We start from the raw sequence: 69,703 nt of genomic DNA, 5'->3' as shown, positions 1-69,703 counted from the left end.
TAAAGTCAAGGGAAAAACATCTCCAAATGTTTCTTGTTCTTCAGGTAACTGTGCTCAAGGACTTGGTCTCTTCAATCACTTGGCCAGTCAAGTCAGCCCTGTGCAGGTGTGGCACGGGCCCCCACAGAAGACAGAAAGTCCTTGCAGTGAAAAGCAGGACATAGCCCAGCCTGATGTACCCTCCTTGGGCTTGAAGCTGCAAGGTGCAGCCCCTCAGGACAGGAACAGCAGCCTTGGTGATGGGGGTGTTTCCACAGAGCCTGGAGGACAAGCTTCAGTTGTGATAACAGCAGAGGCTATAAATTCCTGGAGAAGCCATCCTCTCTTAAGCATGATGGAAACCATCTTTGCCAGGGGAAGCAGAGTTTAAACCATGGCTTGCCAAGGGCTGCCTGCCAGAGGTGGATGGGTCCACACATGCCCCTGATTATTCTTCTAGGCTCCTGGCATCCCTCACCATTGCTGCTGGAAAAAGGAGATGCTTCCAGTCAGACACACAAAGCCTGTTCTTATCTCCTCCTTCAGGTCTGTGCTCAAGCCCTGTGCTCGGCAGGGCTGGGGACAAGTCCAAATCCAAGGCTCAGGCTGTGCCAAAAACGACCACACACAATCCTGCAGCAATCTGCCCCAGGGGGCAGGACAGAGGACAGCTGTCCTGGAGCTGAACAACAGCAAGGGCTTTGTAAGCATGGAAAGATGAGAGGCAGACAAGTCCTGTGAGTTTAGGAGTTACCAGCATGTCAAGCAGAAAGGGCTCCATGTTCAAGGCCAGATTGCACAGGGGTTTTGAGCAAGCTTATCTAGTGAAAGGTGTCATCTAGAAAAGCTCATCTCCAAGGCATGGAAGTGGAACTCAATGATCTTTAAGGCCCATTCCAACCCAAGCCATTCTATGGCCCTATGATGATGCAGATTGCAAAGGAAAGCAAAATAAAAAACTTGATTCACTGAAGACAGAGAGAGGACAAAGCTCCAGCTGTCACAAGTGGGTCTTGATGAAGCAAAAATGCTCCTCTAAGGCCCTAGGAAGGAAGGAAGGACATCACAGCACCAAGCTGCCCACTGATGTCCAACTGCTCCAGGCTGTGTGAGGAGTGCCAGCTCTCCAAAGCCCTCAGCCTCAAGCAGCATGGAAATGTCAGGGTGCACCCAGTGCCTGTCACTGAGGTTCAGCTCTCTGTGTGGGCAGGAAGGCATCCAGCACCCTGCCATGCTGGAACCAGTGCAATTTCTGGCCCAGGCTGGTGCTGGAGCTGTGGCAAAGGGAGATCCCACATCAAGCACAGGGCTCTGCTGCACCCCGAGCTGCCAGCCCATACTGGGGCTGGGCTCCCTGCTCACAGTTACACATCTGCCCCCAGCACCAACCAAACCTGGCACTGGCCTCTCATTTACCTTCCCAAGGGTTGAAAGAACCTGGCCAATATTTATAGCAGCCAATCAAACCAGTAGTGCACTAGATGCTTTGAGAAAAATAGCTGAGGCTTTTCTGAGTCCAGGATTATTTATTATTCATCAAATTGGATTCCAAATTCCCCCTTCAATTTTATGTGTTGTTTTTCCTAAAATATGGATTTTAGTTTATGATGAGGTTTTACTTAGGATTAAAAAGGAGGACACAGAAAGGCAAAATAGGAGAAAGGAAAACATGATAAAAGGGCATTCTGTAAAAACAAAATCTTTAGTGAACAAAATTTACCCTCACAGAAACCAGCAAAGGCCAGGACATCAACAAAAGTGACAGTGCACATTTTTTATGAATTACTTCATATTAATTACTCAATGGATCAAGAACCCAGCTTACACCTCTACCAGAGCCAAAGTGTCACAGCTGACAGAGAGTGTCCCAAAGTGGCTGTGGGACCAAGTAACCTGCCAACCAGGAGGATCCCTCTGGGAGGGCTGGAGCAGCAGGAGAGGCAGGAAAAGACACTTGGCTGATGCAAGGCTCCTGCTCAGAGCACCTTGCTCTCCTGTCAGCCACCTGGAGCACATCTGACAAAGCCAGCTGACCACAGGGCCGTGAGAAAAGGATGGGATCTGCAACTGAATTACCACATCTATTTTCTCCAGGGATTGCCCAGGAGTGAGTCATGCCAGGAGGAGGCTTTGAGCAGGCTCTGGACCTGGGCAGATAAAAGCAGAGTTATTTGTGTGTGTTTGCTTGAATCAGCCAGAGAGAAAAGTGCACAACGCATCAATCCTGCAAAATAAATATGGCACCATAGAGGGCTACCCAGGAGAGGTGTCCTGGGAAATGCTCTCCTTCATTCATCATCTGCCCTGAGAGGAGAAACCACAATGCAAGGAGAAACCACATGGCCAGAGGAGAGATGCCAAGGCACAGGACACCCTGTGCCCACCAAAAAGCTGTGGTGGTGGCTGGGGCAGACAGTGCCCAGCACTACTCAGGGCTGGGAGGGAAATGACAGGATCAGATCTTTATGGCATTGTTCCTCCCTGCTCTTCCCCTTTCCCTCAGAGAAAGGCACCCCCACAGCAGAACAGAACTCCTGTCTCAGAGGTGGGAGAAAAAGGGATGATCCCTTCCCTGACACCAAATACAAGGCAGAACTGACTACAGTCACATCCCACTTGACATGAGGCTGCAGTGGCACATGGCCCCTTCCCCCTGCACCAGGGACCCACTGCTGTGGGGTCAGGGCAAGAGTTACCACAGATGCACAAATACTCTCCTACAGAGCTCCCAAGCCCTGAATAGGGAGGGGAAACAACCAGGGGAGCTTTTCCCTGAGCAGACTATTTTGGGAGAACCACCATAAGGGCTCTAAGGCAGTCAGGCAGGCATTTCCTATTTCCCTGGTTACCCCAGCAATGAATCTCTCCCCACTGTGTTACAGGTGTTCTCCACTGCTGCAGGATCACGTCAGGACAAGCTCTGCAGTCCCCAGGGCTTGAGCAAGTGCAAGTCAGACAGGCAGAGCCTGAGCGTGTCTCTTCCATGCCAAGGGGAGGGAGAGACAGCAAGAGCCACTTAATGAGGAAAAACAAGTTCACAAAAGGGGTGCTGCTTCATGGAATCAAATCCACCACAAAAATCCAAACCCAAACCCAGCACCAGGATGTTGGTGGGAAGAAGGCTACAGAGCAGGCTTAGGATGGAAGACCAGGAAGAGGGAGAGAGCAGCACCTGCAGTAAGGGACCATGATTGGAAAGAGAAGAACCAGGCTGAGGAAGACAGCAGGAAAGGCAAGAGACACCTCCACAGCAAGAAACAGATGGTCCAAAATGACAGGCAGGTCCTTGCACGTCACATCAGGCACCCCGGGTAAACATTCACTGCTGACATTTCACACCTACACAGGGCTGCATCATCACATCTCAACACCCAGCAGGAGAGACAACATCCTTGCTGCACTTGTCCCCAGGGCCAGGTCCTCCAGCCCAGATCTCTGGAATTAGACCTCAGGTCTATTCCCTGGAGAGCCTCAGTGGAAGGTCTGTGTGTGAGGAAAGGGAGTCCAGCTCAATTGCTTTGTTGCTCTGAAGAGCTGCTGTGCCTGAGACATTTCTGCTCTGGAGGTCTCCAATTTATTTGGTCACTTTTCTCTTGCTGTTTAGTCCAGGGCAAATATTTGCATGGATTTTCCAGGGGCACAAAAGTTCCTGAATTCTCCTTGATTTCCTCTTGAAGCCAAGGGTCACAGCAGCCCTCCAAGGCTTGTAGTGAAGGACCACATCACCTGGAAGGGGACACCATGAACATCAATGAGTCATTGTGTCATCCAAGGCCGAGGGGGAAGCATGCAGGTGTCCCTAGCCAAGCAGGGAACATCAGGGTGCCAGGGTGTGTGATTGAGAGAGCCTTTTCCTTCCTGACACCTTAGAAATCAGCTCTGATGTCCAAATGCCTCAATTGTTCAAGAGTTTATCTTCCCCCATCTTCATGAGCTTCAACACAGGACAAACTGAGCAGCTTCTTACTTGAATGAAAAAATGCTGAATAAAACACGGTGATAGGATTTAGGAACTGGGCACAATGGATTCAGATCTTGCCAGAAGCAAGAGGAGGTTGCACCTGGATGCAATTCCAAGGGAGTGCTTTGAGCACAGGGAGCAGCAAAAATCCCAGCACTGACCAAAGTCAGGCTAAATCTGTGATGGGCTCAGGGTAAAGGAAGTGACTTTTTTTTTTTCAGAATTGCTGTTCACCCGAATCTTTCACCCAACTTCATTCACAGGAAGTCAGTAGATGCTGGCTGGCAGCAAAGGCCATTTGCTGATGTTGCAGAATGACTCCTGCTGAAGCACTAAATTGACTCCCAAAATTTCCACTTTTGGTAGAGAAAATTTTCCCCAATGTTACCCAATGAGAAGTCTATCATATTTCAAGAACAGCAGGGAAATCATAACCACTTGTCTCTTGGAAGATTAAGAGCAACTAAGCAATAAGAAACATGCAATTTCAAACAGGACAATAAATTTTCTCTTTGTCATAAAAGAAAATTGTCATTTTTTCCCCTCAAAGACCCCAGAGGTCTCTAAGCATGAATGAAAACCAGAAAATTGCTGCTTGGTTCCTCCTCCAACAACACAACTGAGTATATGGAAACATCTATGGGATCTGTGTAACAGGAAAAAAAAAAAAGTCAGAATTACCTCTAACAGAGCAATGAGGCTCCAAGTTCTTGATAATGGATGTGCCATTACACCTTATACACCGGCATTGCAAAATGAGTTTGTGCTAAGGGCAATTAATACCTCCCACCCCAAAACATTTCTATCAGATCTGGAGTCTGCTGGAAAACAAAGGCACTTTTTATGGGAAAATATTCACAGTTGTTTTTCTATCCACACATGTCAAAATTGGAGTGGGAAATTAGGAAGGACAACTCATCAGAGAATGCAATAGTGTAACTATTTCCACCAAGGTAGTTGTCCATCCTTGCCCAGTGACTGTGTACCCTGGCACGGCTCACAACCCACCTGGGTCCTGGGCAAAGGGAAAGTTTTGTGTGTATTATGTACTTCAAACATTTCCTTAACACCTGCAACAGGTAAGACACATTTCCAAGAGCTGTCAGCTCTACCTCAGCTCTCCAGCACCTCAAGAAAGGCAGTCAGCATTTCTTCCAGACCCACTTAGGTTCCTGATGGAAGGTACAAAACCATGGCACGCTCAGCACTGCCTCCAGTGACATCAGCTCCTTCAGCCTGGGAGCCAAGCAGGAGTTTTACTGACCTGGGCAGACTTAATATCTGTCAGACCTCTGAAAGAGCCCACACAAAATGAGCTTGTGTAGAAACACTGGATGGGCTTTGAGAAGAGCAGGCATCTGCCCTGACTGAGGACACTCCTGCTGCAGTAAAACCTAGCTCCTTCAACAGGAGCTTACAGCAGTTAAGTGTTTCCTAACAGTGCGGATGTTCCAGAAAACTGGGGTGAAGCTGGAGGCCCACACTCCCCAGCCTTCACTCACCATATCCTGAATGCCATTTTTCAGCTCCACAACATGAAACCTCACTCTCTAGAGCAGTACAGAGACTCCAAGTCAGCCAGCCCAGAGGCTTTCCACAAGCATTGTGCACCAAAGACAAGATATTGCAAGTTTCCCTTCACAGCCAGGAATCTGCTGCTCACCCAGCCACACCACAGCAACCACCTGGTAAACTCAAACCTGTAAGCTTTTGTTGCAGAACGCACAACTGAGGGCATTTAGATAAGAGATGGCATTTAAGATAAGAGAAGGTATGATAATCTCCTGATTATGCCTCCCATGCAGCCTAATCTGTCCCCACAATCTGCACAGAGACCACCAAAGCACTGTTCCCCCCACGCTGGGTGACCCACAGACCCCCAGGCAGGATGCAAGGAGTGCTGGGTGATGAAGGGCAGATGAAGTGCACACAGCCTGGCCAACCTCATCTGCCTTTGATCTGCAGCTTATTGTCTTGGCATGGTTTAGGGAGCTAATCCTCCCCTGTGGCTGGGGGAGGACACGACCTCCCCAGCTTCCTTCAGCTGCACAGCCCCACACAGCATGGGGTGGGGGGAACTGGGCTGCCTGGGGGCAGGTCAAGCTCACAAGCTCAGGGGAAGTGTTGGGCACGTCCAAATCGTGTGGATTTTTTCTGAAATCCTTCTACTCCATAGCAGTCAGTTTAAGCAACAGGAGCCTCATCTCCTGGCTCCTTCCCCTGCCTATTGCAGCAGCCTCTCCTCGTGCCCTGAGCCACCCTGGGCCACGGTGAAAGTGCAGGTATCACCCCAAACACATTAGAGAAAGGTGTAACACTGCCTGAGCAAGCCACTTTGTGCAGTGCAGGTGCAACACAACCAACCAGGGCAGATCCCATCAGCACAGGTTTATCTCACAGCACCAACTCCCTGGGTCAGGTTTGAGAGGTGAGTTCACACTGCAGGATATCACTGTGGTTATCAGGAGCACACTATGTATGGCACTTGCTGGACAACAGGAGATGCTTTCTCTTGCACTCTGCAAGCCAGGCCACTGAGCCACACTGCACTGATGGCAGAGGACCCTGCTGTCTGCCCCTATCCCAGCATCCTGCTTGGAGGGGCAGATTCCCACCAGCCTTGGCTGATCAGAGCAATGGGAGAGCAGTGAGAGGCTGGGAAGGAAACCTGAAATTTGGGATTTGCACCTGAAGCCCACCACCAAGGAAACCAGTCTCAAAGTGGTGGTGATAGTCTGTTCCACCCCTGATGCTTGAGCAAAGATGTGGTTGTCAGGAACTGCAAATCCTATCAGCAAATTCTGAGCATATTCAGGGTGAGCCAAGAAAATGGAATTGAAGCAGAGACACACTCTGGTCACTCAGCACAACACAATAGGGAGAAGGGCCTTTTATCAAGAGATGCAGTCTGCAGGGAAGAAAAAAGGAGAGAAGGATCCCTCCCTTCTCAGAGATCTCCAGTGAGCCTAACGGGCATGAAACCCTCAGGAGACAAAGAGGAAGAAGTAAGACACAAAATCCAAGTGTAGAAACCATCCTGTGAAGAGTCAACAAGGGAGGAGGTTTGGTGTGGAAGACAAGAAAGCCTCTTGAGAAAGCACTTGAGAGATGAGCCGTGAGATGCACAGGAAATGAAACAGCACCCAGAGCTCTGCACCTGGGCTGTCACCCAACCAAACACATTTCAACACAGCCATGAGCTATTTCCTCAGCCAAGCACAGACACAGGTGAGGGATGCAGGCAACTGTGAGGACATGTCTTTAGGATGCTGTCTGCAATCTCCAAAGAGACTGGTTCACCCTCAGCAGCCTCTGTTTTGACTGACATCTCCATCTCCTGGACTGTAACAACAGAGGGGAGAACATGACCACAGTGGGTTTTCTTGTAGCTTTCCACACCAGCGGGTCTTTCATCAGTAACTCTGGTACCACTTAGCTTTTGACTTCCACACCACCCCTTTCATAGCAATATTATTATCCCTGTCTGTGGAGAAAGAGGCCGAGGTCTCCAGGGTCAATCACCAGCTCCAGCCCAGGACAGGGAGTTCAGAGCCAAACCAAACTTTTGCTGCAACACCACATCCCTACCCAGCACCCAAGCTCTGGGGCACCTTCCAGTAGGCAAAGCCACAAGTGTCCCACAGGACAGCCAAAAGAAACAGAAACACAGGTGCTGATCTTGGCTCAGCCACTGCAGCTGCAAAGCTGAGCTCCACACAAAAGCCAGCTGAGGCTGTGGCACCACAGCTGGATGCTCCAGCCACACCACACTCCCACTGCCAGCAGCACCCAGCCAGCTGCAAGCAAACCTGCCTCACCATGCCCCAGCTGGAGGCCACAGCACAACCACCTGCAGGCAAGTGCCACGGTCTGAATCAAGTCACTCCACCTTCCAGTGAGTCAGGATCCCTGTCCATGATGAGTGGCTGGAATATGGCCTCTCCTACCTCACAGGTCTCCAGCAAAGATCCCAAGGATGTCTGTGCAATGCTGGCATTACAAGACATCCCACCTATGTGACAGCTTCCATCAGACAGGAGAGAGAGAAACCTTCCAGCAGGGATGTGGTGGGGCTCCAGGAAGGACTATCAGTGTGGTGGGGCTCCAGGAAGGATTATCAGTTGGAGAAAGGACTGTTTCCAGCCCTGTCCAGGACTCCTGGATGTAGTTTGACTCACACGCACCAGTACACACAAGTGGTACATGTTTTTCCCTCCAGCCCTGTGTTGTCTGAGAGGACTGGCTGTGAAATCCTTTAGAAAGGGGTTTTGCAAAACCCACCAACTGGGGGACCTCAGGTGTGGAGCCTGCAGAAGCCCATGGCTGCCAGGGTGGGATAAGAAACACAGTGCACACAGTTCTCAGTCAGGCCAGGCTTCTTGAGAGGCTACAGGAAAGGAGAGGCAAACAAAAATCAAAAAGCACAAATACCTGGGGAGGAGGTAGAGCCAGATCCAGCATCTCCCTGGTGGGCAGGAAAGGAAAGTCTCACTGGTCTGTGCAGGCAGGAGGGTTTCAGGAGGATGGAGGCAAGTTACAGGTAGCCACAGGAGAGGGAAGTATGCCACACATCAGGAATAATTTGGTTCACTGCCAAATCCTGCACTCTGGCTGCAGAGTCTGGGGGAAGACACTCGCAGTGAGCAGCGTTTGGTGCAGGGTGGTGGGAAGCTGATGAAGGGTAAGAAGGGGTCCCAGGACATTAAATAAATGCTGGGATAAGAATTACAGTCATGCTTTTAAAGAGGTTTCTGCCAAGGCCACAGCATGCTCTTGCCCCTGGGCTTGGTGGCTGCACTGCCTTGCCACTCACTGCAGACAGACAGACAGACACACTGGCTCCAACCATGGGAGTCACAGTCCCTTTGTCACTCACTCAGCGTTGAGCTCTCTGAACACCTGAGATACCACAGCATCCATTTCATGCCAGTCTCAAAGACAGGGAGAACCTTTCCAGTGTCTGCTGGAGATTTATCATTTGGCATTTCAGCACCTCTCCACCTGCAGCAACTGCTCTCAGAGCCTGGGCTCCCAGGACAGGGCCAGAGCAGCTGGCTGCAGGATGAGTGGCAGCTGATCCCACAGCCCTTTGATCCAGACTGTGAACTGCTGGGGTGGATTAAGGAAAGAGGACTTTAGCTGACTTTCATTAGCTTTCTGCTGCTCCTTTCCCAACTTGTAAATTAGCAAGTATTTGCATCCAAAAGGCAGGTGAGCCAACCTGCTGGGGCTAGGGCAGAGGCACTTTGTAGAAGGGGCAAAGGGGCTTTGAAAAGACTTTCCTGTCTATCTGGGCCAGGCTGGAAAATCCAGACAACACAGATGGCACCTGGCTTTCCCCTCCCCACTGGTGCCACAGTGGAGCCTGGTACAGGGCTGGCCAAATGACCACATGAGATTTCAAAGCTGCCTCCCACCTTCAATAGGTGGGAGAGCAGGAAGGAAAACAGCTCCTCAATCACCACACCGATTTTCATTGCTATTAAATATAATTATCTCTGCTCTCTTTCATCTTCATTTCTCCTGTGAGAGCTGGCAATGAAGGCAGCACACAGTGAGGAGAGGCAGAGTGAGGGAATTGCAGCAAAGAACATAACCTCCAAAATGCACTGCTGACCCTTGGGGAGGGAGCACAGGAACCAGGGAAAACAACAGGCCCATTGCTATCAAAGGGTGGGGAGAGGGACCAGACACAGAAACTTGCTCAGCTTTGTTTCTTTCCCTCACCACAGCTGCAATGTCTCCAAAGCACTCTGAGCCTGCTCAACACCACCAACAGCTCCTCTCAAAGGTATCCCAAGAATTTTCAGCATCCTCTGCAGCACAGAGCGTGCACCATACCCCCCACCTGAGCTGCCCAATTTAAAACACCAATGTCATGGCCCACCCTTATTTCTGGCCCTGCATCACTGTGTGACCTGCAGGTACTCAGACAAGAGTTTCTGCTTCTGCCCCCATCACCTGGGCTGCTGTTAAGGCATTTTCATGGACAATCCACCCCTTTGTGCTCAGGTGAGCTCCTCTTCTCTCCAGCCAAGGCTGATGGGAAAGGCTGTGCCAGCAGGCAGGTTTTCACTTTCTCCTCAGCACACCTTGCTCCAGACACTTTGTGGTAAGAGTTCCTTTTTAAGACCTATTGATTTCATAAATAATAGAGTAAAAGAAAGAAACACATCACACAAATACACAGGTCAAATAATCTCTCCCTTAAGAAACAAACAGGAGCTACAAAGAAAAAATAGCCCAGCAGGCAAGCATTGATCTTTAAGCAGGAGATCAAGTGGCATTAGAGTTATTTGTTAATTAACTTAACAGCACATAGATAGGGCCAGAGTCAAACAGGTCACCTTGGGGATCTTGCTTCACAAACAGGAGTCTAGAAGCCTGCCTTTCTCACTCCAGGAGCACTCAGCAGTTTCTGCAACACCACAGCTACCTCTGTCTTGGTCCTACTGACTGATGTCAACAGGGGACAAGTGCCAAAAGCCAGGATCTTCATCCCTAACTCCTGTAAAAAGCTCCCAGCCTAGGGAACCCAACATGCAATGACAAACTTTTCCAGCCAGAGGCCTGCATCAGAAGACACTGACGCAGAAATCAACACCTACTGCTCCCAGGATGAAAAGAACAGCGTCTTCTGAAGTAACCACAGCTTAGAAGAACAAAAGGAAAAGGATATTCCTAGGCTGTCACAGGATGAAAACCATCTCAGTTAGCCCTGGTCACCTCATGGACCAGGTGTAACAGGAGACAGGCAGAGCCTTTGTGGCTGTTACAGCACCTACACATGGCAGAGGGGATTCACACAAGGGGAACAGCAATGCCCCCCTCGTCCCCTGCCCATATCGTGCTGCCAGAGGATCCCGTGGTGCCCAGCACACTCCAAGGTGCTCATTTCAGCTGAAACAGGCAAAGTCCTTCCTGCAGCTGGAAGATCTGCACATCAAAGCTCAGCTCAGGCTGTGAAAACGTGAGGAGGGAATCCCTGCCAGGAGCAGCCACCCCAGAGGGAAGCAGGAGCTCCATCCAGGCAGCTGCTAAGCTTAACCCTTTCAGTCACCAGCTGCAAGAGCAGCTACCACCAGTGGCACATGCTCCACACAGCCACAAGCTCTTGCAGTAAGCAGGATCAGCTGCAGTAGCATTCCCCACCGGAAATTTGCAGAAAAATCCTTGTGCCACACAGAGCACCACTGTATCCTCAGCTTGCCTCATCTCTGGAAGGCAGCAGTGAGTTATGAGCTGCATGGAAGGTGCCTGCAGGGAGCAGAAACAGCAAGGGAGAACAGGGGTGACAGCTTTTTGGCACTGGGTCACAGCACTGATTCAAGACTAGCATTTTTGTGACAACAGAGTGGTGTGTTTCCAGCTGTATTGCATTATCAGGGAGGAAGGGCTGGAGTGAGTATAAAGAAATCTAAAGGTGGTCACTGGGGAAAGACTTCCTTGCAGATGGCAAATTCCTGGCCTGGAGCAGTGGTCACCTGGCCTGTCTCAGCTGCAGCTAAGCAGAAAATGACCCTCTGCCAGAACATGTCCAGGTGTTCACAATGCTCACCCCCCACCAGAAACCACCCCACAGCACTCTCTCCCTCCTGCTGGTTTAACCATGTACCCTCACCTTTGCTCAGAATTGATACCAGGTACCTTCAAACTCCACCTCAGGTGACAGCCACCACTTGTGCAGTGCAGCACAAAGGGTCTCAGCACACCTTTACCAGCAGCACTGGCTGCTGTGCTGTGCTACAAGGAGACAGGGAGAAAAGAAGGGATGCCAGAGACCTGTGCCCTGCAAGCCCATCACTCTTTTCACTGACACCCCACATTCAAATCCCTGACAAACTCTTCTTTCATGGAACCTGTACCGCAACAGAGGAAGGAATTTATAAATATCTCCTCTGACAAGGAGAACAGGGGGACTGAAGAGTGATGTCTGCCTGCAGTGACAGCTCTGTTGTAGAGCTACAAATCCCAACCATCCTTGAGACACACGTAAAACTTCCTACAGCACACTAAATCCACAGATCAAATCCACAGAGGAGTATCAATATGAGAATCTTCTTTCCCAGCTTACTTCCTTCCCAAAACTACCAGTGATCAGGTCCTGCCACTTGAGAAGCACTTGCAAACCAACCATTTCTAAAAGCAAGAGAAGAAACAGCCCTGCTCTCATGTCAGAGTGACAAACCTTTGTAAAACGATTCGCTCCCCTCCCCTCCTACTCACTCGTGTTTCAAAAAACATTTCGTTCAAAAGCAGCTCTTTAAAGAGGTTATATAATAAGTGGTTTGTACCACAAGGCTGGCTAGTTTTAGCCCAGCTACTTAGATCATAGTTGGATTTTATTTCCTGGTTAGCTGGCAGGACCCCTGTCCAGTGACGAGCCTGTGGGCAGAGGATGCTCCTGGCTATTGCATTTCCCAGCCAGGAGAGTCAGAACCACAGTGCTCTGCTGTTTCTGCCTATTCAGTAAAGCTCTGCTGTTCTATCTGTCCAACTCCAGCTCCCAGACAGGAAGGAAAGTGGGCAGTGCTTGAAGATTCTTACTTTTTCACAGATCACGGTTATGTTTAACATGCTCCATACTCACAGCAGCCAAAAAGCCATTTGCAGCAGCACTGGGCTCCCCAGGGGCCAATCTCAGCACAAAGAACCCTTGCTGAAAGTTTAGTGAGGTCATATGTCTGGCAAATGTAATGGCAACAAATTAAACTACTTTTTTAAGAACTTGGCTTCCACCATGCCTTGGAAATCCAAAACAAAATCCTTAACTCTTCATGGGCTCCTCCTGCACAGAGCTCACCAGGTGAGGTTTGCAAGGCAGGATTTGTCCTCAAGCAGAGCAGAGGCCATGTCAGCCCAAGGACAAGCCACAGGCTGCTCCTCACTTGGCTGCTCCACTGCTCCCCGAGTTCACAGCTTCACAAATGGGACACTACATTAAAAAAAGATCATGAGTGTAAAAGTTGGTTTAACTCACTCTGGAGGCTACTCTCCCCTCAGCACTCAAAACCTGGGGTGCTGAGTGGATAAAGCATGGAGTCTCAGAACAAGACAGGCAACAGGATTTGGGCTCCTCATTTTTTTTAAACTGTTGTTCAATCTAATCCCAAGGATTAAAATGTCAGTCTTGTAGTTTCCAAGCCTTGCCTGCCTCTCAAGCAATAGCCAGCCTTCAGAAGTGCTGGTACATTTTAAGTCCTCTTCCAGGTACGAGGGTTGTAAGGGGGAAAATGAAGTTGCTGAGATTTAGGACAAAGAAGGTAGATAATACTGTCAGAATCTTTTCAGATTACCTTTCTTGCCTCCTAAATCATATGGAGGTTTTAAGATTCCCTCTCCTTCTGACTCCCCACTCCCATCCACCCAGGGTTATTACTACAACAACATGGAACAAGAAGGTAAGAAAAGCAATTTTCCCAGTCTGCTGCTTTTGACTGGGATAGAGGTATTTTTTTACCCAGTAGCTCCTATAGGGCTGTTTCAGATTAGTGCTGGTAACAGAGCTGATAATTCAGGGATGCTCTAGTTGCTGCTGAGCAGTGCTTACAAAGAGCCAAGGCATTTTCTGCTTCTCACCCCACCCCAAGAGATGAGGCTGAGGGACAGAGTTGGGAGGGGACAACCAGGACAGCTGAGCCCAGCTGAGCCAAGGGATGTTCCAACCATGTGGCATCATGCTCAGCATGTAAAGCTGGGGAAAGAGGGAGAAAGGGAGGGCATTCACATTTGTCCTCCCAAGTCATCATTACATGTGATGGAGCCCTGCTGTCCTGGGGATGGCTGAACACCTGCCTGCCCATTGGAAGTGGTGAATGAATTCCACATTTTGCTTTACCTGATCAACTGTCTTTATCTCAACCCACAAGTTTTCTTTGGTCTTCTGAGCCTCTTCCTCATCCCACTTGGGGTGAGTGAGGGGCTGGTTGGGGATTAGCTGCCAGCTGGGGTTAAAACACAGCACCCTACATCCCACTTGTCCTCAGCACTTGAGCATTTAACCTCTTTTAGAAGCACAATTACACCTTTCAAATGTTTCTGATTCACTCAGAACATCTGAAAAGGAAAATCATCTGTATCAAAAGTGCCCAAATGTGGACACCTCTGGGCACATGTGAAATGTGTCAATTGCACTGCCATCCTCTCTAAAATACTATATACAGTTGCTTCTGTGTCTCTAAGACATTAGAAACTACACATTAAAAGGATGCAAAGGCTATTTTTAAAGTAAATCACAGAACACTCTGAGTTGGAAGGAACCCACAAGGATTATTGAATCCAACTATTAAGTGAATGGCCCAAACAGGGATCAAGCCCACAACTCTGGCATTATTAGCACCACACTCTAACTGAGCTTAAAAACTGATATAGGAATGTTTCAATTTTCCCTTCCACACCCCAAAGGCCAGTCCACAACACCGAGGATCAAGTTGAAAGTTTAGGCTCTTGCAACTGATTTTTGTCATTGTTTCAGTGGCAGCAGATCAGGGCAGGAACAGCTGTTTTTCTAGCAGCAAATTGGCCACAACATCTTTGAGTCCCCTCCTCCCCACCCATCTGCATCACCACACAAGCTCATTTCAATGAAAATGATGTCAGGCTCTCAGCAAAAAGCCACTGAAAGCTTAGAGCAAGAGCACAGAATACCACCACTGAATTGATTCCATTAAGGGAAAGTAATGATTTATCAGACTCAGAGCCTGGAAACAGAAAACAAAGTCTGTGGCAGAGCAGAGAGAAACTCATCATCAACCAAGCATGGAAATGAGAAAGCTCTCAGCCTCCCACAAATGAAGGAATGAAATACTGTGATCATGCCAGCAAGGGGTTCTTAGAGATGTACAAAGGACCAGGAGGGAAGGAGGGCAGGAAAACACAACCAGCTCCCCCCATGTGGGATGAGGAGCATTAACACCACCAAGGAACTGTCCCAGCCAACACAGCCTGCAACAAAAACAGGTGCAACACCAGAAACCATTCTAAAGCCAAAACCACACAGCCTGGCCTTAAAACCAGCTAACCTCCATGTGAAGTAAGGATGCCAGCCTGTCCTCAGGCAAGCATCCAGAGTGCCACAACACACGTGGAGATAGAGGCCCTGGAAGCTGTGCAGGGCTGGCAGGTGCTGGTGGCACGAGATACCACCAAGGGCAGGGACTGAGGCAGCCTCCCTGTCTGCAGAGCTCAGACAGACAGTGGTGAGCAAGGCAACCCTGGGCTGCTCAAGTTTCTCCAGGAATGTGGGTCAGAGTTTATTGCAGGAAAGGAGACCACCAGTATGTGTTAGCAGAAGAGGTGTTGCAGACAGGATCTCCCAGAAGTCCAAATTCTTGTGCAGCTACATACTGAACAGCTGCTCAAGGCCCAAAAAAGTCAGGAGGAGCAATGAGGGGAGGAAGGTGCCAGTGATGAGCTACTCAATTGTGAAAACATCTGCAAAATGACCACAAATTAAAGGCAGTCCAGTATGAGAAGAGGGGAGTTCCATGATGGAGAAAACATTCCACTGTTTAGTTCCCTTCCTGTCCCTTTGCCCTGTCTTTAACTTAAGAAGCAAAGACGAAGCAAAATCTCCTTGGAAATCACCCTGCATCTGACACGCTGGGGCCTCTGTTCCAGCCTCAGTTATTTTTCCTCTGTTGCACATGGGAGCAGGTTGAATGTGTCAGATTTAATCACCTCTACACAAATATCATCCAGGGTCTCAGCTGCTGTGTCAGATTTGCCGTGTGAGACTTGGCTGAGACAAACCCTTCCAGGTGCCAGTTGCACAGGACCTCACCTGCTTGATATGGTTCTAGACCAGAGATGAAAGCTCAATATGGTCCTAGAGCAGAGGTGAAAGCAGATAGCACTGCCCCAAATGTCCTGAGAGCACTCTGCTTCTCACCTTCAGGCAGCACATGCCTCAGCAACTGGCCTAGTACAGCCTGGGCCAGGCATCTGGCAACTCCAAAGTGCTTACACACTTGAACTTAGTAGGACCAGAGACAGGAGAGATGTGACCTTCCTGGTTAGTACTCAGTCCACATGCTGGCTGCTGGACTTCTGGAAAGCACAAGAGATCACAATTGTTACCCACATTACGAATAAAATATTGCTTTTATTTTAGTGAAGTAACAAAGCTATTTACAGATACAGTAACTATACATTCCAATTGAAAAATAGATTGTGCTCAAAATTGTTAAAGCAAGTCACACACAGTCTGTTAGGAACACAAACAACCTCAAACCTCCCAATTCCTTCAGCTCCTGTCTGATCTCAGGAAATCAGTTTGTTTTGTTCTGAATGATTTTCTGCTGAGTCTCAAGACATTCCTTCAGCTTGTCTTCAGTGAGTGTCAGCCTCTGCTCCAGGATGGAAACTGTCTGCAAAACAAAGTAAAAGCTGCTGTTGAGCTACTGACAGAGACACACTGCACACTGTACTCTCAATAAAATGTGCCCAGTAAAACACTAAATTCACAGGAATATTTTGAGGCTGGAACTCCAGTGTCAGTATTCCAGAAGGGCAGAGCCCTTCATGACTTCAGAGAGGAGCAAGAGCAGACAGTGGGCACAAAGCCCTCCTGCAGACAACACCAAGCACCCATTTCAGCACTGGCTCTGCATTTCCTTTCCTGGACAGGTTCATGAGGCACCAGACACACTTCTGCTAACGAGACACAAGTTTTAAACAATTTTACTCAGTTATGGCTCTGATTTTATCTCTTTGCTTCCAACCATTTCCTCCCTTCCCTCAACACCATGGGTCTGCTGTAATTAAAACACTCAAAACTTGCTGGACAAGCACCACGACAGGCAAGAAAACCTTCCCAGCCCGAGACAATGCAGCAGGAGATGGAGGGGAAAAACTCCCCTCCAAAAGTGGCAATATCTTCCTCAACATAATGCCTACATTTCTTTGTGTAATCCACTTACCCTACAAAGGATTGCTCTCTTTCTCCTGGAGCTGAAGTCATCATGTACAGGATGCACAGGAAGAACATTTTAACCACGTGGCAATAAAAGCTTCTGCTGAAAACCTTTTATTGATCACTCCAAGATAATCAAGGGCCCCAGCTATGCACAACCACTTTCAGCTTCCAGAGACACCAGAATGGCTGATAATGGGCGGTGATGATTTAATGCTTTAATATCCATAAACTTATCAGCAACGATCGATAGCTTCACATTTTGGGCATTTTTACTGCATAAATAACATCCTCTGCTAAAAACAAAGGATGCTCAGAACCTTGGACTTTAATAAAGTAATTCAAATAAACTTGGACAACCGCTGTTTGTATAGCAGTTATACATAGAAAGCCTTTTAATAGCACATTTCGTAAGCACATCTCTAAGTGCCTGACAAAAGCAAGCAGGTCTCATTATCCCCATTTTACAGCTGGGGAAACGAAAGCACAAAGAGAGGAAATAGCTTGGCTAAGGCCACTTGAGACTAAGAAAAGTCTGCTGTAAAATAATTTGGGGAATGAGACAAGTTGTGGGGGAGAAAACAGACATAGTAAAAACAACTGCAGGCATAAGGCAAAGCCATCTTGCAAGACTGCATCAAGGAAGTCAGGAAGGGCTTGAGGTTGTCCAGTGCATCATAATGCACCCTTTTCTCCTCCCTAAACACAGTTCAAAGCTTTTTCTAATATATTTCTTAATTCTGACCTGTGACAAGGCAGAAGAGCTCTGCTGCAGCTGTAGAAAGCTTCACCTGAAAGAATAAACCCTGCATTGTCAAATATTCCATAGGCAACAGCACCAGCTGCATTTAAGTTTTTCCCTCCTCTACTTCCATCCCTTAGAGGCACAGGAACTGAAGTACACAGAGAACCAGAAGAAACATTGTGGAGCCAGCAGGTAACATCCCAGGTGCCCCAGAGCCAGCAGGAGCCCTCCCATCTATTCAAAGGAGAGAGGACTTAATCTTTTCCATATCCAGCCATGCCATTGCCTAGTGACTGTCTTGGAGACCAGGATAAAGCTACCAAGGGCAGAACACAGCAGGCCAAATGTCTATCAAGGGTTTACAGCAAAGATCTTATCCTTTAAGCAACCAGACAGAGAATGAAAACCAGTAGGGATCCTGGCTTTTCCATCTAAAAAAATGAACTAGTAACTCAACACTCCAATAAAAAGAGAGAGAATGAAACACTGCATCAAATTTCCTTGAGAAAGATAACCAGCTGAATTAAAGGCCCAGTCACACTGCCCTGCCAGAAGCAATGCCCAGATCCCTCCTGGTTCCTCTGTTCCATGATTTACTGCCACCATGATCCTGTCAATAGGAGTTAAGAGCTGTTACACACAGCACCATGAGACACAAGTAAAGCAGCCTTCACAGAGTGTTGAATTTGTGAGAAAGCTGTAAGGAAAATGTTTATTGGAATGGAAATTGCACGTAAGTATAAGCAGAAACTTGCAGTAAGTATTTTTTGGAAACTAAAAGTGGAAAAGCAGCAGTCAGAAATTAAATTCAGGAAGACCAAAGTAGGAATCAATGACTCTAGTCCATTTAGACTTGAATATATGATGAATATAAATAGACAGGGCATCTGATATCCTAGGAAGGTAAGGGAAAGCACAAATACTACCCAGTTGCTCTAAGTGCTATATTGCAACTTGCACAGAAAAGCTCTTTTATTAGCACCTGAAAGTTTTACAATATTTCCATGCTGCTATTTATAAAGCAAGTCATTCTCAGGAGGCAAATGAAACTGCACCCATTCAACTCCTGCATGCTTTTGCTATGGCTTCTCAAAGATGACAAACCAGCAGTTAAGCCAAGGAGGAGACCATTGTTAGCCAGATCCAGTGAGGATTCACCAGAGCCCAGTCTGCACTCTGAGGCAGGATCTGGGATCTGGGCTTCCTGGTGTGTCAGGAATTCAGTACATGTCTCCATTACGCACCAGGGAGTAAATGCTGGATAATTTATTGAAGTCCTGGCTCAAATTGGCTGAAGGACAACAGCTTAGGCTTAAACAAGAAAAAAAGACCGAGCTATTTATTTTTTAAGGAGTATTTTTGACATTGCAGTAATGTACTGAGCATTACTATGGGCACTAGAACAGAATACAGGAATTTTTCACAGAAAACTTAAATCACTTCTACCAACACTTCTGGCAACATTGGTTTTTTTGTTTTGTGGTGTTTTTTTTTTTTTTCAATGTTGAGTCTGTGAAGGTAAATGAAGACCAATCTTCTCTTTGGAAACATTAATGAGAAAATATGGAGAAATAAAAAGTTGCCTCCAATTTACTTTAAAATTCTGGGGAATATTCACTCCCATCCTCCCCCAGGACACCTGAACTGAGGTCCCCAGTAGTCATGCTTGCTTACCTGATGACAAGCCCCTTATGCCATTACTCCATGTTATTTTTACAACCCAAATAACAGTGATTTGGGATGCTGTTCCAAGATGCTCTCATGGTATCTTTTCCTTAGCCTCTCTTAAACGTGTTTGATTAAGCAGCAGAGACAGTTCAAAAGCCACTGGTCTTAGGGCTTCTGAAGCTTCTGCAGCAGCCCTGGAGGGGCTTTTGAGGAGGACAGATAAGGGGAACCAGGTGCTAACTGAATGCCAAAAGAAACCAGTTCCAGCAGCATCGAAGGAAACCTGAACAGGAGTCCAGAGCCAGGGAGCAGAGGTCAGCAGCAAGGCTCTGGAGCAGCAGTGGAGCCCCTGGCAGGAGAGATCCAGCCAGCCAGATGGGCTAAAGCAGGACAGCCTGGAGCTGGGGGCAAGGCAGGCAAAGAATAACTAATGGAGTAACTGATGCTCAGCTCAGCCTGCTCAGGGACACTCTGCAAGGCCAAAGGTGCAGCACAGGGCCTTTCCAGTCTGCAGCCACAGTGGCTCTGAGTTAGCCATGGAATAGCACAGGGACAGAACTGCCTGACTGAGCACCAATAATCACGGAATCCCCCCCAAAAAAGTATGGACACAGCAGTTCCTCAGAAAAGTAACAACAGCTTGGCTGAACCTACAAGGGATACGATCCTGCACAGTGACTGCACCACAGATGTGTTCTTGGCTCTGTGCAAGAAAAATAGGACACTTGCACTTCTATTCCTGTTTCTTCATAGCAGAAAATCCCTCTCTCCATTGATCTCAAAGGAAGCAGAAGTAGTTTTCTAGCTTTACTTAAAAAGATCCTCAAAAGTTTGCTCCACTGTTTTTTCTAAGCATATGCTAAAACATTTTGCAGAGCGCTAACATATCAAACAGCTCAAAGAAAAAACATTATTTCCTCCTCTTCAGATTTTTCTTCCCTATCTGACATGTTAATTTATGAAGACAGCATTTTCTTTTCAATTTATAAAAAAAATCACCCACAATAAGCACACAACAAATGCAGAAGTTTTTAAGTTTCTGCACCCACACTTTCTCCACTCCACTGTGTGGGTACAAGGCAGAACTTAGGGATTGATGGTTTTTAAAAGGTCCATTGAAACCTACAGATTGCCCATAAATTTACAGACTAGGATTTGTCACATTTGACCTGGAGTTGCAGGTCAGAGAGCTCTGCCCTCTGTAACAAGCACGGCCAGTGCAGGTGTGCTCTCAAAGATGCCACGCTGCAACTTCAAGTGATTTTCCCTAAAATTAGCAATTTCAGAGCCCACTTTACTCCCAAACATGAAGTACATGAGAACTGCATCATAAAAATGCTGCCTTAGCATCCAAGGGGCAGCCAGGTAAATTAAGCTTGGGAGCCCTTTCTCTAAACTATTGCAATGAGTGAAACAAACTACATGGGAAGGGTTTGCACTGGGGTAGCCCTACCTACCTTTTACAGGAGAAAAAAACCCCTTAACTCCCACCACTAATCACAGTTTACAACTCCAAACTGCAGCTGCAAGATGGAAAGGCTCATGAGAGAACTTATGCAGAGAGTTCAGGCATGAACCTGTCTGGCAAGAACAGATTCTCCTCCTCCTCCTATCCCATGCTGGGTTTTGCCCCAACCTGCAGCCAGTGCCCCTCACCTCAGCAGCTGCACTTGGACCCCCAGAGCAGATCCCTGCTCTTACCAAGCACACCTACAGAGAGCTGGGCTGCTCTCCTCAGTGCCAGTTGGAATTTAACAGCTTTGAGATGGCACCCAAGTCAGCTACACTTCTGCACCTCTGAAGCATTCTCAGAAGAGCTGGCAGTTCAGATTGAGTGAGGAGAGAAGTCTCATCTCACAGTAGGAGAAGGCATGAAGCTTTCACAGAATTAACACTTTATCTAGCAAACAAATGCCTGCAAGGACCAGCCTGACTCCAGTGGTCAAAGCCTTAACCTCAGAGTGGGTTTTGGTTTAAAATAAAATGTGGGCTATTTCTAACAGAAATTATAACTCCTCATGTGCTCAGATTAAAACAAGAGGTGCTACCCCAAACATTTAAAATCAGGTCTGTAGCCCCTGACCATCTCAATGGCTCTGAAGGCAAACTCTAACATGAATTCTCATAAAACCTATTTGCATAGGATATTTCACACCAGGTTGAGTTAGTGAGTGAAGACTCAGCACTATCCCATTCTCTAATTCAACACCATGAATTTTCCTGGGTTTACTTTCTAACTTGCTTCAAATTCTACAAACTTATTATTATTCCTACAACACAGTTAGCTCCAATGTGGCTGAACAGGAACATCTTGGTCAGTGCTGCTGCACAGATTTGAGTCAGGAAGCTCCACAGAGCCCTCAATGCAGGTTTTGCACATCCATCCGAGGTTCACTGTGGGGTCACATGGATTAGGAATACATGACAATGCCTGAAGAAGGACAAATGCCAGCACTAGCCTGGCCTCATCAGGATCTGCTCAAGTTGTATTGCTAAACAACCTCCTTGTCTGCTCTCTAGTGCAGGGCATGAGTTCACAGTCCCACCCCTCTCTTCATCCACCATTCAGACATCCATTACTGAGGACACTTGAAAAGTAAAGAATTTTCTCTGTTTAGCAGCCTGAAGCACTGCAAGAAGGAAATGGTTACTGAGAAAACTCAAAGCCAGTGCTCAGCTACCCTCCCCTTGGAATTAAAATGAGAGTGGTGAGGTCCTGGCCCAGATTGCCCAGGGAAGCTGTGGCTGCCCCATCCCTGGCAGTGCTCAAGGCCAGGCTGGATGGGGCTGGGAGCAACCTGACCTGGCAGCAGGGCTGGAACTAGATGATCTTTAAGGTCCCTTCCAAACAAACCATTCTATCATTCTCAGCTGCCACCTCTCCTTCCACCTCCCAGCACACCTCACTTTCTGCAGAACTACCAGAATTACAGTTTACCAACCCTTTCACTAAATTATAGCAGCAACTTTGGGGTAATGCACAAATCTCCTCCAGGGGTACTCAGCACAGCAACAAGTGATCACTTGCAATGCTCACTGTGCTTTTTACAGTAGGAAAAGCACACAAGCATACACAAAAATTCCAGTACCATCCAGTATTTGCCAGAGCAAGCAGCATGATCAGTACCAGTATCACAGTGACCAAAGGGACCCTGGGGTACAGAAAAGGTTGTACTTTGTATTAAATCAATCCTAGCTACAAAAATGAGCCACAGGCTCTGCCAGTTTCATCCACACAGGGTGGAGACACAAGGCACACAAGCCCTTTGCAACTGAGTCTTTGCATTTACAGCCCTCTGAGTAGAAATGTTTCATCACACGTTGCTGTTGCTTTAGTCTTGACAGCTGATCAGCCAAAGCTAAACTGATGGCACTTGCATCAGATCCTGCACGTTTCTGCAAGGGAATGGCTGATGGCTTCAGTGCAGCTTCCTTGCTGCAGAGCTCTCACCTCTGGGGCTGGGCCAGCACAGCCAAAGGAGTCAGGAGACTCTCAGTTTCACAAAAAACCACAGCTAGTCAGAATGAGCTGCAAGAAAATGTCCAAACATGCACCATGACAGCAACTGCACAGTACAGAGGTTAGAACTCCAAGTGACCAGAGGTCTTCCCCAACCACAAAGACTTCAAAGCCTTCCCATATCCGTCCCCAGCCTCTGAGAGGATGCAAATCACTCACCTAAATGAACTCAGCTGCTGGTATCCAATAGCTGAATAACAACTTGTATTAATCTTCAAAGTCTGCTTGTGAAAACAAATTGTGGGAGGTGTTTAATATTCCTTCCCATTGAGGGAAAATGGAAGGTGAAGGTCCTGTGAACATCCAGGGAGAGGATGAGCACTTCTGAAGAGCCAGCCTTCAGAGGGTGCCCTGCTAAGACAGCAACATCCCTCAGAGTGCATTTAATTTAAGCAATCTTAGAAAGGAGAAAAATGTATCTGCATCAAGATTTTATAAAAAGCGTATTTTGGAAGTAAATTTCAGGGGGAAAAAATACGTTGCTCTGCTGAATGACACAGAGGACTGGCAATAACCAGAGTACTTAATTTGTTTTGAGTGAGAGATCAAAGCTACTGAATCTCTAAGAGATGGGTCTGATTCACAAGAAATAGCCTCTATGTCTTTTAAATTCAGATTTAAAAACCAAGCCCATCTGACACTCCACAGATTTTCAGATGAGAACTTTTTTATTAGTGTTTCACATTTCAAACTATTTCTCTTGGAATAAAAATTACTTGCAGTTTTTCTCCTGTATATTGGGTCCATTGGTATTCAGGTCTTGAGAGCAACACAGAAACCAAGATATTTGTGCACAGCAAAGGTAGAAGCACTTGGGACATGATCCCCCCACCACTGCCAAATATTTCTTCTTGACTTGAAACTACTGAAACCATAAAGCATATATTTTACTAAACCAGTTGCTTAATTTACATTCAGTGCCTCTCAAAAGAGAGACCACATTCATCCCTCACCAACACAGGCTTGAGACCACATCTCAAAAAAGGAGTAAAAATTTGATTTTACTCACTTTCATTACCAAGCACTGGACACACAAACATTTCCAGTTTTAATTAAAAAGCAACTTACTTCTGTCCAAGTCTTTTTTATGCTAGAAAATAATTTAGAAAAATTCTTTCTCCGCCTGCAATCTTTTCTGGAGTGAAATAATCCTTTAATCTCACATGAGCTAGATTGTCCTTCAATTCAGGCTTTGGATTATTTTACAGATTTATCAAGTCTTCTCCATTTCACTGTGTTGTTTTCTCCCAGCTTCAAGGCAAGATTAGTTTGGGGAAGCATATAAAGCCATTTCCTGTGGGTGGATTATCGCAGCTATTTATGAATTTTTATGCTAACCTGGTTCTGAACTCTTCCTTTGGAGAAGACATCTTCCTTCCCACATAAAACCAGCAGTTTTTGCCTCAGTGCCTGCTGCCCACAGATGAACAGAGTGAACACAGCAGCTGGAGGTGTTTGGAGTGAGGACAAGAGTACATTAAACTGTTTGAAGATGATCACAGCAAATGCAGCCAAGACAGTTACTCACAGATGATCTTTTCAGAAGGGCAGCTCAGCTGTAAATGCACCTGAACCAAGCTAATCTTTGATATCTGCTACATTTTTGTTTCAGCCAAAATACACCTTTCTGTGCCAGGTTATCCAAGAGAGAAAAATCACCTTGTTTTCCCCTTAAACTTAAATATTCACCCCAACTCTTCAGAGATACTGAGATCCAGTCCTCAATATAAACAAATAAATTGATGGACAGTTTGCATTTTCATCTTGGGCACATCTCTGAAATGGCAGTAGAGGATTTTTAAACACTGAGACACTGACAAGAGAATAAGCTGCAGGAAAGGGAGGAGCAAAGCATCAGTATCATACATTTATTATTCTCATCCTCCTCATTCTTTTGCCAGATGTGAATTGCCTGCTCTCCTACAGAGGGGAACCAGGGCATCAAAAGTAATCCAAAACTACTGGGAACAACTGGCTTATGTCCAGGTCTCAACTTCACTCTTGAAGGCAGCAGAATTATTAAGCATATGCTACTCTCCTGAAAGAGCCATGTAAGGCCAAACACAAACTGCTGTTAGGAAAAAATATGAAGACCCTGTCAGGTCACATTAGCCCAGTTTCTTACAAATAAAATGAAAGAGATCCTGACAGAGCTTTGGGGAGGGGGAGGAAAAAAAGGTTTAATTGAATTAAAGACCAGTTGAAAAAGTTGCCAAAACTTTAAAGAATCCTATCAACAGCATAAGAATGAAGCTTAGCAAAGCCTCTATTCACTCTCATGGTTACTGGCAGCTGTGATACACAACAGCCACTGGATTCTTCTGATCCATCTCTCTCTGATAAGAACTGAAGTGCCCAGCTGAAGGAGCAAGTCTGCTTCAGTGTATCCTCCTGTGCAGGGCACACCACCTCCACAGCCTCAGTGATTGGTGACTGGCTGGAAGAGACCTCTGAATTGAACAAAAACAATCTCACTCAATCAAAGCACATGACATTTCATCTGGAAATCTACTACCAGCAGAGGAAAGGTACTAATAATTGGTGATGCAGCTTCAAGTGTGCAGCTCAGAACAAAGCTGTGTGCTGGCAAGGGATGACAGCCCACAGCTGATGTCTTACTATCACCTCTTTCAGCAGAAATTGGAAGTATTTTCTCTCCTTCTCACTTCTACATGATACCAGGTTTAAACCTTGAAATGACAGCTACAGAAAAAATATTAGGAAAGTAAGTTTGGCTTAGATCTGCATAATTTCCCCAAGTAGTTTATTACAACTTCAACCTTCCCCCACTGGTACTTTACATGATGGCAACACAGCCTTGCATCTACAACAACAATGAACACAGGAACTCAAGGTACCACATCAGAAATTAATCCAAGCTCCCATGGAGCTAACAGATGAAATTTTTGAGAAGCCCATGGATGGCTATATAATTTCTGGAAATCATTCTCTTTCCCTTCAAGTGGATGGCCCTGTTTATGCCCTTAGAGTTCTCCTGAAACACAAAATACTCAGGAATTATGATTTTAACAGAGCACTAGGAGCATCTTCAGCCCTTCTGAAGAGAAAATAGTGACACCTGTTAAGTGTTGTTTATGAAGGCTTGTTTTGAAGAAGCAGTGGTGTCCTCCTTTCACAAAGAAGTCAGCAGGCCCAAACCTGACACACACATTGGTTTGAATCTGCTGCCTGCAGGGAGCAGCACCCATTTGTGCTTTGGCAGAAATGCCTTGGAAAGACAACCAGCCCCACACCAGGCACTGCTTCCAGTTCCCTTGGGTCTCTGCACACCACAGCTCCTACACCAGAGCACATCCAGCTGCATCAAAGAGGGGTAACAGTGGCTCTGCTGGAGCTGCACTCCCTTCTCCTACCAGCCCAAGGTGAAAAAGCCAAAGTTCAGACATGCAAGTCAATGCCTTCCACATCTGCCTTGCTACTGCCCACATCCCTCCTTCTGAGGTGCCTTTTTTATGCCTTAGTGCAGGAATGAGGAATTCTTCCAGGCTCATTTGCTAAAGTTTCTTTGGTGTCGGTTTGTGTTGCTTCTACATATCAAAACCTTGGCATGAAAGCAGCATGTGAGAAATACTTACCTGTACAAATGCATTAAAATGGTGTTAAATACAACATACACAGACTAGAACCAATGGGAAATTAAGTGCTTCAAAGATGGTAAAAATGCTACAAAAAAGGTAAAAGGTTGAAGAACACAGTTACTCAAGGCAGCTTTTTGGTTTTTTACTATTTCAGGGCTACTTCCAATTTTATCCTATAACTTACTAATTTATTCCTCCCCCACTGATCTCAATTTCTCTTTCTGCTAGGTTTAAAACAAGATTTAGAATTTTCTACAGTTACACAATATCTTCAACAGAGATATTTGCATTGCTTATATTTAGGTTAAATCCCACACGTACTGTTTACTGCAATACTTGCCTCCTCTAAACACCTATGAAGTTGAAAAGGAGCCATTACACATCCATGATCAGAAATGTGGATGTGATTAATGTAATGAAAGATAACAATCACATTCCAAGCTTACTAGGGAGACGTAAAAACAGTATTAAAATATCTTGTGTATACATTGGATTGCTTTTTACTCACAAGTATGAGGGCCCAGTGTCACACAAGATTTCCCTCCCCTCCTCCAGTGTTCAGTGTTTTAAAGATCACAGCAAAAGTGCTTTTTTGCATTTCTGCCAAATGAACTTAAATACCTTTTGGGTTTCATCCTACACTATTTTAGACTGCTTATAGTTGTGGCATGTTTTTTTAATCCCTAAAACAGCCTTCAATCTCCTGATGGGCCCTCCAACCCATCATGTTACACTCTTTGACAAGTACTTTGACAAGTTAACTCTCTCAAGAGCAGAGAGCTAACTCAGACTACTAATCAGTATGTTAAACACCAAGAGTTTAAGACCTACTTGTTCTTCCTCAGAAACAGTATTGAAACTCACAGAAAAACCCTCCCAACAGATTTTTCCAACCTATCACCATAGTCTCAGCTACAGGAGACCTCCAATGTTTGCCATTCCATACTTTCTCCCTGCTTCTCACATACCTCAGAAAAAAAACCACAATGAAATTCAGGTCCAGCCCACCAGAAACAGTATTTCTCCACAATGAGCAGTTTAGTTAATCAAAAACACTTCTATCCCCAAATTCTTATTAAGTGAACATATTCTGTGATGATCACCATTCATGGCTGGTTCTCTTCAAACATTGCTTATTGACTCCAAGAAAGAACTGTTTGTTAATGTTTTAGCAAGGGATTAGTTGTTTGTAGCTGTGGGTGAAAAACATGTTCCAGCAAGGAGGCACAGAAGGGCCCAGACTTGTTAATGGGAGGAGGATTCTGCAGAGATTGGACTGTGTAGGTGACTGCAGGATGGGGGAAAGGAGCAGGATCTGAACAGAGTTCACCTATGGGCTGTGGTGTAACGGAGGAGGGAAGAGAGACACACATTATTCACCAAAACAGAGTTGTTCTGCCAACCACTCCTTTAGGCATCACCTTAGATAAACCCTGGCTAACAGCACAGTCTATCAGAGCTGCTCCAGCAGCCTCTACCACGCTGCAGCACAAAGAAACTGGGGAAGAGCAGGGCCTAAGGTGGAAGTCGGTGTGAGGAAACTGATAGAGAGAAGCTGAGAAGCAGATGATGAAAGACTTATCAAAATACTACTAAAAAGCAGAGGTTTTGAACTAGCCATATTATTATTCTACGAAACTATTGCAAAACATTCTCAATTCTTCCAGTCACAGTTACCTTGGTCAATAACAAATTAAAAAGCAAATCATACCTGAGTCAGAACATCCAGCTGTCCCATAATATGCTCCAGAGTATTTGCAAGACTGGTCTCCTCCTCTTGCTGCTCATGGGTCCTAACAGAATCCTGAGTTTTTGTTTTCTTATGATGAATGCCACCATCCATTTCTGACTGCTAGAAAAATAAACAGACATGCTCTGCTATTGCAATGCAAATAACTGCACAAGGATTGCTGCTCCATGGAGGGTAAACAGTAAAGGACAGTTTATGCTGGGACAGTCTATGCTATTAAAAACAGGGAAAGGAGGAAAGGAATTGTTCTTGCCACAGCTGGAAAAGGAAAAGCTTCTGCTGACTTGTGTGCCTGCTCCAGGTGGAGGGTGGTTTAGTTGTTTTCTGGGGGGGTTTTGTGTGTGCTTTTGGTGTTTTTAAACTCCCACCGGGCAAGGCAAACCTTTGATAAAAATCTTGAGGCAATCCTGTAAGGTTCAAGTTTTCTGTGTGCAAAGAACTTTGGTGTGCTCTTGTGGCACACAGGCACAGACTACAGGTAAGTGAAGATTTACTGGAGCTGCTTAGGGAAGCACTACATCCCAGTGACAGGAATTAAGTAAGCTACCCCAGAGGAGTCTGATTATTGCACTCCAACAGTGAAGTTAAAGCCTCTCTCCATGTTTGGTAGTTGAAAGTAGGCAGACATTGTACCATAGTTAAGTTCAGCAGAAGCAAGATGTCCCAATATGCATTGGAACTGTTTTGATTAAGTAATTTTAATTTTGTTTATATCTTGAACTGGTTTTCCTCCTCAACGAGATTAAGAACAAGTTTACTTTGAAGTTTCAACTGTTTTAGTTATGCAAGCTTGAATATTTCATTCAGAATAAATTAAGTTTGAAATACACAAATAGATCTCTACTAAAGAACCTATTCTTCTTTCCTTTTCTTTCAAAATGGTATCTTTCTTGTAGAACAAACACTATTTGCATTGTTTACCTGCAACAGTGCCAGTAGAAGCAGTACAAAGAAGTTTAGCTAAAGGAGGTAGCCAACTGGTTAAGCAACTACAGACTTCAGTTTCTCAATTTACACTAATGGACAAAATTTGAATTGAAAGCCAAGATCACAGCTCTCAAAATACTTCTCCATAGCCCAATCCCTGGTGCAGCTCCATCCCATGCACTTATTACTCACACAAAGTTTACAAATCAACAAAGCAAGGAATTCTGACAGATTGAAAAACAGTCTCCAAAAGCTCTTCCACATGTACTTTTTCTAAGTAGAAATAAAGATTTGCCTCTGTCTCTTCTCTCCTATGCAACTGCAGGAATGCATTTCTCACCAGCACACTACTGATTTACCTGCTCCTTTCTGTATTTGATGCCAGATGTGTGCAGATGTGCAAATAAACTGCAACAAGACCAGCTCACATAACTTTAACCACCAAACTGTTCAGTACATCATGAAGATATATACATGCATACAAAAAATTCATATCTCATATATTTAAAAAATATACATCAAAACCCTTGGGCTGATGGGAGCCACTGACTGAGGCCACATAAAGGCTCCCAAGGCTGAGATGCACCTCAACAACACAGGCAAAATATGCAATAAGTAGTACAAGGAGCAGAAATGTGAGTACCTAGGGAAGGTGGAGACTGGAGGGGGTGAGCAAGAGAAGAAGAACTAAGAGGCTGCAGCAGCAGCTTGGACAGGAGAAAGCCTTGCTGCTGGCCACCAACTGCTAGTAAGTAGGAGCTGACCATTCTTCCAGACCCTGCCCACCAAACCATCCTCCTACAGCTAAGCCTCACATGGCCAGTTCTGCACAAGGAGCAGGAAAGAAGGGGAAGGTTTAAGCAACAGCTGCTTCACAGGGATCACTGTGCTCCACCACAGGCCAGGGCTGCAGCTGGGTATCAGCCACACCGGCCTCTGCTAATTTCCTTCCTCCCACCTGCTTGAATAATTTGGATTGTCTACAGGCCCCTGGCCAACACAGCCCACACTCCAGGTCACACAGCATGGCAGCCACACTCCAGCTACTCCTGTGCTGCAGGAAGCCAAAGAGCCACACATTGCTCACTGATGCATTGATTTAATCAACTAAAATATGTTCTTGCAGAGATGAGATCAATCCAGTCTTAAAAACCTGCTATTTGCTGCTTAAATTTAAAAGTGAAAACAAACAAAACCCACAAATCACTGCTTTTCAATAGGTAACTAGCATAAAAAAAACATTTTCTTTCTATTTTAAGGCTGACTAGCTTATGCTGATGATGTAACTTCAGGCCAGTCAATCATGGCACAGCAGAAAATTTTAGTGAGCTAACGCTGCATACAACCTGCACTTAAAAACCCCAAATGATGATGAGCTATCCTCTTCAAAACCCATTAGAACAAGCTGACTCACAGAGCAGAAAAATGACTGTAGCAACAGATTTTCTCCATCTATCTTTATAGCATATGTCAGACAGCTTTTCATAAAAAGCTTTGGGGTTGAACTCTGAGTCTATATTCTCTTTGTTACAGTTCACAAAGTGTAAGAGTCTGGCAAAGGCAATACTGCAGAGATGTTCCTACACTGATGTTTTAGGGGTCAGGTGGTCCCTCATCATGTCAGGTTGAAGCCAGAGCTGTCAGATGCCATATTCTGCTGCTCACCTCAGAAGCTACATACCACTCCCACAAAAAGCCACCTCCAGAAAGGCCATGGGGGCTCCTGAAGGCAACAGCCCCAAGAACAGAAATATATCTGCATTTAAAAACAGAAACATGACAACATGGCATACTGTCCCATTTCAAACAGCACAGCTGCTTGAAAGGCTCCTTACTGCCCATCAAGAAAATCCCAAAGCTGCAGCCTTCAGCAGTGAGGTTCTGAGTCAGTGCCTGTGTCTAAAGCAGGGACACAGCCAGCCAGCAAATAACCACTGGGTCACAGCAGCCACTTCCAAAAAGGAGGCTTCCAGCTGACCAAGGTCTTTGACCATTCAGTTCTGGAAGTGTGCACCTAGCTGAGGAAGAACAAAGTTGCCTGCAGGCTGAAACATTTTCAAATTTTGTAAGAGCAGACTAAATCAGCTGTTGTTCACAAGAATGAATAGCAAACCCCTTAGAAACACAGAGCCTTAGAGAGAATCCAGGAGCCCTTCTAGAGACAATTTTATATAATCTGAGCCAGCCATCAGGAATTTAAATTCTAACAGGTTTAGAAAAACACTGCAAAAATACAAAATTGTGTCAGTCTCAGTACCAATGACCATCATGATTACAGGCAGTGACACCTGTGCTTTTATCTGACTCACCTGTGGGTGAAGTGCCAGCTGAATCCTGGCGACAGGCACCAGGAACAATGGCACTGCTGCAGAGGTTTAATTCATTTCAGTCAGAGTTCAAGTGTACAATTTATTTGGCACCACAAACAAATGTCTCTGCCATTAAATATCTTATTACAACATCTGTGTATTACACCCTGGGAGCAGAGCAAGGAGCAGCTGAACATTAAAGGAAGAAGAGATGAGCAGCTTCAGAATACAATACAGATCCCAGTGACAAAGGGAAAACAGAAGTGATTTATTTATAGCAACCACTTAAAGACAGCACAAGGCAACTACTTGGGGGAAGGGGAAAATTAATCAGCCTTCATTCCAGAGGTCTCTTAGTGAGCCTCTTATGAAAATTGTTCTGGCTAAACAGCATCCTGGCCAGCAATTACAGTGATGATCAGGGGTTGGGGGGCAGGTATGAGCTAAACAACACATGTGCATCTGTAGCAAACTGCAGGAGACAACTAAAAAATGCCATTTTGCTTCTTAAATGGTGATCCTCAGAAGACATATTGATACAATAACCACCCACCTCAGTTTTACACCTACTAATAAAATGTAGGATTCTTATAATTCAGTCCAGAAGAAGTATTTCTTCTTCCTTTTCTTCACCTCTCTCCACTGGAAGGGAAGAATTGAGAGGTGTGAAGGGGCTAGGTTCAGCTCTACCTTTAAGTCCCTTTCAATTAATTAACACAGTATATTTATTCTTTTGAGGGTTTTGTGTTTTGGTGGGGTTTTTTCAAGACAGTATGATGTTGCCAAGAATTGATTTTCAAGTATCTAGAAAGACAGCACACCCCTTAAACAACACACACATCCAACATGTTCAATTCAACACAGACCTTCAATGTATTAAAATTCCCTAGTGCAATCAAATTCATTATCTTAGCTGAAAAAATTCCCCTAAAAACAAAGCAGCAGAAAATACTCAAAGGTGCTGTATGCAGTTCATCTGAACCCCAATTCTACTAATCCAAAGAAAAGAGAAATACCTTTAAAAGTCTATTTTGAGGAGTCATTTTCACTCCAGGTAAAATACTTTAAATGTGTTCCCAAAGAGCAACAGTGACATCCAGTGGAAGCACATCAGCTTCAAGGTAAGCTCTACAGGAAGGTCAGATGGAGCACACCGTGCTGGACAGAAGGGCTCATGAAAAGATGAGAAGTACCTCAGTCCTCCCTGCTGCACACTTTTAAATGAGCACAGGCACATTTCTCTGGCCTGGAAAGGCATCCCCTCTTCAAGGCAGCACTGAAATTTCTGGAGCAATCACATTCTTCAAGATTTGCATTACTCCCCATCTACTGTCCAGACCAGCATAGGGTAACAACTCAATTTAGGACACAAGTTAAATTAGCTTTGTGAAACAATTTATATGACCATTCATCTATGCTCAACTCTTATGTCAGAATTCAAGTTGCCATAATGCAGGGAATTTGGGAGGGAGTGAGAGAAAAGAGAGGGCAGGTGAAAAGAACATTGCCTACCTTTATTTTTGCTTCAGACAAACGGTACCTTGGGTTTGATGCAATTATTTATGCAGAATCCTCCTCCCTACTGCTGTTACTAAAAAACCACTAAAATTTGGCACCTCTGCTGTAACAACCACATTTCACCATAGGCCAATAAATATTAAGTTCCTGATAAACTCAGGAAGAAATAAGAGTTAATAGGGACATCTCAAAGCCATTTAAATCCCCAGGCACTCCTGTGCCAGAGCCTAAGTGAGGCACTGGCAGGAGGAGGTGGATGAAGCAGGCTCGTGTATTTTACGTGAAACAGCATCAGAGCATCCAGCTCTGCTGACCAGAATGCCCGGAAGGACAGAAACAGGGGAAGAGTTAGTGCCCAGCTCAGGGACTCAAAAATGTACAAAACAGCCTGTCCAAACAGAGAAGGCTGCACTTGGATTGAAATTGGAATTTGCTTGCAGAAATATCAGCATCCTATCTCTGCAAGTGACCCTGTCTGGCTATCTCCAGCCAAGAACAGGTCCTCACCAGAAGGGAAAAGCTGTTCCCACATTTCACTGACTTTCCTCTGTGGTTGAGTGTCTATCGGTCCAGTTTACTTACTCTGTAGTCTGTAAGTGTCACTTTTAAATCAGGACAGACAGTAGTACCATCAGCTTCAAGGTAACATTGAAGACAAATGGGACCTTGGCACATATTGCATTTCCAAAAGCACAAATAGTATTCATGTGAAAAGTGAAATGAGAAATAGTAATGCCAGACACTGAAAGCCCAGTGACAGACAAAACTTAATGACTGCCAAGTGTTAAAAAAAAAAAAGCAAGCCTGTATTTCTGGAAAAGCTAAGGGTGGATTTCACTATTTTAGAATTATGTTTCCTGCATTTTATCTCCCTTAATCGATTTTCCCCTCCCATCAGTCCTAGAGTTTCTTTAGGGAAATAGGAAGAGGTCTTCCAGAATTCAGTATGGAATAATTAAGCTTTGTTGCATAGGTGATGCTAAACTGTCTAACACTGCTCCTGGAGCATAACAACAACAAAAATCTCAATGGAACAGTTTTGTGTGGAAACAAGCCATGATAGGAACAAAAACATAAGAATGAAAACCACTTGTAAGAAATGTCACCAAGAATTGAACTGCTTCTTTCTGGTCCTGATTTTTGGAAAAAAAAACCCAAGAAAATGCAACCAAACATTGAAAAAACAGTGTTTATTCTCAGCCTTGGGTTGTCCAGCTACAGGTTCTTTTACACCAAAAGCATCAGCCTACAAGGCAAGTGATCTGCTGAAGTGAGAACAACAGCTTCCAGCTCATTCCCTTCATCAGAATATTTTTTCTTTTTCCACTGAATTAGGTACATACACACTGTATAACATACAAATCATGTGCATACCTATTTTGTTACTTGTATACATGTATAAAAATGCATGCCATGTATATGTAAATGCAGACACAGACACATTACAAGACATGCACTTGTTCTTACTCCTTCTTCAAGTTTGAATTTTAGTAGAAAAGTTTGAGATCTTAGGAACTTTTAAAGCTTAAGCTAACTTCATGCATCTCCAAGCTGGCACGGAACTGCAGCTTGAAAAAAAACTTTAAAATCTTGCCTCCATCTCACTTCTTTGAATTATGACTCAAGCATTAAAACAAACCTCATACAGCAGCAACCTAAGTGGGAGAATTTACATTAATTAGCCTGAGATGCTGAACTTAAAAGGCAATTTTTATTCTGACCAATAATGACTTGTCAGGACTTGCCTTATTGTTCCAGAGTCTAAGAACAAATCTATTCACTGTAAGATGACAGAAATTCAAAGCTGATCCTCTTATTTCTGGAAGACATCTTGTCAAACCAGAGCACAAGGGAAAACAGTTGTAGCAGCACAGCTGCTCCATCCACTACCAGGCAAAGCTGCTGCAGGTTGCTGCAGTCACTCAGGCTCCTTGCAAAGCCCAGCTGAGGGTGCTGCCTTCTCCTCTCTCCACGTTCTTCACCAAGACACTCCTCCTGTCACTCCATGCCCCTGTCCAAGACCCTCTCCAGCTCTTCTTGTAGTCCCCCCTCAGGTACCAGAAGGGGCTCTAAGGTCTCCCTGGAGTCTTCTCCAGGCTAAACAACCCCAACTGTCTCAGCCTGTCTCCACAGCAGAGGTACTCCAGCCCTCTGATCATCCTCATGGTCTCCTCTGGACCCACCCCAACAGGTACACATTTTCCCCACTTTGGGGCCTGCAGGTGGGGTCTCACCTGAGCACAGCAGAGGGGCAGGATTAGCTCCCTCAGCCTGCTGCCCACAGGGCTTCAGATGCAACCCAAGAGACATTTGGCTTTCTGGGCTGCAGGTGCACATTGCTGGGTCAAGTCAAGCTTCTTGTCAAGCAACATCCTCAAGTCTTTCTCTTCAGGGCTGCTCTCAATCTCTTTCTCTCTGTTCCTGTTTAAGATCTGTTCCCTCACAAACCAATCACAAGGTCACATCTCCAAACAGGCTTAGATAAGTGGGTTTCCTTTAATAAAAGGAGAGGCAGCTATAAGTAACCATCTGCAACCACCCTGCTGGAGAAGGATGTAGGGAAGAGCTCCTGTGATCAATCATAGCAAGGCTCCTGTTCATCCCTACGAAGTTTCTGCTGGGACAGCCAGGTAGGATAGAGAACAGTGGAAACACCTTGAGTACTCACCACAGTTTTTCTTTTAAGTAAACTATCTACTTACCTATCCCCCAGGAGGAAGGCAATTGTGCACCAGACTAAAGTTCCTGGAGTGGGAATCCTCAGAAAAGTAAGTTGATAGCAGATGGGGAAAAATAATCATTTTGCAGACCACATCTTCACCACAGACTGAAGATTGGATCCCTGCTCTTGAAAACAGGATCCCTCCCTTATAATGCTTAAAATTACATAAACAGAAGGAGGTGGAGAAGGTGCAAACAAAAACCCACATTCACATCCCATTGCAAAGAGCTGCAGCTCTATGCAATTAAACTGATTCCCAGGAAGGAATTTCACAGGAAGTAAAAAAGAAAAGGTGCAACAGGATTCATAAGCATTACAAATGCCAAAATTAGATACAGTTACCAATCTGGAAGCCAAAAGGTCAAAAAAAGAGGCACATCTGGCCCCTGAGTAATTCAGGAGGAATTTGTTTACACAAGGACAAGCTGACAGGATGAACTGCTGCAGTCAGCATGAGACCATGGGCTGAGCACTGGAGGCACCCGAGGTCACCAAACAAACCCAAGCAGCAAAGGAGAGAGGTGGAGTCAGCTCTGGACATTCTGTGATGGACTTCAGACAACTTTATGATCAGATCACATTTTCTCGAGCTTCTCTCTAATCCTATCCAACAGGACCATTTGGGATAATTTACCATTGAAGAAGTAAGCACAGTTCAAGGCCTGGAGAAAGCTCTTAACCCAGCAGCATCAAAAGAGCCTAAATGTCTGTCTTAGCTGAAAGACACATTTGAAAAGTCACAGGCTGCTTTTGTTTCTAAGTCCTTTCTGCTGAAATGCTGCTCTTACCAAGCTTTCCTTTGTGTAGGTCAGCTATGCCTAGAAATTTGGTATCTTCACAACTAAGTGCCATTTCACTCCATAAGAGCTAGGGATATTTAAAACATTTGTGTTTTAAACATTTGTGAATTTCAGGAGAGAACATCAAGAGGGCAGTTTTTTGGCAAGAGAATGTCAGAGGACAGTTCCTACTTCTGGCCTTGTCTCCCAAATTTCACTACCAAGGGATTACTTCTTTCTGAGTCTGTCTGAGGTACCTCAGCACAAGCAAGTTTTAAGGTATTTTTCATTAGAAAGTTATATATGGATGATGAGGCTAAAATCTCCTCATAAGCCTTCTCCTTTGCAAAGTAACATTTTGCACAGAGTTACAACATGCCAGAAGGTTCATGTTTAAATCTGAGCAAAAAAACTATATATCAATGCATATTTCCATAATATTTTATAAAAAAACCGTCTACCTACTTAGCTTATATTACAATGCTTTTATTCACCATTTTCAGTGTTTAGATAAACAAGCTTAGATAAACACCCAAGCACTGTCTAACTGTCCATGTGACATCAGCCATTCAGCATTTGCTGTGACACTTTACCATACACAGCCTTCCTGGAATTAGTAACAATAGCAGCAAATCTATCCCATAATGAAACAAATGTCCTTGCATATTCACATCAGCTGCAGCCACATATGCAAAGCTTTCCTTGTACCTGTAAAAAAAAAAAAAAAAAGGTCCACCACGAAACCCCCCCAAAATAAAACACATTATCTGCCCTCTCTGGACAATAGTAAATCATATGTTGAATGTTTTCATAACTTAGCAGAACAGTGAACACATCCTCTGATCTGATCCTACACAACTTTCACCCAGACAGATCTAAATGCCTACAGTTACTGACCCTAGACAAGTGTAAAAGATTATATTTTTGAAATCATCTGCAAAATCCATTCTCTCATTCTGACTTTCTTTTAGGTCCTCACCACTCAATATTGTAGCATAAAGCATGAATTTACCCTTTAGATTTTAGATCAAAGCAAGCACACTCAGAGGATCAAGGCACAGGACTGCAAGACTTCCTTTCTTCCCATCAGCTTCCCACTGCACACACCAGGAGTGCTTGCCCTGAACTTTGGGTTTCAAGGTTATTATGCAACACTTTAAAGCAACAATTGTTAGCCTATAATTTAAAAGCAAGCATTTATTGCAGAGCTACTACTTCTGATCTAACATTTACAGTCTCACATCTATGCTAACTTAGAATTCACTTCTGACAGCTTCAGTTGTTTATCACACTTTCACATCTCTGCTTTCACACCAGCCATGACTGCAATTCTGCCCATGTGTCCTTCTCTTTCATTTGCATTAGTCCTTGCACAGATCAGTTCTACTTCCAAAGCAAACTGCATCTCCCAAGCCTCTGTATTTACAGAAAACACAAGCAGGTGGGCAGAGCAACTTTGAAGTTTCTGTCCATTGTTACAAACATGTCCAATAGCCTGATTCATCCTGAACTTAAACCAACTGCCTGGGAAACCAGAATCTTCTAAAGGCTCCAGTCTCCCTCTGCCTAGGGAAGTGAAAATCGGTTTGGAGCAAGTTTGGTTTTAAGCTCACCAACCCTGACAATATTTCATGACCCTTATCCCACAGCCTATTTAGGACTCTTTTTCCTTCCTATTCAACTTGATGACAAACTAGTTTTGATGTCTATATTCAGTTATTCTTTCTTGCATGTTAGTCAGCCTTTCTCCATGAGAAACCAGATACTGCACTGAGTGGTTTTACACAGCCACTGTTTTCATTAATATCTGTGCCTTCACAATGCTTAACAAAAAAAAATTATACAGCTACACAACAGTAAAAGCTCTCCTTGGAAAAATATTCTCATGGACTTAAGGGTGAAAACAGTTTCAAGATGTGTCAAGAATAGTGTTCATGTATTTTAGGGGTACCAAAACTAAATAATAACCCATGTGCCTATTTTAAATGTAATTACATCCTGAAATGTCTGCAAAATCTCAAGATTATTCAATAGGCAGAATCCTGGCACACTAACACAGCAGTAGAAAAAGGAGTAGGTTCACTTTTCATTGAAGGAAAAGGTGACCTTGGCATGAAATCAGGATCTGCAGGTGGCAGCGTCAAGTCTGAATTTGACAGAAAATAACTATCTCACCTACCCAAAACCCACCAAAGTAAGCAATTCACTATTTAAAAAGCAAGCATTTGGCTCAATACAAGAAAGAAATTAAAATACAGTGAAATTTAGGCCTTGCAGTGAGTTGTAGGAGTGGTAGTACTCTTAAAGAGCCCAGCACAATCTACTTCTAAAAGATACAAGACATGACATTCACTTAAAAGAGGAGACTGACATGAGTGTATAAGTTACTATGGAGCAACGATCTTCATGCTCAGGTTATACTTAAAATAGAGAATGAAGCCATTTTCAGATATCTGTTTCTTTTTAACAGCAAAGAACATTTCAGATCAATTCTAAATTTAATCTTAACCTAGGGTATTCAAATGTCTCAGAGGACATTATTTATTCTTCTCCTCCTAACTTTAGCAATTTTAACTGCCTCAATCCAAGGATATAGTACTATCTATATTTTGCACCTCCCATGCTGCATGCCCAAGCCAAAGCTTGCATTTGGATGGCAGTTTAAGAAAACTCCTTTGAAGTAATTTAGGACCCCAAATCAAAATATCTTTCTGCTCATGATTGAGCATGAATTCAGTCCTGCCTCTACAAATCCACAGCACCTGGGCCAAACCAACACATGACACCTCAGAATCTAGAGTGCCTTGTTTCCTACAGGATCAGGGCATCACTAGAGCAAACCCTGTCAGCCACCAGCACATGACACAGATTTGCTGTCAGTGGCACACAAACAGCTGGTCTCAGCAGCATCTACTGGATGTTTGGCCAGGTAAACCCTCTTCCATAGGGGAACACTTGTGTTGGAGGGACAGATGTTCAAGGGATTTGTTCAGCAGCCCCTTTCAATGGACATCTTAAGAGGTTTTATAATGAAAAACTAAGTTTAAGAACAGCTCAGGGATTTTCTTCCTTTCTTTAAAAGACTACTGGATAAGATGCTCTGGCAATACAGCAGCACAAGAGAAGGTAAATTTACCATCATTTCCCATTAGCTGATACCTTGTCTACATTTTTTAAGCAATTAAGCATGCTACAAACCTAAAGTGTTATTTTTCTCCCAGAAAGGAGGTATCTATGCTGTATTTCAGCCCAGTATTACACTATGCCATATTTTAAATTAAAGCAGATAGAGTTCAAAGCTAGACCAGTTCAATAGGCTAATAAACAAAGAGGTCATTGGACTGATAGTTTCATAGCCTGCATAACTTTAGAGTTAGAACAGGAGGGGAGGAAAAGGAAGAAGTCAGATTTAGCTAAAACCAGCCAAGGACCAATAAACACTTTCACCTCCTTCCTCATGTGACTGTTTCCTCCCATGCTCTCCCACTAACCTACATTAACCAACCTCAGGTTTTGTTTGCTTTCTTTACACAGCACTCCACATAGCAGGGCATCTGATTTAGAGCTGCAAACTCAAATCTTGTTCATCTCAAAGTACTGTGGCTATTTCAGTATCTCCAGCAATGGACTGAAACCATATTAAATAAAAACACTATTGTGTTTGAAAGATAACTTTAGTACCCCAGTAAAGATCTAAACTGATATGGTCAAAGACACTGCCACAGAGCAACAGGCACTGCCTAAAGTTTGCCCTTCAGCTGGGGCAATGCCACTTATGCACAGACCCCTGCTTCACAGAAAGCCTTTCAGCTTACAGCTCTGCTGAACAAGATTAACTAAAAACTAGCCATGGTAATAACATACAGCAGAATCCTATCAGTATATCCAAATGTATCAAAAATATCCAGAGATTGACAAGAGAAAAATCAAGACCTTTAAATGAATCACCACCGTGTGCAAAAATCACAGCTTTTACGGGCAGCAGCTTTCAAGGGTCATTTTGGTAACAGCCAGCATCTGATGCACTGATCTAAGGTGCACTCAGATCTGTGCATCACTGAATTGCTCAGCTGCTGGATTTATCCTCAGGTACAGTCAGAACTCAGAGGTCTCAACACAATGATTCAGGGAGCAGATATGAACTAATGTCTCCAGGTATTCAGGAAAGAAGCTCCAGTACAATATGTCACCTATTTGTCATGTGTGACACCTACTCAAGGCAATTTTTTTTGTCTTTGCTGACTGTCAGTGAAAAGATATCGTGAATTCTATTTTCAGGACTGACACCAGCCTGAAGGATTCGTGTCAGCTAGCAAAGCCAACTTCAGTTGTTGCTTACATCTGCTTTTTTGGTGAACTATCATTCATGTCATTATGAACCACACATTCCTAAACAGTGGCTGTTACTAAAAAACACATCTATACATGCACTAAGTTTATCTTCCTTTTAAGATCATTATATATAATTGCCCTGTGAAGTAAGTACAGTTAAACAAAAACAAACAATACAAGGTTAGTTAAAAAACAGATGTCTTGCAGCTCAAATAAACAGCACAGAAAGATGATTCCATGGTTCAAACACCTGAGTGTACTGGAAAGGAACTCTCCACAATTACTGGCTGCTGACCTACCCCAGTGCCATGGGTCTCATCCACACTGCTGCTGTATTTCTGGGGTTTCACTACATCACTATAATCAGCATCAAAGTTGGTCTTCCACACCATCACCTGCAGAAGAAAGTTAACTCCATTAACATTTCCCAAGTTTGCTTATAGGTCATTTTTTTCAACCCTTCAGAGAAGAATCAGCAAATCCACAAGAAGTTTCCCTAGAAGAGCTTTGCCATTGATTAAATTAAGGATGTTGTTTGTAAATATGCTACTAAATACAGACAGTTTAACTGAGTTCTCAATGGATAAGTGACCTCTTTCAGCATTCTTTGGGTCAAGAACATCATTAAACTAGAAGGACCAAGAGAACTTCAAAGCAACATGAAGAATACACCATTAAAACCACAAACATTTTAAAATAGCATGCTCAGCATTATAACATTTATCAGCCACAGCCCAACTCAGTCACTCATTCATCATGAGACTCAGAGGAAAAGGAGAGTTAGTACTAAGACCAGCATTAAAGAGCTTAAGCTAGTTTGTCAGCTGGACACCAAACTTAAATCCCAATCCATAACAATACTGATTTCAGAAAAGAGGCCTCTGACACATGAATCACTTCAAGATATCAAGAGGAAATCTGTGAAATAAACCCCTCAGCAGTGACTTTACAAGTCTAAAAAAGTTAAAGAGCAATCAATCAACAAATTCAGAGGTCTGAAAGACACCCAAGTATCCAGATAGCTCATTTGGTTATCAGAAGGAGCATTTATTCTTCATTTACAAAATTGCACCGATAAAAGCATTTTTATTTCATTGTTGCATGGTTAACCAACAAGGCCATTCTACTGTGCAACAGGGAAAAAAATTGATGTTCTTAATGAATAGACAAATCTGTCTCTTCACAAAGGTGCTGTCAGAGATGGGCATTGCCACCTGGTCCAGCCTGGGGATTAGGAGCAATGCAACACAGCTCTGAAGACTGATGATCCTTGCTCAGACCACTGCTTTGGGTTGAAGTCTGTCTGTCTTCAGCAGGGCAACTCACTGTGCTAAAACCAGGACATATTTGCAGCACAGGCTGGGCCTGATTGCAGTTTGGCAATTGAATATGGGTTTCTTGGCTACATGTCTTATATTACCAGAAAAATAATTGGGTTTGGCCTCCAGATTTTTGTTCATAAAACAGCAAGTTGCTTCAGCATGGTCCAGACATACTGGATAAAAGTTACACTTTTGCTTTCCCCATTGTTCAATGGAGAACAAAAAGTAGCAGCTTTTAAGGAAATGTGAATCTGGATTATAACTCAGAAATTAATCAGGTACCTGTTCATCAGAACCTCCAGAGGCAAATAGGTCTCCATCTCTTGAAAATGCTACACAGGTAGCTGGTCCCTGCAAACACATTTAAAAGACAGGTTTAAAAAAAGAGAAAAGAAAATGAATTGTTACAATGTTCCATTCATTACAGCTTTACAAGGTATTTATCATTTGACATCAGCAATCTAAAGGCAAAATTTGAAAAGCTCTTACCTGTCAGGTAAATGGGCCATAATTAAGATGCTCAGCTTGCTGGCACTTACCATTTCCCACACTTTTGACCCCAGTTTAAGACACCCACTTTTCAATATCTATGGCAGAGACAGGAACAAACCAATTTTTATAGCACCAGGCTTTTTCTTGTTCCCCTCAAACATTCCCTCTTCACTTTAGAATTAGAAATTTCTAAAACTCCTGTTCATTTATTAAAAGTGTTGAAACTATGAGGGTTTTGTATAGTAGGCTGGCTTAAACTGCTTTTCTCTTAATAGTCTGATAGGAGAGATGCCAGAGTTAAGGCAGCCAGGATCACCTCTGCACAGGACTTGCATTTTGAAGAAGCCTCATGCTTAAAACATTCAGTTTAGAGAGACTTTAAATGCTTCTGAGTGCTACAGCACACCTTTCACACCACACAGCTAGTTCAATGTGTTTTCCACCTTCCAGCAAGCACACAGGAGGGTGCACATGGCAGGCTAAGGCAGGAGCTCTGAGCTGCAAACAGAGCTGAGGAATTGCTACGGGTGTTCGAGCCCAGGCACAACAGACAAACTGTTCTGCTCAGAGTAAACAGCTGAGAACCCAGATCCTGGAGTTTTATGTCAGCTGCTGAACACATTCCTCTGCAGAATGTTCAGCAGCAGGGGCAGAGGTCAGAATGAGAACTTCCAGAGGCTGCCTATGGAGCTGGCTGGGGAGGGTTGGAGGAAACACCAAAAACAACCAGGAAAGCCACAACAACCACCAGAAACCTCCATCACATGATCATCCACCTCCTGGCAGAAGCAGTTACCCCCTTTCAAGTAAGACCATGTATCTCAGAAGGCAATTAAGAAGCTTCTCCTTACCCTGTTGGAAGGAGACACAACTGAGTCCACATCTTTCTAATGGACACTTGCATGAAAACTTCACACCCTTTCTTTGCCTTCTTTGTAAAACTGAATTCAACATAATAAATCCTGAAGATAGACAAATACCCAAAGACTGCATGTGAGATAAGCACACAGCTGTCACTGCAACCTGTGCCCCACAGTCCTGTGGGCATCCAAACATGCTGGCACAAGGTTATGGCAGCAAAACCAGAACCCTGCTGTGCTCAATCCCAGTGTGAACAGTTTTAGCTTCCTTAAAACACAAAGGTGTTTCTATATTATCATTTAACATGCAGTGATTTCAAAATACTTTGAGGCCTCCCCTAGCAACACCTCACTAGAGAGGACTTGCCAGGAATGCTCCAGTAGCAGCAGCTCCAAAGCGCAGGCGCAGTCCCTGCTGTGACTAAGCTCACTCACCTGACACAGCAGTAACTAGGGTAGGTATTTCACACCAAAGACACTGCCATCAACCAGCTGACACAAACTGTGCCTCTGCCTTTGTTCCCATCCACCTACCCCAGTGCTCAGCTCTCTAATCACGTGTCAGGAATGCAGGCTCTAAAAAAAAATGCAAAAGCCAAAGACAAGCAGTAAGAAAGGGTAGAAACAACTCCACAGCCAGAGAACTGCAGTGGTGAATACTGCTCCAAGAGAACAGAGGCTGAGCATACAGAAGCTGCTCTTGCACTATAATAAACCAGTCAGAGTTAGGAGGGCAGAAAAAAATTTAAGATAAAGTGTTCAGGAACAAGCACAACGAGGAATACTGGAAAAGAGTAGTGTTTCCTAAAAATATTTTTATCAGTCTAAATATTTCAGTGTATTTAGACAAAATCTAGTACAACACAAATCACATCAAAACAGGCAAGGAACTGACTCCAAAGTCATGGCATTCTGAAGGGAAAAAAAGTTCAACAGAACATATTCTTCCCAAAATAGAAAATTATATCAAAGACTGAATGTGCCTTTATAAATTGAAAGAAAGGGAACAAACAAGTCTACAGACGCAACATCCTCTACAGATTTGTTGACATAAGTTAAGTGAAAAAGTATTCCTGCTCCATACACTCCCAGAACTCTTCCAAGATACAACAGGTTTGCTATAGCAACAGTTTGCCAAATGCCCTTGCAATTTAATACTGACACACCAAACAAAAATAAAAAGCTACATTTGGCAGTTATTAGACACAGCCTAACTTCCATTTGTCCCAGGAAAGCACAGCAGAAATGCAACAGATTTCTGATGAAGATCTGGGTAACAGACATGAGATTGGAGAATGAAGAATTCAAACCTTTATTTCCCCTCTTTTTTAACTTACTGCTTGCATTAAAAGTATCAAAAAGTAGCAGTTGCGTATTCTTCTACAGAAGTTGTAGAGAATTTTAAGCTTATTTCCCACATAACTAGAACTCGTGGGATGCAGCAACCTTCTTCTACTGGATCTGTAGAAGGATTTTACCTTCTGTAGCAGGATCAAACAGCCCTCTATTAGTATTTCCTGGAGGTTCAGAATATCCAGTCTGAACCCCCAAGGTGCTCCACACAAGCTGCTAGCACCAATCCCCAAACTCCAGCAGCTTCTTGCTTCAGACTAGACAGCAAGCTGCAGGAAGAAAGGGTTGGGCAATGACATACACCAAGTCAGCGGTAAGGAACATTTCTGTTTAATCCTCAGCAGGTCAATGTCAGGACTGCCAAGCTTTTGTGCATGTCCAGTAGAGTCTGAAATTATAACAGCAGCTTTAGTGATACTGGGAGAGCTGCAGGAATTTTGAAGAAAATACAGAAGAAAGCAACAAGTTACCCACTGAAATTGCTGAGTGAGAAGAAAATGGCCACTAATTGACATTCAACTCATCTCCTCTAGTGAAAGAGTACCAGGCTCTGGTTGAGTAGAGGCAAGTACCAGAGAGCCTTGAAAAGGACAAATAGCTCAAACACTGGATGGAGCAAAGCAGCCATAAAGAAAAAGGAAGCCACAGAGAAGGAATGATAACAGCATCAAGCCTCATTGTTTGCTGCAGCATTCCCAGTGAACACAGCTCAGGCAAGGTCAGATATGCATGGCATGGCAGCTGAAACACCAGGTGACAGCCCATTTCTAGCTGCTTGCCCAGGTGAGAAAGGTGAGGCCCAGCAAGTTACATAATTTATGTGCAGAGATAGAGACTACACCTTCTGCCTATTTTCCCACTTCCTACAAAGGAGGTTGGTGACTGCAAGGCCTTTATTGCCCTTGCATTTCCCAGGTTGATCAGCTTACATAAAACATTACGTTTGGCCTTCAAAATAGATGGTGAGACTATTCTGAATGACTTGAATGCATTAATCACCAAGAGGGACAGGATCTGAAGCCAGGACACAGATTACACCACCAAGTGACTGGCAGGATGCTAATAGCATCAGTAACAACTGACACAGGGGTGACATAAGACACAACAGGAATAGCATCCCTGAACACAAAGCTTTCAAGGGTAGAGCTAAAAATAGATGTCTCTGAAAGAAATACTTAAGAGAAAGGCCAAGAGATTAGTCTGGAGAAATATGACTGGAGCCCAGAGTCACACCTACACTTAGGCAGCAGATAAATGTGTACCATCCATAAATAATGAGTGGACAAACAGAGAGAAATCCCTCTTGAATATCCTTTTCTTCTCCCAGAGCTGCTGGGCACAGAAGGCACAACACTTCAACAACAACAGGGCCAACACCAACAGCAAGTCAAGAGAGGCCAGACTTTCAGGCTTCAGCTAGGAACAAAGCTAACATTTCAGCTTCACAGAAAAAAACAAGAACCAGGTTGGAGAGGGTCCAGGGATAAACCAGAGAAGAGTAGTTTAATGATGCACTGTCTGCACTATGAAAGGAGAGGCAGTGTGGAAGGAAGCTAGAGAGACAAGTGGGGTCAAGGATGCTAGCAGATTTTTTCTTTTTTTGTTTCAGTCCTGCAAGAAACCAATGCATAGTAGAGAAAAGCCATAGGTAAGAGAGCAAGGAAAATGCTAAGAGTTGGAATAAGGCATATCTAGAGGATGCTAATAGTTGAATTAAAGGAGAGCTTCCTCGTCCACTGCCACAAAAGGCGATGTAAAAGTGGGAGCCAGTAGATTCAGCCAAACTCTCCAGGAACAGACTAACTAGTGCAAAGAGAAACAGGAGACATGAGAGGAGACAAGGCCTGAGAAGCAAATCCAGCAGCAACCACACTCTGGGATCCCAGCCCTGGCATCATCAGTTCCAGGCATAAAAGTGCTAAGAACAAACAGAGCAGTCATTGCCACTGTTGACAGTGCTTTCAGCTGCTTCATGCATGGGAGGAGAGGGCAAGTCACATGGCAAAGGAAGAAGGGAAGGGAAGCAAGCAGAAAAGCACAGGGAACAGAGGTGGCAATGACAACAAGGATGTTTTCAGGTGGAATACCTCTGACAAGAAGCCCCAAGGATTCTCAGTACACTGGGCTTTGAAAAATTCCTGAGCAAGACTGACATGTTTGCATCCTCCTTCACCAGGGAGCAAGAACTACAACTAACATAGGGCAAATTTATACTGGCATCTTACAGCTGAATCTGCAGCAGCTTTAACTCCTGAAAGTTTCAGTCTATAAAAACATAAGGCAAGGACAGAGAATCCATATTTCCTTTCAAGACTCAGAAATGCTAGCCTAAAGTCAATTGCTTGTTGTTTGCAACACACATCTTTCTTTTTTATTTGACTTCTGTGTAGCCCAGAGATGTCCCCATACTCTTCAAAGAGGACAGGCCTGCACAGATTTTAATGCCACCTAGGCAGGGCTGGCAGCTGACAGTAAAGGAGCACATTTTTTTCCTTTGCACTTGCTCAGGAGACCTCACTCAGTCAGTGAGCAAAGGAGGGAGCATTGATGTTGCCCAGGTAGGTAAAATGTAGCTACTTCACAGTTCAAGTCAAGGTTGCTTGAAGAGTTGTAACTTTGCATTTTCTATCTTCCTATTTATGAACATAACCATGAGATGTTTTCTAAATATTTACTGAGAACTTCCATTCCACTGAGGAAGTCAGTCTGGAACCACTCCAAAGGGCAGACAAGCACCATGTACATACCTGCTCTCCTCTAGCAACTCTCTGGGGTGGCTTAGAGGCCTCAAAACATTCTGTTCTTCAACAGTGATTCAGTACTAGAGGTGGATTTACATACCAAGCCAGTGTCTCATCTGTATGGAATTAGATAAGGGCACTTCACAGTTTGAAGCACTCCAGAACCAAAATATGCAGCACAATACAGAATGATATTTTGCAGCTGCAAGATGTCAGCTCCAAATTGCAAACTTCTATCTCTAATGATCCTTCTGCTACAAGAGGCCAGCTACATTTCAATTAAAGACAGCAATGTAAACTTGGCCAACCTCCCCATGTAAACCACAGCTAATCAGCTGCTAACAAATTTCTGGCACTCCAGCAGTTGCGTCAAACTATGTCTAAAGGACCTCAGGGTTTTTTTCCTTCAAGTGTCCATTTGCATGCAGCCTTCCCAGAACAATGTAACAGCAGCCAGCTGTCAAAGCAGGAACAAAGTGTCAACCAGAACGTTCAACCTCAAAAAGTCACAACTCAAGAACATGTTCAGAACAGGCTGTCCATTCAGTGACTAACCTGCAGCACTCACTTAAAAAGGCAAATTAATTTAATGATCAAAAAGTCCACACCACTTTGTTTTTAGCCACTTGGGGCTACTGGCACAAGTCACAGTAATAACAGAGGGGACAAAAAGTCCCTCATTATTAAGTAAAGTGGATTTATCTGTGGGCAGAACTAGCTGGAGAAGCAGCCAGTGCAGGAATCCACCCCTGGTGACAGCAGAGCCTGTAGCCACTGACAGTGGCTAACTGGGAATGAAGCACAGGTTGCCATATGCTTTTGGTGGAAAAGCAGTGTTCAACCAGGCAGTAAAAGAACCACCCCACAGCAATACAGCACATGCCAGACAGGGAATGCCAGGCAGGACTGAGCCAGGACTGGTTCCACAGATATCTCAGTGCAATACCCTTAAAGGCAACCAGAAAGCTCTACCAGCCACTTCAATACTTGCACTTGTTTCCAAATTGAAGAAGCTGTAAATGCCACAACAGCAACTACTCTTCAGCTGTGCCAAAGGCAAAGCTTTTCCAATGCCAGTTAGATGCCCAGGAGAAAGAGGCAGGCACTGTTTTACTGATCTGAAGCAGCAGGGAGGAAGAAGAGGGAGCTTTAATTCTACTTTTGAATAGATGATCCACAAAATGTTCTTTTAAAGCCTCAAGTTAAGAACAACATTAGCCTAAAGGGACTTTCTATTGCTCATTCTGAAGATCTCCATCATCATAATCAGTTTGGGACTCTCATTCAATGCTAGACTTTTTTTTTTTTCTGTGCTACTGCAGTCAGTGAGGCACAGCTAGCAGCTCAAATGGGAGAAAAATGGAAAGCAGGTTCAGCCTGCTGCTGAGCCATAACCAGCACATCCCTTCCTGAGGGAAGGGGGGAAGTGTAAAGATTTCCCATGCTTCTAACACTTACCCTTTTCCAGGAAGCTTCTTCCCAAGAACTCACTTGGCAGATTAACACAACAGACAAATATGAAAACAAGATTAAAGCAACAGAAGCATTGCAGCCCCTATCTGATAGGAGTATCCACTTAGTCCAGTCTTCCAAGAACAGTTTTATACAGCCAAGGCTGACGTGTTAGGATAACCAGCATTTGTTATCTCCTCCCCATTCTTTTAACAGTTGAACCCTTTGGTCAATTTTAATCAAAGCTCTACTTCATGAAAGATTTAAGCATAAGGTTTTCCTATTTTTTCCATTAATATTACAAAAAAAAAAAAAGAAAATTTTATTAATATACAGCAAAAGTTACAGGAGAAACTTGATCTTTTTAGACATCAAACAAGGCAGTCACTAAACAAAGCCACAAGAAGACAGAATTATCAGATTTACAGCCTACAGAGATACCATTATTGCCCACAACAATCCCCATCATCTCCAAAAAGCTTCAGGCTGTGGTTTTCCCCTGAGAGTTTTTATGCTTTAAAACTCAGCCCCCACTTTAAAAGAGACACAAGTGGGTTAAGAATTTCTGTTCTCTTTGTCCCTTTGGAAAGGGATGCCTTAAGGCAGTCCTGCTTTTTCACACCCCACTCTGCATGGGCAATGAAATTAGTCTATTTATTTTCATTTAAGATTTAGAAAGAGAGCTCCAAGCATTCATAAAATTAACCTTACAAGCAACACACCCAGCAGCATAATACTAATAGGCCAATCAGTTAAACTTAACCAACCAGCACCATTTATCACCTTCAATTGTGTGATTCAGTCCATTAACAAGATGTTCCCAAATCAAATCCCAAAATAGATATCCTCTATTTTACTGCTACTGCTCTTGAGTCTCCTGCCAGGTGAACAGCATTTATCTTCAGAACACCTGTGTCAGGGGGCCAAGTGTTATTTGCAGCTCTCTAGAGGGAGGGAGACAGAGCTGCACTAGAGGCTGACAGGGTCAGTCAGAGTCAAGGGTGCTGCTCTGAGTTTCTTCTGACTTAGACTTGAATCCTCAGTGTTGGAGCTCACTTTTAGTCTTGCTTTCTCATTCTCTCCATTCCTGCCTTACCTCCTTCCCTTCAAAACAGTGATGATCTCAAAGATTATTAGCATTATTATCATGATTTTACACAAGGAAGCTTTCAAACAATTTCTGGTCATGAAGAATGAAAGTCTCAAGTATGCATTTGCTCAGTTTAATGTGAGTCTGTACATCACTGTAAAAAAGGTTTTGCCTCACCTGGTGACCATGCAGAGTATAGAGAAGTCTTCCTTCTAACAAGTCCAGAATCTTAAGAGTTGAATCACTGGAAGCAGTCACCAGATAGTTTCCAGAGGGATGAAAGGAAAGGCTGTTGACCACAGAGCTGTGCACTAAGGATGGAAAAAAAACCCAAGTATAATAGTCACCAAAGCCAGTTTACATAAGCCCAAGGCAAAAGAATAAAATAAAGCACAAGCACATTGCAATTTTCTGTTATAAATTTTAACAGGAAAATTATCATGGGGGAAACATTCCACAAAAGCTCTTCAAAGCACTGGAGAACAATAACAGTAACTCAATTCTTGTAAAAATAGGCACTACTTTACTGAAAGGAAAATGGAAGCTTTGCCAATTATTTTGGGAGATCTAATGCTACAAAGGCTTCCAGTATAGCCCCAAAATGTACTGCATGTGCAAGTGAACTACAGGATTCTGTGAGAGTGCTGGACATTGATGTACTTTACTACGGTGGAGCTGCTGGCCTCACTCAAGTCATTCTAGATGAAAATCTGCATCTCAGGACACTGAGAAGACTGAAATTACAAAGGAAGACACTCAGAGTTGACACTGCACAGCTTCTTTTGGTTTACTATCTGACTCTAGCCAAGACTGGGGTTAAGAGAAACTGGGAAATAAGAGCAACTTGAAAGTGGTCCAGTACAAGCATTATTTCCTCAGACATCCTATTTGTCTTGCCAAAAATTCAAAACAAATACAAATAGACAAACTATCAAGAGTGTGAACTTGCAATAAAGCCATTTTCCCTGCGTGAAGATGAGGCCCAAGATTTATTCTGAAAAAAGCTGAAGAAAATGTTCTAGGAAAAAAAAATCAAACTTCACTGAAGTTCAGTGTAACATTAAACATTTAATATATGACTTTTTTCCCTCCCCAAACTTTTGCAGAACAGGCTATTGAACATATTTATTTATGAGAACACGCAGTACCTCACATATGCCCAGCTTCCTGAGCGTATGTGACATTACAGAATATTAATAAGCCTGAGGAGGGTTTTAACCATCCAATTATTCTTAATTATACTATATGCCCTCCAAATGTTCTGATATCTCAAATCTACTACTTCTGATACATCACACCCAACTAAATTTATATTCTGTTGAGAGTCTACTGTGCATTTTGAATCCACACTGCATATTAAGAAACCCCTTAAAATACCATTTTAAGTACATTAGAAGCAAATAATATTTTTTGCATACGTGGACTTGAAGCAGATAGCTGAAATAACCTTGCTCAACTGTAAAACAGAATGCCTCTACTTTTGAAATTCTCAGTAACACTAAATACCTCAGCAAAGTTCTGAAAACAACTCCTCTTGACCCAGACTGTTACAAAACAGAAGAAAATCTTAACACAGGTAACTCCCAAACTGTTATTCTTCTTGGTTAATACTGTCTCTATCACATAGTTTCCTCTACCCCCAACCCTGTATCATGCTACCTACTGAAGGAGAAAAAGGTCTGTGTGGAGATCTTTCTTATGAAAATAAATATCTTTTTCCCTTGAAAATCTTATTCTGAGTGATTTGTAATATTCCTCACCCCCTTAGTGTCTATATTCAGATAAATGTAAATGTGTCTTGTCAACTAAGGAAAGTCCTGAAAGGAATCACATCAGAAATAGACAAGGTTAGTAATGTATCACATTTCCAAGTTCCAGAAGGTAAATAAAGTATTTCCAGCTTCACAAAAAATCCTTTCCATAATGGAAAAAAAAGTCACAGACTGTGGCTGCATAAGCAGTCACAGCTTCAGTGCCTGGAGTTACTGGCTCTTGTAAACTCAGAGAAAAGTTCATCTCTCCTCACAAAGCAGCTCATACCTCCCACAAGACCATTCATAACATCTCTCCAAGAAAAGGGCCAACACGTCCTGCCACCTCACTTGATTTCATGCTGTGAACAAGAAATAGCAGGTGCCATCTCCCAGTGACTTTTAGCTACAAGCCCACCCTTCTGCCAGCCAAGCCCTAGCAAAGTAAGAGCCCCCTAGGGGACTTACACTGGGGGTTAACATCTAAAACTGAGTCCTCCCAGCCTGCACAAAACTGTCCCAAGCCCCACAGCATTGCTTTTATGTAATGTAACCCTTAGTATCACCAGGGAGAAGATAGATTAGGATGAATTTGAAACAGCCACAGTCTCCACTGAACAGATATCCACCATCAGCCCCATCCAAACTGGACAGAAGTACCAACTATTCTTTTTAAACAGGAATAAAAAACAGGTTAGAGCAGTTTCCATAAACCTGCTACAGAGGTGTCCCACACACAGCTTTGGACAGGGAAAAAATGTCAGGCAATAAACACTGGCCATTTTTGTAGGGGTTGTACAAAAGAGTCAGTGCCAAGCAGAGAACCAAATAAAGCATCTGTGTGTTCTCCTGTACAGTAAAAACGTGACCAGAGCATACTTTGCTTGGCTCAAAGAAAAACACACCATACAAAAGGTTTTGCAGCTTGCTCTCTACTTCCAACCTTCATTTACAAATGTCACAGTTGGAACAAGTGCCAGCAACAAGAGCAACACTGCTAAAAGACTAATCAGTGCTGGAAAGCAGCCCAACCTTCAGACGCAAGAGCCCGAGGCAGGGCTACTCATCTATTAACTCCATGTTTAAAATGGAGTCCCTGGAAATCCGGCAGCATCAGCACATTCTGAAGGCACAGATGCCATCTAGTGGGACAGGACTGGCAGCTTTACAGGGGAGACACAAAACTAAATCAGATTTAACCAAAAGGAGGTATGTATAAACCCTCAGAAGGGCAGGACTTATAAATGTCCCCAGAACACACCAGTTTGTGGCCACAGGTGCATGAAGTGATTGCAAAAAACCACCATTGCAATTTAAGGTTTCTTCAGCTCTTATTACTATTTTTAGTTAAAGGTTTAATACACAGTTAAGATTTACACAGTAGCTGTTAAAAATAACACTCACCCCAGGAAAATTATCACTTCAATAGCAAGGGTGTCACACTAAAATGCCATTCAGAAAGGGTGGGATACCAGGGAAATATGTCAATCCAAGACAAAAATAAACCTGGCAGCCAAGCCTAAACCACATTAGATTTGAACAATTTTATAGCAGTAAGTGGAAAGCAGGAAGAGACAACTTTTGAGCCAAGTTATACTGTGGCTGGAAACATGCACTGCAGATCTTGCCACCATTGAAAAGCTGATAAAGCAGGTTAAAGGACAACATGACACTGCCCAAGTATTTAAAAACACTACTGATTTTAGCAACAAGACTTCAGGAAGGCATTTCCAAGTTTGGATACGGGCCACAATTTAACAATACTTATTACACAAATTGCACGCTCAATACTGACGAATTGGAAAAGTCACCAAAAAAGTTTGATATCTATTAGATTTTGTTAACTATCAGAGAGCTGGGAGTGACTGTGATCCAGAAGAATGACTGAAGCTGGGAGACTCACAGCAGGAATGCACAAAAGCTTATGTTGAGGGCAGAAAGATAACACCAAGCTCCGTGTCTCTGTTCTGCTTTATGAGCAAGCCAGAAGCAGTTCCTCAGGGAAAGTTAGCAAAATTAAGTTTAATAAGCTATCAACACTGAAAAGAGTGCTGGAGAATGTATTCATTTTAAAATATCACAGCAGCCTAAAAACTGTTGTTAGCAAAGAAAAGCCACATTTTGGCTGAAGAAACTAATGCACAGAATAGGTCAATCAATATCACAGAAGCTGGCAGGGAAGGGAAAGCACCCTTTTCCTATGCAGATCTACCAAACAGCAGCACCAATCAGTAGGACAAGAACATGTAATGGGAAGAGATGCCATTTGGCATCATCAAAGCTAATTATGGAAGCTGAAAAACAGAGTCTGGAAAAGAAACCATAAACATGGATCACAGTATAGAATTGCAACTGATTGATTTTGATTTTCCTTTTTTGCTAACTTTTCCTAATTTTCTCATAAAAGAACCTAACATTCTGAATTGCCAGAATGCAATTCTGACTACTATAGGCTTATTCAGAGGCAAAGGCCACATCCTTTTTATTGCACATCACCTTCTCAGTAACAGTGAATATGAGCCAAATGGCATCACAGGTAAGACCCGTGCCCACATGCAACACGGGACAACTTCAGGATTAGCTCTTGAGCAAAACACAAAGCAAAGCATGACATCTGGTGAAGAAAGACTCCTGCTGGCAGGCCTAACCCAGTGCCTTTTTGGAAAAGCAGCAGCTGATGGAGAAACAATCCTTGGACTTCAGAGCAATTGGCATCAATACATGGAAAGGTTCAGCTTTTGTAAGCTGTTGACTTGCCTTGGTAGTGTTGCAGCAGTCTGTTCATCCTGATATCCCAGAGCTTCACGGTGCTGTCCGTGCCGCCCGCGGCAATGCAGTGACCGCTGGGATGGAAATCCACGTGGTTCACAAACCTGCCAACAGCACCAAACCCAACTGCTGACCTGCAACTCCTGCTGCACATCAAAAATGCCTCTTCACGACCTACATCATGACTCACTGAAGGTTAAGGAAAGGAGCAGATAACCTGAAAATGTATTCTGCTGAATTTCTCTTAAGACCTTGCTTCTAACCCCAGCCGGACTGCAGGCTCCTACCTAAGCACATCTTCAGTAGTTCACGTTACAGGTGTAGGAGCTGTAGACACAAACCTCCTGAAATCTGATGGATCCAACTGTCACAACAATTTTTTCAAGTCTTCATTTAATGTTTGCATAATATATGTCTTCTACTATATTAACATTATTTCCAGAGTGATGTGTACAAGACTGAACAGAGATTTTTCTTCTGTTAATTAAATTTAAGATGGAACTGAGTGAATTTGTGCCTGAAATCATATGTTGCCCCTTGGAAAGTAGCAAGGCTGAGGTCAAATTTCTTTCTGGTCCTGAATCCAATCAATTTTTAGTTTGAATGCTTAAGTACAATAAAAGCATCAGACTCTTCAGGAAAAGATAACTCCTCACCAAACAAATTGGATAAAATTAATTATCTTTTGACTGTTCTTGTAGCAAGTACTGAAAAAATTGAGCTACTTCAATAGGTTGTTTGGACAAGACACATACTTAAGAGCATTGAAAAAAAAGTCTGAATTTGTCTTATTATCATTGTATATTACCTAGAAAGAACATATGATTGCACTAGAAATTCAGTGCAGCAATGAATTAGGGAGACTGCAGTCTCAGTTCTCTGAGTTTTATGTTTCTGGGTAAATTATCTTTTGCTAGATTCCAAATTTAACAACTATTTTTCTGACTGCAAAGTGGGGGTTTTGAATAACCTTGTTATTAAAAAACTTGAAGATTAATCAAAGCATCCAAGTGCTATTCTGTCAGTAGACTTTTGCACTTTGAATTTATGTCAACTCAGAGCAAAATAATAGAAGAAATAAGGAATTTAAGCATCTCCAAAAATAAATAAGCACAAAGAAACTGAGACTTGATGTGCTGGACAGTTGCTGAAATATAACCCTCACAGTTCTAACCTTGAGCAGTCAAAGGGACCAGGGCAATTCTGGACTGGGGCCTCACACTGGCTACTTTTGTAAAAGGTGCTAATGGCTTTTTAAGCAGTTTTATAACTGCCAGGACAGGGACCTCTGAACCTCACAAACCAGGTGTAAATTCCCCACTTCAGACATCACCACCAGGTACTTACCCTCCATGCTCACAGAAGGAGTGGATGCATTCTCTGCTGGTTTTGTCCCACAGCTTGACAGTTTTATCATCACTGGATGACACTATCAATCGTCCGTCAGGAGAGAATCTAAGGCAAGAGTGACAGCAATTAACAAAAGCCCTCAAATGAAAGGAGTACAGGGTCGACTGAATTTGGCCAGGTGTTCTGACACGCTGATAAACACACCCAGCTTTTCAAGAAGTCACAGAGACATCAGTGACACTGAAAATCCCATCACTAAGTTGAGGGAAAAGAAAGCAAGCCCTGAGTACTCAAACTATCCCTAACTCCATGAGCACATAAAATAACCCTCAGGAAAGTCTTGAGTCTGACTTAAGATCCTGTGCCTTACTTGTTTAAATTTAAGCGTACCTCAATTTGTTTCTCTGCCCCGATTCAAAACAATTCCTGCCTTTACCACTAGAGTTCAGAGCAACACAGCCACTCACAAGAAAACAGCTGCAGCAGAGCCTTCACCATTCCAGTGCCTTAGGAGAATATATCAAGTTCCCATCTCAAAATACCATATACATGACAGATCCAGACCTCTCTTCACAAAAATACACATTACAGAATCAGGACTTGAGTCTCTTAACTACAGATCATCAGACATACTGGAAAAACATCCTTTCTGCTCTTCTGTGGGCATCTATAGTGCTACCAGCCACTGCCACCACCACGTTCCAGAACTGTAATGAACTTTTCACCTACAGAGGAACCATGGCTTTAGCCTAGATACACATATGCATAAATAACTCCTTGAAACCAAATCTGAAACAGTTATCAGGAAATAATGTTCTTATGGCAGCATTTAAAACATTTTAGAGGTAGCACTGTTGATCATTTTAACAAGAGGCATGACAAGTCTAAGGAAACCAAGCTGAAATAACAGCAGAAACCTCTCCTTTTTTTTTTCTATTAGCAATTTCAAGACACAGAACTCTCCTTACCAGGTAAAAACAAAACACATCACAAAGTAGGAAAGCCTCTAATTGGCAGAGATTACTGGAGAAACACAAAGTGGGTACAGACTATTACTCAAAGGATGTCTCTGCAGGTCAGCATTGTATTTCAGTCACTAGACACACCTGAATCACCCTGAACAGAAATGTGTTGCACCAGACCGTGACACTGAGCCTCTGCTTTGAGGGATAAATCTCCATCTGTCTGTCAGAGGGCTGTACTCACCTGGCACAGCGAACCCAGTTGATGTGCTGACTCAGTGAGAACAGAAACTTCTGCCTGTGAACCGTCCACACTTTGATGGTTTTGTCATCAGAAGCTGTAACTAAGGACTGGCCATCGCTGGAGAAATGAACACTTCTCACGGTTCCTGTGTGAGCCTTGAACACAGTTGATTCTCCTTTGCTACACAGAAGGGAAGAACTCTTTAAAACTGCACAACAGGGCAGCAAATGCATTTGTTTTCTGTACCTGAAAGCACAGAGCTGCTGTATGCTGAGCCATGCTAGTAACCATCACTTCTATGGGAACTGCATGTGACCACATTAGGATAAAAACGTTGATCAACCCCAAACTTGCTCATGCTTCATAAGCAGTACAGAATACACAGCTAAAACCAGTTGTTCCAGTTCCATACTGGAGGCCAATCCAACAGGAAACAACCCATGTTTCCTATAAAGGGGAAAAATGCTACAGCCAATTTGTGCAACCATTTAGACACTTACAAAAAGATCAATGTTAAAGAAAACACTTTGGTTCTGTACTCTTGCCAGGTCCTTTGCTGCAAGGCAGGCAAAGAGGGAGGTGTTTTCACAGCTCATTCAAACAAGAGCCAAGCAGGCAACGACCTCACAACTGCTCCTGTAATGGGCCATGCCCAGCTGGCCATCCCAGTGCCACATCACACAAGCATTCGTGAGCACACCTGATGCAGTACAGCTGTGAGCAATCTGCCATTAACTCAGCCAGGCAAGACAATTCAAATGTGTTCGTTTTTCTTTACACATCATTTCCAAATAAATGCAAGATGCATTTTTCTGGCAAATAAGCACAAGACATATTTAGAGACCCAAAGCACAGCACATTTAGAGATCCAACAGGTTTATGGAACTCTCAGTCCAAAATCTGTCTCCAGCATGTACTGTACCACCAGGAGCTCCATATCCATAGACTGAAGAGAAGACCAAGACACAGTGGTTCTTCTTTCCCTCAAACAGATCCCTGTCCCATAGCCAGAGAACTGCTACAAAGCACTAAGGAGAAATTCCAAGCCATAGTTAAACACAAAGAGAGGCAGAAGGGAACAGGTACTCACACACTAGGGATCCACAAACGGACTGTTTTGTCTCTAGAGCCTGAAGCCACAAGGTGACCAGAAGGTGAGAACTGGACACACAAAACTGCATCTTTGTGGCCCAAGAAGCGATAGGCTCTCATCTGAGGCTTCATACTCCAAATCATCAGGGACGAATCCATTGAGCCACTTGCTGAAATAAAAAAGGAAAAACAAAACCACACAAAAGCAAACTTGCATTTGCTCTCCTCCAATTACACTAAAACTACATTTCACACTCAACTCTCCATCGTAGCTTGCAGCAGTCTCAATACATTGCCCTTGAAGCTTCACCAGTCTAATGCAAGCTGTGTATTTCATTATTGTCATGCATATAATTTCATTAGTAATTCAAAGAAAACAAGGCCAGCCATGCATTACTTTGGACTGACAATTTAATTCCAAGAGTCCAAACATGCAACAGCCACAGGTTGCAAATCGTCCACACACTCAGGAAATTAAGGTTATCTCTTCACTTTCTTATGGGCAGAGGCATCAGCTGCAGCAGGTTAAATGTCACTTCAGATTAAGCAGAGAAGACCACCGAGTTGGTGACTTAAAAGCACCCTGGCTACACCTCCCCCTTGTGGCAAAACATTGACCAAAGTCAGCTCAGCGGTTCTTCGCAACATACTAAAAACACAAGCTTGGCAAGGTGAGTGGAGCAGCACTCAATTTGCTGTTAGCAGGAAGCAACAGCAGGACCTTTTGCTGGTGCAGAGCTCAGTTACCTCCACTGCTCCCCCCAACTAACTAAAGCAGAACAGCTTTTTCTTTATCCTCTGGCCATCAAAGCACAGACAATTTACCCAATTGTTTCTTAGCACGACTGAAGTCCACACTAGTGACAGCATCTCTGTGGCCTTTGAAGTGCCTCTCCAGGGATGGATCTTCCTAGAAGACAAGAATGTTCAGACACTACAGATTTAAGAACAATCTTTGTACAATAAAATCATTTCATTTCTAGAAGAAGTGAACCAAGCCACATATTCACCCCACAAAAAACAGGCAGAGGCAAGAACCATAGTGCAGGCAACTGCACAACACAAAACACAAATTTCACATATACCATAAATTTTAAAAGAAGCAAATTATCCAAGCTGTTATTAGCTTGGATCTTGAGTGACTGCACAAATCCCTCATGCACTTTTACAACATGCTGCTGGCACAGAGACTCTAAAGCTGACTGCAGAACAGATAAGCTACGTCCATGATCACCCGAGCAGGCAGCCAAGCTCAGCTCTGCTTTGACAGCTGCTCATCTCAGCTCAGGTGTAGCCAAGAGGCCACTATTTGCACAGAAGAGGCAAACGCACAAGATTTAACACACCTGTTGGAACAGGCAGGACAAATGAGAATTGCAGCAAAACAGACTGACACCTAACCCTTCCCACAGCACCTTGCTGCAAAGGCCAACAAAAGTCGGAGGTCAGGCAAAAAACCAAAGACCTGAGAGAACTATTACAAGAGGTTTTAACACTTGAAAATGGTTCAGGACAGGCTGGTCAGCCTTCAATCCTTGCTCTCACACACACTGCCCCTGCCTCCCTGGCAATCCCCACACTCAGGATTTGACCAGAGCCCAGCCCAGCACCCAGCCCCAGAGCAGGGCAGCGCTCCCCGCTCAGCCCCGGCCCCCCGGAGATCCGGAACCCCTCCAACAGCCCGGAGGTGCCGCTCTGCACACACACAGACCAACCCCGGCTGCAAAGCACCCCACACCCAGGGCTACCCCAGCATTAAGCTCCACCCAGCATTAAACTCCTCGAGCCCCTCTGTCCCCAGCCCCACCTGCACGATGCCACCCCACAGCAGCGCTGAACCCCCCTAAACCAGCACTGCCTCCCACCGCCACCGCGGCCTCAGAGCCCCCCAGAGCACCAGACACGCCCGGGCCGGCACCAGCCCTGCCTTCCCCTTTCACTCTTCCGGGCAGTCACAACCCTCCCAGCTGGGACACAACGGCCCAAGGGCTGCCGCTGCCGCCCCCCCGCTCGGCGGGATGCCCCGGTCCCGCCTCAGCAGCCCCACACGGGCTGTGCTGTTCCGTTCCGTTCCCGCCCGGCCGGCGCTCACCTCGCACAGGGCGGCCATGACGCCCCGCGGCCGCCGTTCGGTTCCCGCGCCGCTCGCGCCCCGTAGCAACGGCCCCGCCCAGCGAGGGGCGGGCCTGGCCTGAGGGCGCCGTGGCGGGCCCGGGGCGGGAGCCCCTCAGGGCCGGGGAGTGGCCCGTGTGTGGGAGCGGGATCCTCTGAGCACGGCTGGGCCCGTCAGGGGACTCAGGTCGTTGGGGGGCGTTGGGAAAGCCCCCTCCGCCGCTGTTACAGCCGTTATCTTGGCAGCCTATTCAGTGCCGACTACCCTTCTCCTTTGTGTCACTGCTGCCCTGGGGCCGAATGGCTCCCGAGCCTGGTGAGGCGGTCTCCGGATCGCAGCCAGGGGAGCACCGCAAAGCCGTGCTCTCTAGGGCTGCTCACTTCCAAGAAGTGGTTCAGCTGCTGGGAGATCAGTTGCTTCTGCTTGGCCTGTGAGTGTTCCAAATAGGAGCTCACCCCGGGGTTGTGGAAAGAGCACAGGACAACCGAGAAGGGTTTATTCTTCCAGTGGTTTAATACCAACTCAAATTTCTTCCAACTCTATTCATCTCTATCTAGGAACAGCGCTATTAATTAGACACTACAGACTGGACACTGACTGCTCTCTAGCAGACGCCTGTGTGGAGCCCAGATCTGCCTCTCCATGAAGCTTGGGCTGACCATCTGAGCTTCTAAAGGGGCTTTTCCTCTATCTCTTCTGCATATAGGCCCCTTCCTTTAAGGACACCTCTCCTCTTGCATGTTTCTGACAGCCAGGGGTGCGCTCTGTTGAAGCTGGGGTTATAGTAGTAGAGGATCTAAAATAGGCAAAGGAGAGGAGTTAGTTGCCACCATATCCCTGGTTACTCCAAACTGCAGCAGAGGGTCATGTACCCTGAGGGCTGTGTAGAACCTAAAGCTCAGGCTAAAGCTTGAGATGGTTGTGTTCAGGCATCACCACCTCTGGGGTTTTGCCTCCTGAGAGCAGAGAAGTGTAGGATTTTCAAGAGCAGAACAACTTTTTGAAAATACCACTATTTCTCAGCAGCTTCAGTGCAGATGTGAGCAGGCAGGTAATCTTGTTGGTCTTTTGATGCATCTGCTTGGCATTGGGCAAGTGCCACAGGAAGGTTTCAGATTTAATACAGCAAGACACAGAGCAAAGACATTCAGAGAAATCACATTATGCTGAGCCTGTCTGTGCCTTTAATGGGTTCAAACTCAGTAGATCTCACCAAAATATATCTTATTCACATTTCTACCAGTCAGAAAGCCTCACTCAAACATGCCTGAGAAGGAAATAAAAACCAGAGAAGGAAATGAAACCACTCACTCCCATCCCCATCCTCTCCATCACAGAATCACACACTGTCTTGGGTTGGAAGGGATCTTAAAAATCATCAGGTCCCAACCCTGCTGCCTTTGGCAGGGATGCCACTCACTATCCCAGGTTCTCAGATGCCCATGCAGCCTGGCGTTGAATACTTCAAGGGATGTGGCATCCACAAGCTCTCTGGGCACCCTGTGCCAGGGCCTCACCACACTCACAGGGAAGGATTTCTTCCTAAGGGCCAATCTAAACCTGGCCTCTTTCACTACACAACCGCTGTTCCTTGTCCTGTCACTCTCTGCCTGCACTAAAAGTCCCTTTCCCTCATTTTTATAAGCCCCCTTATGAAAAGTGGCTTCTTTTCAACCTGCAAATGGCCCTCTATGAGGAGGCCTTATTTGCTGTGAAGGTCCCTCTCCTCCCCCAGATTATCACAAGCATTAGTAGCTGTGCAGAGCAGCTGCTGTACCTGGCTGTGAGCAGAAGCTGCTGCTTCCTCTGATAGGAATTCAGGCAGGGAGGCAGATCTTTGGAAATTCTGCTGCATTTTGGTGAATCCATATGCATTCAGCTGTCGCATGAAACTTTTAATTTTCTGTGTGTGGAAGACCTGCTGTCCTTCCCTGCCCAGCACCTCCACTTCAAAGAGATCTTTGTTGATGGCCACACATTTTCCACCTTCAGTCCACCAAATTGACTGAAACTTGCTACTTTCCAGCATTTTCCAAAGCTTCTGTGGAAAGCGCAGGGACGAGAACTCTCGCTCCATGGCCCTGGACAGCTTGGCTGTGCCCCACCAGCTGGCAGGCAAAGAACGACTGGCACCAACAGACAGCAGGTTCCAATGGAATGTTCTGGTGTATCACTGTGCTGCCTCTGCTCTGGGGACACTGCAGGTGACATCTCAGTGATGGCTGGCACTGCTGCCCTGGCAGGGGGAGCAGCCCGAGCAGAAACTGCTGAAGGGAACTGTAAAGGCTGATCTCTCCTGTTGCTTCTCTGTCCCAGAGCCACCAGTGGTGGGAGTCCAGAGGCCAGCAGTGCCCACAGAGCTGTCCTGAGGGGCTGTGGGCAAGGAGAGGCCTGGGCTGTGTCTGGCTGCACCAGGAGTGGGTCCTCACCAGGGAGGAGCTGGGATGGCTGCAGCCTCGTGTTGTCATCTTACTCCATACTGTTATTGCCTTATCACAAAAGTTCCATACCTTCTTGGTGTTTCTCATGGGCAGCTCCTCAGAGCACTGACTCTTTCTTCTTCACAAAGCAGCCACCCCACTCTTTTATAGACTCTTCTCATTGCTTACAGGTGTGGCCTGTTAAAGTCAGGCCTGCTCCTAATCCTTGATAATTGGCCCAGCTGCAACTCCTTAGGGGTAAGATTACTTTCTACACTATCTTTATTTTCTTATTTCCTATCCCACTACAGCCTTGGGCATCCCTGGGCCCTGTTTGGAGAGCTTTCTGGCTGGGCCCCTCTCACACCTGCAGAAATGAGGCTCCCTGGATCCCTGCAATGCAGAAACAGCAGTGATAGCATGGAGAATAATTTTCTTGATATCTCCTGCCCCAAAGCAGCAGGGATTCATTGATGTCAACCCATTGTCTTAGCAAATTTCTTGAATAGGATTGCACTTTTTTACCTAGTGGGCTTAAAACTAGTTGGGAGAGATGGAGCAGGGGACACACTTGCTTAATTTCTGGCATGAGACCCCAAAGCAGTAGTTTCCATTCCATCCATGAATGGCCCAGCAATCAGGCTGGGGAAACAAAGCCCAAGCCCTCACTCAAGCCATCTGGTCAAGAGATGTTCTGGTTTACTTTACCTGAATCACTGCTGCTTTGTTCATAAATGCAGAGCCATGAACACAATTCCATCAATGGGTCTTCTCAGGGAAGCCATCCCTCCTTCTCCCTGATGCACTGCCTTCCTGCAGCAGACAGTCTGCTGGTTCAGGGGTGTTTGTGTGCCTGAAAAGCTCTGCATTCCTCCCTGCCCTTTGAGGTACTGCATCTGAAGAGATACATTCCTCCCCCAGACATGGCCCTTCTGCCCACATAGCCATGGATTTTGGATCTGCAAGTTTGAAGTGGTTTCTAGCGTGGCCTGACCTGTTCCTCATTAAATTCTTTGGCATTTCAGCATTAGCTTTTCTTTCTCTGTACTGAAATAAAAAAAGAAGATATACATGATGCTAAATATGCCTGAGGTCTGGAAGAATCCATTTTAGAGAAATAAAATCTATATCTACAGCCACCACATGTAGATATACATGATGCTAAATATGCTTGAGGTCTGGAAGAATCCATTTTAAAGAAATAAAAAAACAGAAACGTTGTAATTGGACTCCCACTTATAAAAGCAGGAAATGGGAACATCTGCTTTAATTGAAGGATTACACCACTCAAAAAAACACCCCAAGCTGCCTTCTAGATAATACACAAGCAGCATCCATGGTGGCCACGGATGGTTACTTTGCTTACCTCAGCCCTAGGGTGCCACTGTGTAACACCAACAGCCAGAGGGGACAGCAGATCAGTGGCATGACACTCCCACCTGTGGGAATTCAGAGCAAATGTCAAAAGAGAAAGAATTTAAGAAAATTAATTAATAATTAAAGAAAATCCTAGAGGGAAAAAGGGGCCCTTGGGAGCAACAAGCACACATTGGGCCCAGCAGTGAAGTTGATACTCTTGAATAGCCCAGTTCAGCCATTCAAACATCCCTGTGGCATTATCTGCCCGGAGTTTGGGCAGGATAGGGCTTTCCCAGTCCCTCAGACACGGTGTCCCGGAGCCAGCCAGGGCCGGGGCGCTCAGGCCGTGCGCTGTCACCCCGCTGTCCCCGCAGGGACTCCTGCCGTTCCTCAGGTGGCCACCGGAGGGCAGGCGGGGGCCGCAGCAGCCTCGCCTGGATAGAGAGGGAAAAGCCAGCAGGAAAAAGGGATGAAATGCAGCACGGCTTCATTAGAGATAAATCAGGCCCATCTAGGCAGCTTCTTTGGGAAGAATACCGTAACTCTGCGTGATAAAAGCTCTGAGCGTGCCTCTTTTAAATGCCACTTCCCAGCTTGGCACCTTTAGGCATTATCTAGTAATTCTCAGCAAGTCCTTCCCTGGGCTTATTTTTGTCGCAGTGAATCAGAAAGAGACCAGAAGCCCCAGGATCTGCCCCCTCTGTCACATCGACAGAGCCTTGCACTGGCAGCCCTGCCAAAGCTGTGATTTCTGCATGCTGCAAAAGCTATTGCAGAGCATCAGACATACTCAGAATTCAGGTGAGTTTTTCTTGCATGAAATGACAGTTAACCTTTGACTTCAAGCCCAATTCATAAAAGCCTGGATTTCTCTCTAGAGTGTGTGGGTCTAAGTTTAGCAACTAAACTTAATGTTTACCAATTCTATATGGCAAACCCCAGTTCTCACGTGTCCTGTTAATACTTAAACTGCTGAGCATACCAGTACCTAGTTGTACCTTTGCAGTGCTAAGTATATTCCAAAGGACAGCATGCAAAGCTTCAGAAAGCCACTATGAGAGTTTTTCTGAAAAAGCTGAGGTTCTCAATGAGACCAGTGAAGGGAAGAAGTATTTTGCTATCTACAAAGGAAGCTCCAAGAGACATGGAGCTGGTGAATGCAATGCAAAGACTAAAATGGAACCAGCACCTACACCTCCAGTTGCTAGCAGCACTCTCACAACAAGGTCATCCTGTCCCCATGATCCCAGCATGGCTCCTTCACTGCTGTTTTGTGTCCCATCCCAATACATCCTGGAGATGGAGGCAGTGGCATTGGGCAACGAGCTCTGCAATGCTCTGGCATAGGTTGAAATGGCCATCTGGGGTGTTACAGCCACCTTTGTATTGGCACTTTGCATCCAGAGAGCACAGCAGGGATGCGGGCAGCCCAAGCACACAGCTACAAGGAGCCAAAGAATGTAGATGAAGATTCATGGCACAGAGAGTTGTTGTCCAGCCTCCTTTACTGCTGCTGTGGAAGGGGGCAGCTACAGACAGGTTAGACACTGCAGAAGGGAGCAGACCCACCAAGCAGCTCAGCTGATGACAGCAACATGTCCCATTGCTTCCATGGGGAGAGGCTGTTTTACATCAGCTGAAGATGTAGCTTGCTGCCACATCAGTTATTTTTTCTCTTACTAATGACTTTGTCCTCCCCTGTGTACCAAACCTGTTTATTTATAGCCCATATTTCTTTTTCCCACCTGCCTTTGCGCTTATTACCCTTCCTTACAGAGTTAAGAGAAAGACAGGAGGAAGAAAAATACCAACCTTTTACTCAAGTAAGTCCTGACCTAAATGCAAATCTGTTCAAGCAAATTCAGAGAGCTTTGATGCTCCATAAAGAAGAGAAAGGAAAGGGGAGCAGCCTCTACTGCTATCAGAGCAGATCTTTACTGCTGCATAACAACCAGGCAATGAAGCAAAAGCCAAGGGAGTTTAAAGAGGAAGCTCAGACAAAGGTCACCTGGCTGCCCAGGTGCTTGTTATCAGTGCCTTGGAAAGAGGGAGGAAAGTGACAGGAGCTGATTACAGCAAGAGCAGGAAACAGCTGACAGGGCTGGGGGCGCTCTCCCCTCAGCACTCAGCAGGTCTGCAAAGTCCAGACTCTGCAGTTGCTCCGGACACTTAAGAGAAAATACTTCTGCTTCAGATTTGAAGCGTCTGCTAGGCAGAGAGTCAGAATTAATTGCAATACCCTGTTTTATTTGCTGCCTGGTCTTTGCAGTGGATTTGTACTACTCACTGCTCATCCAAATGGCTGAGGGGAAGGTGGCAAGGGGATCCATGCAGAAGCACCAGAGGAATACACTGCTACTCCCTCTGTGGAGCTACACAGTTCTTAAGCCATCTGAGAGAGAGCAAGTAAAGGGAGCTCGTACATGCCTGCAGTTTCCAGAACTAGCCTAAAGAGGAGAAGAATCCAGGAGTGAGAAAACCTCAAGCTGGATCCAGCCAGAATACCATCAGCAGCCTCTTGACATCTACAAAGTTGTCTCTGACCACTTACATTAGTTCTAGTGTCTTAAGCCACTATAAAATCTTAAAATCTGTTACAGGAATGTAGATCAAACCTGGCTTTAAAATGTCTCCAGCACAAGTGGCTCAGCTGTGCTGATCCTGCTGACCAAGGGCAGGTGGCTGCTTTCAGTCCCTGAACTTTCTCTGCTGGTGTCTGCAGGGGTGAGCAGAGTTCAGGCTTCGCTGAACTCACAATTGCATCAACCCAGAGCCCAAAGTGCACAAAAACTGGTGCTAGGAAAATGCTAGCTGAGTTCACAGGAGTGAAGCTGAAACCTTTGGGACATGGAATTCCTCACTCATGGGGCACATGTCCAGCACCCGCACCCAGCAGGGTTCATTGCCACACAGACCCTGGGGCTGGCCTGGCCAGGGCAGGTAACACTGTATGGTCCAGCACTACCCACCTAAAAGCAGGTTGGTATTGCCAGTGCCATGGAAGCATGTTCCAGAAATCACCCATCCCCATGGGGCTGCTTTCCAAACAACACTGATCACTGGGCTGGATCACATTTGGCCCTGACTTTTAAGCCTCTAATCTTATCGAACAGTTCTTTGTCCCAGAATTTCACAAATCTGGATCTCCACTCTGCAGATTAGAAGAGGGTATCAGTCAGACCTTGCTGAAGAGTTTCAGGTGTCCGTGGAATGTATCACGTGGGAAAAACTAAAAGGATGAAGACTCAGCCATGCTGAGAGCAGAGTAGGCAGGGCAACATCAACCTTCCTAGAGAAGCTCCTGCTGACAGGAGAGTTTGGTCAGCACAGGCAAGCACAGAATTGCCCAGTGCTTCTTCTAAAGCTCTACACTCTCAGGAGCCTTGCACCTCCTGAATACCCAGAGCTGCCTTCTCTCCTTCCCACACACCATTCCTGCACATTGCAGAGGGGAATGGCAGGTAAGTGTGACCAGAGCAGACCACAGAACAACCCCAAATATCTGTTACATTTGCTGCCTTTACATGCTGAAGGGTGCACCTGTTTGCAGAATGTCAGAGCAGCCCTTGTTCCAACGAGCATAAACTCAATGGCACCCACCTGAGCATCTCCCCCCTCTGAAAGACCATAATTACTAAAGCTGGACATTCCTGCTGTGAACTGAGCTGTGTGAGGGGATAGTGGTTCTTTCTATTTCCAAGCCAGTTGAAGCAGGCAGAACTAGATAGTGGTGGGCTCCCTGCCTACCACCCAAACCAATTGCTTCCTTGCAAAGATCATTTACCCTTCCAACATCTTATCCTCAGAGAGAGAAAGAAGCTCCTGGCTTCCTTTCTGTCCAGTGCCAACAGGAGCTCAGCCTTTGCTGCACCTCTTTGTGCTAGCATGACATGGCCACATTTGTGCTGGGACATCTGTCTTGCTGAGGCCACTAAAGGATAAGTGGGACATTAAAGACACAGAACGATGTAAGAGAGTTTTCCACTGTTCAGTTAGGACAGGACAACCAGAAAGGTTTACTGTTCAAACAGTTTATTATCAACTCTTTTAGGTTGTGGCTATCAGACTTTATATCCATACAGCGCTCCAGGAGGCTCTAGAAGCATGGGAGCAGCTGCCAGTGGAGATGGATGGGCTTCAGCTGACACCTGCATGTCCCTCCACACTGACCATCTGGGCTTTTGGAGGGGCCTTTCATCCAACCCTGCTGCACACAGGGTTCTCTGTTTGAGGGCAGCTCTCCTTTTGCACGTTCCCAGCAGCCAGGGATGTGCTCTGTTGAAGCTGGGGTTATAGTAGTAGAGGATCTAAAACAAGGAGAAGAGTTAGTTGCTACTATTCCAAGACTGGAAAAACCCAAGCTGCAAGAACTAGGACTCTGAATTGCAAAAGAGGAGCATGGCTAAGGAAAAGGACTTTGAACTTAAATATGGAACTTAAAGCTCAGGCTAAAGCATTATGTGACCATTGTGTTCAGCCATCACAAATGAGGTTTTTTCCTTCTGGGGACCAAAGCAGAACAGCTGCTTTCAAAAGCTAAATATCACTATTTCTCAGCAGCTTCAGTGCAGATGTGAGCAGGCAGGTAACCCCATGATCTTTGGATGCATCTGCTTGGCATTGGGCAGGTGCCACAGGGAGGTTTCAGATTTGGTACAGCCAGCCATGGAGCAAAGACATTCAGAGAAATCAGATTACACTGAGTCTGTGTGTCCCTTAAACAGGTTAAAACTCAGTCGCTCACACTGAAATGTATCTTATCTGCATTTCTACTAGTCAGAAAGCCTCTCTCAAATCTGCCTGAGCACAGGCTGAGAAAGGAATGAAAACCAGACCACTCACTCCCATCCCCACCTCTTCTATGGCAAGGCCTTATTTGCTGTGAAGGTCCCTCTCCTCCCCCAGATTATCACAAGCATTAGTAGCTGTGCAGAGCAGCTGCTGTACCTGGCTGTGAGCAGAAGCTGCTGCTTCCTCTGATAGGAATTCAGGCAGGGAGGCAGATCTTTGGAAATCCCGCTGCACTTTGGTGAATCCATAGAGGTTCAGCTGGCGAATAACACTCCTGATGTGCTGCGTGTTAAAAACCCGCTGGCAAACTCCCCTGCCCAGCACCTCCACTTCAAAGAGATCTTTGTTGATGGCCACACATTTTCCACCCTCACTCCACCAAATGGACCGAAACTGGTCACTTTCCAGCATTTTCCAAAGCTTCTCTGGAAAGCAGAGGGGCAAGAATTGATTGTCTTTGCCTGTGCTCTCACTGGAAACAGCAGGAGCTCGTTTGGTCTTGTGTCTGTCACTGCCATTCCAGATGTCCTGCTCATCCTCCATTGCTTGTATGGCAGTGTCACAGGGCACAATTTCCCCCTGTTCTGGAAGGCCAGGAGCAGCCATGTCAGCCCACTGCCCCAGTGCATCTGAAGCAGAAAGGACTGGTGTTTCTGGGGGAATCAGCTCGCTTTTCTATTCTCACAGGTGGACTGAAGGTTCCCTCATTGGCCATCGCCCTGCACAGCCATACCTCGTTCTCCCAGTCAGTGGGCAAAAGCCAACTGGCCATGGCTAACTGTGGGTTCCAGTGGAATGTTCTGGCATAGCCCTGTGGTGC

General features: G+C 44.8%; 1 protein-coding gene across 4 annotated transcripts; it reads right to left on the bottom strand.

The window, feature by feature from the left end:
• Nucleotides 1-16,023: 16,023 nt before the first annotated feature.
• POC1A (POC1 centriolar protein A) lies at nt 16,024-69,426 on the bottom strand. 4 transcript variants are annotated; one of them, XM_066558314.1, is made up of 12 exons: nt 60,293-60,339; nt 59,547-59,619; nt 59,026-59,110; nt 58,199-58,370; nt 57,109-57,288; nt 55,900-56,007; nt 54,541-54,656; nt 50,210-50,343; nt 42,327-42,395; nt 41,022-41,117; nt 28,097-28,237; nt 16,024-16,308 (listed from the first exon to the last, which is right to left on the bottom strand). In XM_066558314.1, exons 4-12 carry the CDS (start codon nt 58,357-58,359, stop codon nt 16,210-16,212), a joined length of 1,104 nt encoding a protein of 367 aa, XP_066414411.1. In that variant the 5' UTR covers nt 58,360-58,370; nt 59,026-59,110; nt 59,547-59,619; nt 60,293-60,339; the 3' UTR covers nt 16,024-16,209. The 4 variants fall into 4 exon arrangements, with proteins under 4 accessions (XP_066414411.1, XP_066414412.1, XP_066414408.1 ...); XM_066558315.1 differs by lacking the exons at nt 59,547-59,619; nt 60,293-60,339 and adding an exon at nt 69,040-69,426 and having other exon boundaries at nt 28,097-28,234; XM_066558311.1 differs by lacking the exon at nt 59,547-59,619 and having other exon boundaries at nt 60,293-60,352.
• Between the last annotated feature and the right edge of the window lie 277 nt (nt 69,427-69,703).

This window comes from Molothrus aeneus, chromosome 12 (genome assembly GCF_037042795.1).
Source record: "Molothrus aeneus isolate 106 chromosome 12, BPBGC_Maene_1.0, whole genome shotgun sequence".
Classification (NCBI taxonomy): Eukaryota; Metazoa; Chordata; class Aves; order Passeriformes; family Icteridae; genus Molothrus; species Molothrus aeneus.
This window is presented reverse-complemented; position numbering and strand designations above follow the sequence as displayed.

Bases quoted from the DNA above. Each gene is read 5' to 3' on its own strand.
- POC1A (XM_066558315.1), bottom strand. From the start codon at position 69,426: ATGGAGGATGAGCAGGACATCTGGAATGGCAGTGACAGACACAAGACC. The intron at 57,289-58,198 runs GTGAGTACCTGT...CCTTCTGTGTAG, and splicing joins CGTTTGTGGATCCCTAGTGT to CAAAGGAGAATCAACTGTGT. The intron at 56,008-57,108 runs GTGAGTACAGCC...CTCTTGCCTTAG, and splicing joins AACTGGGTTCGCTGTGCCAG to ATTCTCTCCTGACGGACGAT.